The 64,688-nt window shown below is 51.9% G+C and overlaps 3 protein-coding genes across 3 annotated transcripts; all 3 read right to left on the bottom strand.

Annotated features, from left to right (window-relative positions):
- Nucleotides 1-11,674: 11,674 nt before the first annotated feature.
- On the bottom strand, nucleotides 11,675-23,896 carry LOC129201302 (electroneutral sodium bicarbonate exchanger 1-like). Its single transcript, XM_054812423.1, has 23 exons — nucleotides 23,812-23,896; nucleotides 23,361-23,495; nucleotides 22,761-22,896; nucleotides 22,391-22,551; nucleotides 21,711-21,899; nucleotides 21,485-21,573; nucleotides 21,207-21,364; nucleotides 20,761-20,848; nucleotides 20,133-20,279; nucleotides 19,858-19,949; nucleotides 19,181-19,355; nucleotides 18,914-19,047; nucleotides 17,994-18,239; nucleotides 17,782-17,887; nucleotides 16,708-16,869; nucleotides 15,879-15,992; nucleotides 15,394-15,555; nucleotides 14,555-14,806; nucleotides 13,700-13,768; nucleotides 13,042-13,215; nucleotides 12,805-12,942; nucleotides 12,258-12,355; nucleotides 11,675-11,762 (listed from the first exon to the last, which is right to left on the bottom strand). The coding sequence occupies exons 2-23, from the start codon at nucleotides 23,464-23,466 to the stop codon at nucleotides 11,675-11,677; spliced, it is 3,084 nt and encodes a 1,027-aa protein (XP_054668398.1). The 5' UTR covers nucleotides 23,467-23,495; nucleotides 23,812-23,896.
- Nucleotides 23,897-32,127: 8,231 nt separating this feature from the next.
- On the bottom strand, nucleotides 32,128-45,196 carry LOC129201289 (electroneutral sodium bicarbonate exchanger 1-like). Its single transcript, XM_054812411.1, has 23 exons — nucleotides 45,022-45,196; nucleotides 44,208-44,342; nucleotides 43,606-43,741; nucleotides 43,236-43,396; nucleotides 42,557-42,745; nucleotides 42,360-42,448; nucleotides 42,082-42,239; nucleotides 41,636-41,723; nucleotides 41,008-41,154; nucleotides 40,733-40,824; nucleotides 40,062-40,230; nucleotides 39,795-39,928; nucleotides 38,875-39,120; nucleotides 38,663-38,768; nucleotides 37,589-37,750; nucleotides 36,761-36,874; nucleotides 36,275-36,436; nucleotides 35,428-35,679; nucleotides 34,573-34,641; nucleotides 33,915-34,088; nucleotides 33,678-33,815; nucleotides 33,212-33,309; nucleotides 32,128-32,236 (listed from the first exon to the last, which is right to left on the bottom strand). The coding sequence occupies exons 1-23, from the start codon at nucleotides 45,194-45,196 to the stop codon at nucleotides 32,128-32,130; spliced, it is 3,303 nt and encodes a 1,100-aa protein (XP_054668386.1).
- Nucleotides 45,197-53,358: 8,162 nt separating this feature from the next.
- LOC129201306 (electroneutral sodium bicarbonate exchanger 1-like) lies at nucleotides 53,359-64,416 on the bottom strand. The gene is made up of 21 exons (XM_054812427.1): nucleotides 64,286-64,416; nucleotides 63,917-64,077; nucleotides 63,237-63,425; nucleotides 63,012-63,100; nucleotides 62,734-62,891; nucleotides 62,288-62,375; nucleotides 61,659-61,805; nucleotides 61,384-61,475; nucleotides 60,707-60,881; nucleotides 60,443-60,573; nucleotides 59,627-59,872; nucleotides 59,415-59,520; nucleotides 58,341-58,502; nucleotides 57,507-57,620; nucleotides 57,022-57,183; nucleotides 56,175-56,426; nucleotides 55,378-55,446; nucleotides 54,720-54,893; nucleotides 54,483-54,620; nucleotides 53,943-54,040; nucleotides 53,359-53,455 (listed from the first exon to the last, which is right to left on the bottom strand). Exons 3-21 carry the CDS (start codon nucleotides 63,421-63,423, stop codon nucleotides 53,359-53,361), a joined length of 2,685 nt encoding a protein of 894 aa, XP_054668402.1. The 5' UTR covers nucleotides 63,424-63,425; nucleotides 63,917-64,077; nucleotides 64,286-64,416.
- Between the last annotated feature and the right edge of the window lie 272 nt (nucleotides 64,417-64,688).

The raw sequence follows: 64,688 nt of genomic DNA, 5'->3' as shown, positions 1-64,688 counted from the left end.
TTCTGCCTCATAGCACCCTAAAACGAGCAAGTCTGCTATCCATAAATGTGCCTAACAAGGACAATATTTCTGATATCTCTGGAGAGAAAGAAATTAGCTGTGCAACCTCAGACAGTAACTTCTTTCACAAAAATAGCTGCTTAGCCACATCAGACAAAGAATCTGCCACCTCAAATGCAAATCCCTCAGATTAGAGAAACAAACAAACCACAAAACCAAAACAACAATAAAACAGAAGATCCTCAGACTACAAAGCATCCCCATCCAAAAATTTAACATCTTTTACAATATTTTACATTTTTAGCAACAGGGCAAAGGGCCTGGTCACGTCTGGAATTTTTCTTAGCAAAGTGCAAGTAAGCAGTGTACTTGTCAGGATAGTGAGTACAGGCAGTCAACCTCCTCTGAGGCCTCTGTAGTAGACCCTTAACGTAGTCGTATATCCTAGAAGAGATTCCACAATTTTCTGCTTTTCCTCACTGATGCTTCAGGGAAGGTTTCATGAAACACGTGAGCTAATTAAGAACAGCTCAATGATTCCAAAAAGCAAGCGCCATTTCTTATACGAACCTGTACCTAATATAACCCCTCACCGAAAAGATTCCATTTATTAGTCTAATTACAGATTATTTACTAATCTGTGGTCAACTTTAGACAGACTCTGCAGGGTCATGAAAGTTGTCCTCAGGAAGTGTGCAACAAGGTCTCTAATTTGCAGTCACCAAAGATCAGCTTCCTCCCATCAGGAGACCTTGCTGTGCCTGGAGCTCTGCATCACCTGGGAATGATGCAAGCCTGATGACAACTTGTCATTTGGTGCTCCAGACATTCCAGCTGCATTATTCTCTTTACAATGACTCCTCTAAGCCAGAAGAGAGTAATCACTGCAAGGGGTTGCCAGAGATGGAAAAAGAAACTGGATACAGTGTTGACATGAGAGTATCTACAAACAGAAATAACCAGGGGTACCTAAGAAGTGAGCTCCTTGGAACAGAACTAGAGACTCTTAAAATCAAGTATTACTTCAAAGAATGAACGAGGCAAGTAAGATTGCACTGCTCTTTCAAAAAGAAGAGGAAAAAACCCCACCAGACGGCTAGTATGAAGAAAGAGCACTTGTGGGCTAATAACAGCTCCTATTACACCCAAAGCTCAGCACTGCATTACTTCCCTAAGCAGAGGCGCACAGAGAAGCCATTCTAAAGCTACAATTAGACAATCACATTGGGTTGAAGCGGGTACCGCAATGTAAATGTTACAATTACACTAACATGAAAATTAATCACCAGCACATTACTGGCAAATTATTAGCATGCACAAATCCTTCTGAATTTCCCAGCTTTGATTTTTAGACTGGGCACACAGCTTAGTTAAAAGAATCTGCTTGACTGAACAGATTTTAAAGTCTCCGAAGGATATGTCTTACACCAAATTACAATATCAATGCTGCTGCTTCTCATTATGTTTTCAAATGAAATATGGCTTCTCAATTTAATGTAAACACCAGAAATGTTTTCACTGTGAAAAAACCCCTCAGTATTTCACCAAGATACGCAAGTGCTACGCTACATGAATGTGTAAGCATTAAAAAATAATACAGCAGACGTTATTTTAGTTGAAAGACTTTTTTAAAGTTACTTTTTTTAAACAACACAAATTTCTAACAGTCTCCTGTTTAACTGCTCTACTCATTTTTCTACCCTTCACTGCTCAGTAACAGCTTCTTCCATAGGCTTTAAAAACAATAATTCAACGAGCTTCAAGGTCTTCATCTTTCCCCCATTGTCAACTTGCTGCACCGCTATTATTCACATAGCTGAAGATACTAACCAAGATTGCAATCTGAATCACAGTCTGTTAACAGCGCAACTTATCTCAACGTTGACTCACGTTTACATTAGTGACAAGAAGCATAATATGCAATTGTTTTTACATCATTGCTATTCTTCTACTATTCAAAGAACATCCAACAAACCTCCGGAGCCTTGAGAGAAGATGGAAACAGAGGCTGTTCCCTGTGAATCCTACTAAAAATCCACAAGGATATCTAAGCAGATTAAAACCCTCAAAACTAAGCAGTAAAACTCATTTCTAACCAGATGATGGGTAAGACAATCATGCGAGAGCACCACTCTGCCTCTTGGAAAAGCAGAAAGGTGGATCTTCTGAAAACAAGGCCTGGTTTCTCAGCTTGATTGTAAACACCATGAAGTTTCCTGTTTATACCACCTCCCATAAGGTGGGAGATCTAAACATAGCATCTAAAAGGAACACCGCTGGCTTCCTCTTAGTTTCTCTTTCACCCTCTTCTTCACCCACCCTACCCCTAACAAAGCATGAGGAAGAAGCCACATCAGCGATCAAGGCAGCAACCTTCAACTGAAACCATGCCAGTAACAGCCATAGCATCATAAATACATAGTACCTTCACATGCCAAACAGCACAACTTAGAATACCATTTGAAGAGGGTTTTTTTCTCCTATGGCTTTTGTTTGTATGGGGGGTTTTTTTTAATGGCACCTAAGCGACAAATAGCTTCAAAAAAAGGCAAGAAAAAGAGACTTTTCCTGCCTTTACAGACCTGCACAGAGCTTGAGTCATACTTGCATCTTTCACATTTGGATCTGTAGTAAGGCTCCTGATGAGAACTGTAATCATCTGTAATGGTCTGTGCTGCACAAGACTTGCCAGTGCAACAGAAGGTTCGAATGAAGGATCTGTAATGGTTAAACATGACAAAGCGTAAGAAACTAAAAAGAAAACCCCATAGAAAAAATAGGCTTTATCTTCTCTCCTACGACTTCACTATAATTGTAAAGTTTTGAGACAAGTCTGTCCTCCATCTAACGTTCTATCATTACAAAGCAAAACGAAATTGAAAAGCGTCAACGGATGAAGGCGCTGAATTACAAACTCCTTTCATTCACCTAATATCCGTGCAAGAAAGTGACAATCTGCCAACTTCCTCCTCCATCATCAACAGAACTGAGAAGTGGGGGTTTTTTATCTAAAAAGCACCACCATACAATTGTTTATCATACTTGATGTTAAGGATCCAACGCAGCTGATAATTCCCACATCCTATCTCAACAACTGCCTGCTAACCATGCCAGTTATAGCAATATATAATGTTATAACGTTAAGTTGCCCAGCTGCCTCAACAGCAAAGGCGCTTTCCAATCTGAGCTAATACAGTCCTTCACAGATTTTTTTGAGGTCAGAAAGGACTTGTTTACAATCGCATCGACATTACTCAGACAGCAAATCCTTCTTATGATACCCACGTTTTGTATCTTCTTTACATATATATCCCAGTTTCGTAGGCTAAACAGTTCCAAGACCTAAGCTACCCCTCTGGAGGGAGCAAGAGGAAGAGCAGCTTTTGGTATTGAATTGTGCTTTTTCCTAACAGGACACTCCAGCTCTGCTCAAGTATATCATTTAAAGCGTTGCAACAGGAGTTTTTCCAAAAACCATGCTGCTCTGCAGGTAAATAAATCACTATTTCCCCTGTAGCTCTTCTCGGGGGGGGGTTGGGGAGAAGAGAAGAAAAGGCTTTGCTTTCTCCATGGCCAAAAAGTTGCTTTTCAGTATCTGGGCAGGAAGCAACAGTTCCAAGGCAATGTCTGCAAAGCGACCGATGCTAGCAGTATAACTTTTCCTTTCTGTTGGCAAACCTGCCGCACTCCTCAAGTCCCCACATTACTCTACACCCCTCCCACCACCACCACCACCACCACCACCCCTCGGCCGCGTTTCCTGGCGGGCGGTACTCACCAGCGGTGGAGATGACAGCAAAGAGTTCCTGCAGGGAGGGCAGCAGCGTGTCGGGCTCGGCCTTCCAGACGCTCCGCAGCAGCCCGCTGACCTGTGTCACCTGCGAGACGGAGAGGTGCAGCTCGGCCTCCCGGCTGCCCTGGCTCGGGAATGGTTTTACTCCTCCTTGGCAACAACTACAGTATGGCCTGAATTAGTGGCCTCAGCCTCCTCCACGAGCTTCTTCAGCAAGATGTGAGGGGACCAAGTTGGGCAGTGGGTGCTCACGTAACAGGAGCCCTCTTCATCTGCAGCCACTTGAGCCTGAAGCTCCTCAGCAGCCTTCTGTCAGAAGTCATCCTGCTCGGCCCGTGCCAGCAAAGCTCCAGCAGGCTCTCCCATTTCTCCAGCTCTCTGCTGAGGGAACGACGTCCTACACAGTTCCTCAGGGGAGCTTTAGATGTGCAGTGGCACTCGAGCATTGATCAGCTGATGGATGCTCTGCAGTTTCCTGGCTCGCTCCTGCAGCTGCTTGCTAAGGAGACGCAGCTTAGCACTCTTCTGCTTGAGCTTCTCCACCTCCTCCCGCACTTCAGGAGAGCTTCCCTTCCTCAGAAGACAGTTCTCCTCTTGAAGGGCACGGCACCGCCTCTCCAGGTCTTTCAGGGCGCTCTGGAGGCGGGCGTTCTGCTCCAGCAGCCTGCTGTGACTGCTCCCAAGCAGCCAGTCCTCCTGATTCTCTGATTCGGTCTGAACGCCCACCTCTGCCACAGACCGCCCGCTGCCGGCACTTCCTTGTGGCGGGGAGTGCAAGCTGTGCGGCGCCAAGTCTTGCCCCACAGCCTCGAGCAAAACCTCCACGCCGCTTCCTTCCTCCTGGAGGCCAGCATGGCAGGAGGGAGATGCCGTGAGGCTCTCCAAAGAGCAGGGCCCGATGGTCCCAGTGCCCAGGAGGGTCTGCAGGCGCTGCCAGGCCGTAGCCTTGGCCCTGGCCTCCTTGCAGGAAGCAGGCTGCTGGCCCTCGAACCGCTCCAAGATGTAATTATGGAAGAGTCTCCTCTGTTGCAGCAGTGCGTCTTGCAGGTGGAGGATGCGGGCAGCCTGCTCGCCATTGGTGTCCCAGCGCAGCTTGCCGAGGACGTCCTGGAGCTTCCCGTGGGCCCGGCTGCTGCTCCAGGCTCCTCTCACCACCTCCTTGGCCAGCTGCTGCTGCAGGTCCCGTGCCTGACGGATGGCGTCGCCACGCTGCTGCTGCAGCATCCCCTGCACCTCGCGCAGCTCAGCCTCCTTTGAGCGCAGCAGCTGGCAGATCTGCGCCGCCCGCTGCCGCTGGTTCAGCTCCCGCAGCCGCTGGAGCTCCCGTGCCTGCTGCTGCTCCCATTTGGAGTGCAGCTGTTCGGCCAGGAGCCGCTGCTCCCGCTCCCTCTCAGCAGCTGCTGCCTCCCTTGACCACGCAGGTGCGCAGACCGCGTCTGCAATGAGCCAAGGGTGGGCGAGTATGGCCTTAGATACGTGTCCTGGCGCTGAGCTCACCAAGGAGGGCTGGGGACACGGTGGCCTTGTAAGGTGTGTCCTGGTGCTGAGCTCACCAAGGAGTGCTGTGCTGATCACCAAGCATCAGCGTGTTCCTTGAGACAGTGTTTGATATGCACGCAGTACTAAAAGGTTGTGAAGGTGAATGGGCATGAAAGAAACAGGAAAACTGCCCGTCCAGTGGAGCTCTGCAGGAGGATGGAGCTGTACATGGCAGGAGGTGATACAAGTGGGATTAGCACGGAGAAAAGGTTTTGTAAGGAAGGCTGTTGTGCCAGGGAGTTCCCTGACTTCACCCAGCTACAGAAACCGGGACGAGGCAGTGTGCTGAAGTGATGGGGAGAAGGGTCCTGGGGTAAAAGAGTGTAGATGACAGAAGGTTGGAGAGATTTGGGTGGCAGAGATTTGAGGTAGTCCTTTCAAGGGCTGAGCAGGCTGAGATTTGGTGCCGAGGAAGAATAAAGCTGCTCTCAAGGATGTTTTGGAATTAGTGTTACTATCACTGGTAACAGCAACAGGACAGTGCTGTAAGGGTGAGGCGTGGTGGACGCCTTGCTTATGAGGATGTGATGAGAGATGTGTCAGAAGCCTTGCTGAAGTCAAGGTAGACAACATCCATTGCTCTCCCTTCATCCACCTACCCAATCGTGCCATCTGGGAGGCATCAGGAATTCCAGTTTGTACTGTTACAGATCCCAGTCCATAGCACGAGAGGTTAAAGGGATCCACTTTGAACTGGGGAAGGGCACAGTCTGTACTGAAATGGATCAGTGGTTCCAGTTTGTACAGGTACAGGGCCCATTCTGGATGGGGAGGTGAATGAGGGACGGAGCGTCTACTAGGACAAGGGACCAATTTATCCTGGGAGGAGTTAAAGAGATGCAGTTTGTAGTGGGTCAGAGCCCAGCCCATACGGAGGGGGTTAAAGGGATTCAGCTTTTACTGGGACTGGGGACCATTTTGTACTGGGAGGGCTTAAAAGGATCCAGTTTGTACTGGGAAAGGGGTCCAGTCTGTACTTGGAGGGGTTAAAGGGGATCCAGTTTGTACTGGGAAATGTCACAGTGTGTACTGGGAGTGGTTAAAGGATTTCATTTTTTACTGGGATAGTGCCAGGTCATACTGGGAGGGGCTAAGAGAACCAGTTTTATTTGAGATTGCAGAGAGTCTGTACTGGGAGTGGTTAAAGGGAATCAGTTTGTACTGGAGGGGCCCCAGTCTGTACTGGGAGGGGTCTGGGGAACAGAGCTTTTCCTGGGCAAGGTCCCACTCTGGGGGGTACAGACCTGGAGAGATGAAAGGTATCCAGTTTGTACTGGGACAAATGGCGTGCTCACGCCGGACAGCCATCCTTCCCAGCACCTCCCTCCCTCTCTGCCCAGTCCATCCCGATTCAGGGCAGCATCCCAAGCCAGCTCAAGGACAACCCTTCGCACCTCAAGTCTCACCAGCCTGTCCCCATTCTGGTGGATGAAAGCCTTGTTGACAGCCCCAGCTGGGAAACCAGGCTGATGCTGGGACAAACGGGTCCCTTGCTGAAGTGCAGGAATCTCACAGATCCAGCGCTGCTCCCAGCTCTGTGCACTGTAGCCCGATGGAAACGGACAAAACAGCCCAGGACTCGCTGCTTTTGCCAAAATAGAGTTGCTCTTCTTTATTCTAAAAAGCATCGTCTTCGGATGTACAGTATCCCTGTTGGTACTGGTAGCAGGGACACCAGAAGGGCTTGGGCAGAGGCGAGTCCAGAGAAATGCAGGTGTCCAGTGAAGAGGCATCGTCGCTGAGAGAGCAGCTGGGACAAGTGGGCAGAGGGGAGGGCTCTGTGCTCATGTTCCTGTACAGATGGGTGAGCTCTGCCGCAAAGGGCCACGGTGATGGGCAGGAGCTGTTGCAGATCTCCTTTTCTTGGGCACTCTCACCCTTTTCTGTTCCTTCTCCTGACTCTGCTTTGCCTTTATCTCGAGTTTGACCTTCACTTTTCCAGGCAGAGTCAGTATCGGCTTGTCCCGGTGCTTCTTCGTCTCTCTGGGTCCTTCTGTACAAATGGGTTTCAGAGAAGACTGCTCACTGATGTGAATTCAGAGGCCAGCCAAAGACCTTACTGCAGAAATCTCAGCAGAGTACTGCCAGCAGGTGCCTTGGCACTCCCGCGTACTCTAACTGCAAACACCTCATTGCCAACTGCAGCAAGAACTAGCTCTGGGGAAAAGCCAACTCACGGGTCTCTCTTCCTCAGCCGGGAAATGGCTACACAAGATACCACTGTCCCAGCCAGCAGCAGACCCAAGGCTGCTGCAGTCACTGCGATATAGAACTTGTGCAGCTCCTCAGGACCGGCAGCCTCAGCCTTTTTCCCAGCGTCCGCCCCTGGAGGAGAAGAGACAATGCCAGACGTTACTGTGCTCTGCGCTACGGATCATCTCACAGTGTGTGTGCTTCGCATGGCCAAGAGATTTTCTGTTTCAGTGTGCGTGCCTCTGGCTCTGGTGTCTTCCGATCTATGTCGTCATAACTGCATAGCAGAACAGACAAGGGGGTCCCGTAATGACCCCGTGCACACACATGCAGGTCTGTCTTCTCACACCTGCAGAGGCGCCTGGCTGACTTGGTGCTTTGAGCTGGCAGCTCTCAAGGGAAGGAAAAAGCCATGACGTACCCACACGACCTGCCTGCGGGTCATCCCTGGAACCCAGCCAGGCAGCTGGATAACCATCGCCTGCCGCCACGTCTGTAAATGAACACAGGACAGAGAAGCTCCCATGAAATATTGCAATGTACTTCTTCAGATGTGAATGAGAGTGAATGCAGTAAAAACACGGGATTACTCCAGAGCACTCCTCTCTCCCTTCCACTCAGGAGCATCTTGCAAACACCGACCTGGTGCCCACAGCGGCCACTAACCAGGCACAGAGCTGTCGGCAGAAAGGACTCCTTGGAGCTCACGCCAGCTCTAAGCTCAACCCCAACGTGCCCGCTGGCTTTGCGGCCAGCACTGGAAGCAGCGCAGGGGAGGAGAAGCTGGCAAAGACAGCTTTGCAAGGCAGAGCCCTCTGGGGCACATCACTGAGCCCAACCCATTCCCACTCTGCTCTTCTGCGTGCCCAAGCATCAGCCAAGAAAGCAGTAAGCTGAATTTCACATGAACAGGAAATTAAAATGTCCGTGCTCGGTCGTTCAAGGGAACGAACCTGCCTGTGGGATCACCCTGAGGCTCACGGACAGGCCCAAGTCAAGAAGTCCAGTAGCCATTGCCTACAGGGAGAGCTGTAATCAAGCAGAGATGGAAAAGATTTCCATTGTTTGTGGTGATCCACCTCTTCCTTAGCAACCTGCGGCGACTGGAAGCAGGTCAGGCAACAACATGGGACCCGGGCGCAGGCAGAGATCTCCAAAGCTGCAGAGGGGCCTGGTGACCTCTTGGCTGGGAGCTGGCACCTTTCAAACTACTGTCTCCAGGCCATGTGCAACACCCCTCAATGACTAGATGGACGAACACACGGCCTCTCGGGGCCTTCTTACCAGGAGACCTCTCCCACACAAAAGGAAGCCCAGACTAAAGCGGGAGCATGTAGCACCCGAGGAAGAAATGATCATGCACGATTCCTATAGAGAAGAGCCTGCTGGCCACTGGAAGGCTGAACGATCACGAGAAGATATTAACAAATAACAAACCAAATACTACCAAGTACAAAAGGCCGGTAACAAATGAAGACTGAACACTTACCTCTGGGATGCCCCCCCGGCTCAGGAACAGGATTCCACCAAGTAGCTTGATCGACACGGGCTGCAGGAACCAAACAGGTAATCAGACAGAGGTGGGGAGAGTTTCCATTGCATGGCGTGATCTACTTCTTCCTTAGTCACCTCCAGTGACTGGAAGGGGGTGAGGTAATGACATGGGACACACAGAAAGGGGTAGGTTCCCACACCTAAAAAGGAACATGGGGGACCTTTTTGCCAAGATCTAGCAGTTCTTCAGGAAAAGAAATATTCAAGACTCATTTGTGCAATGCCTCCAAGGCACAAAAAGCTCTTGGAAGATCCTTAAGAGGGGCTTAGGTAAAACTGCACATGAATAACCTATTAAAACATCAACGTTTATTCCTTCTAGCAAACAGACATCGACAAGTTACCTCTGGGATACCCCCGAGGCTCATAACCAGGATCCAGCCGAGAAGCTCGATAAGCACTGCCAATGCCCTCATCTGGAATCAAGCACAGATCAGAGATGTTTCCATGCACACAGAAGAAGCCCACACTAAGGAACTGGAGGAAAAAGTGATTGTCTATGCATGTTGTGGTCGAGAGCCCATGAAAGGCTGCACCAGCACGACCCCTGCGTGTTCCTGTGGGCCAGGGACCTGTGGTTGATCCAAGGGGAGCAGGGCTGCAGGACTAGAGCAGATGCGCTCCTGTTTTACTGAGCGGACATCTCCTGAGCACGCCCCTCCGGGACGTCCCTGAGGCTGAAAGCCAGAGGGACTCGGCACCAGATTTCTTGCCCCACACCACCACTCCCAGCCCCTTTGCTCGCCCAAAAACTGTTCTGGAAGCTGCTGCAGCCCCTCTGCACCTCCCACGGTGTGTCTGCCCCACTGCCCAAACTCTGGTGCCTGCCCAGCTCACCCAGCCCAGCCCAGCTCCTCTCCCGGACACAGCCCTAGTCCTGGCCCCACTGCCACCACGCTGAGGTGCGGTGGGTGCCAGGCCGCACTGCTTGGGGCTGGGTGCTGGCCCCCTGCCCGCCTACCTGCTCCCTGCGCTCGTTTCGGAGCAGCCTGGGCATCCCAGGCTTGCAGGGCCACCAGGAGGAGGAGGCGGTGGGCGAGAACCATGGCCCCCCACACTCGCACCATGCTGCGACCACTGCTGCTGCAGCTGCCACTGCCGGAGCATTGCCTGCTGGCACAACACATCAAGGGAGAGCTCTGTGACCTCACAGCCCCACTGGGCCACGCCCTTCGCCAGGACAGGCTGAGAGAGTTGGGGTTGTTCTGTTACCGGAAAGCGGCAAAATAATTCACTCTCTAAGACTTATTTGGAAGTTTTAGAAAGCAGGCATTCTTTATTGCAGCGCTGGCTGCACGGGGGATAACTCCACCTAACGTGCACACCCAAAAGACAAAACTAGCAAGTATTTATACTATGTTAATATACATATTCAGTATATTTCCGAGTAGTGCTTATCACATTCATGGATTTTTCCGGGAACTCGTTAGCATATGCTAATGTCTTTCGCGCATGTTTGTTGGCACCTCCGGGTGGTCGTCCGGGGTCTTCAGGCTCAGTCCTGGTATGACGTATACCTTATCCCTCAAGGCTGCTTTTGGGATCACCTTGTAACTTTCTTATCTTTGCGCATCTGTTCTTCCAAGGCCAAGCTGTTTAAAATGAGATTGTTCCAGAGCTTCTTAACTTACAACTAAGTATTTTCTAAGTTACAATGGTTTCCCTTTTGTTTGGTTACATCTATTGAGCAATGGATCTAATTGCTTGAATTGATCTTAGTATTTCAATATTCACAGGTATCAGTTCAGCCTGGAAAAGACAAGGCTCCGGGGAGATCTAATTGCTACCTTTCAGTACCCAAAGGGGCCTACAGGAAAGCTGGAGAGGGACTGTTTATGAGGGAGTGTAGTGATAGGACAGGGGTAATGGGTTTAAACTAAAAGAGGGGAGATTTAGATTAGATATTAGGAAGAAACTCTTTACTGTGATGATAGTGAGGCACTGGAACAGGCTGCCAGAGAGGTTGTGGACATCCCAGTACAAACTGGAACCCCTGATCCTTCCCAGTACAGACTGGAGCACGTTCTGCTATGTGCTGGCTTTGGCTGCCCCACGTGCCCGTGGGGAGGGCTGCGCAGCTGGGCCTCACCTGCCCTTCTCCAGCCCAGAGCCCGCAGTACAGCCTGGAGCTGCGTCCTCCTTCCCTGCCTTCAAGCACAGACCCCCCAAGGCCTCTTCTCCAGGCCCCTCTCCCCTCCCTGCTTTCTAGGGTCCAAAGCGCTGGCTGTAGCATCTTCTCCAGTGCCCAATGCCTCCTTTCCAGGGCCAAAATGCTCATTTTTGGGGCCCAAACCTGTCTTTTATTACCCACAGCCTTTTGTGAGGGCCCACAGTTTCATTCTTAGGGCCTGAACCCTCAAGGCGGAGCGAGTCGCCTGGCAACGCCTGCCAAAAAAAAAAAGGGAGAGCATCATCAGTGGAAGATGGGGTTTGAGCCCTGTTCGTGGGACCACCGCGGCAGAGAGGAGCTGGCTGGCATGCCACCGTCCTCGCCGCTGCTCATTTGCTCAGCATTGCCGGCCGAAGCACGGGAAAACCGTACGCGCGCGTCTCGTCACGCTCGCATGCGGTCCTTTACCTTTTTCCTCCCCAAATTCAGACTGTTTCTGTGTTCATAGGGAGAGTCTTCCACACGGTCGTTTTCGACATTTCATCCCAGATATTAATCTCGGAAGGATCGGTCCTGCAATAAATATTTTACATCGCAATCCGTGATTACGGGAACTGCTGCCGCCAAGTGCGTTAGCACCAGCAAGAGGACCAGGGGGGCCCAGGAACCAAAGCTCAGCGTAAGCACCAGAGGTTTTGCTGGATGAGGAGTTTCGGGAGGCAAGCCTGTAGAACAACAGCTCCAGGCAAAGGCTCTTGCTGGCGTTTAGCCCTGGAGCGGGCTCCTAAGCCACTGCTGCTACAGGTCGTGCCTACACCACCTCTTTCTTAAATATGAGGATCTCCTGCTACCCTAAAGTCACTGATGATGCAAGTTTTGGGGGTTAAATGGGAGTTGTGCAGCCGCTCTGCGCAGGGGCAGAGCCCCGCCATCGCCTCCGGCAGCCCTGCCCAGAAATTTGATTTTCCCGCCGAGCGGACCGCTTTACCGAGGGACGCTCGATAAAGACGGTGCCAAACACCTTCAAACGAATCTTGCCGGGGGTCCTGGCGCTTGGTGGCACTTTACCTGTCGCTGCTTTGCTGTGGGATATCCAAGTCGCTGGTCTTCCCCACTTTCAGTTGAACCCAATTTGCAGCAGCAGCTTCCATCACCTTCTGGGACTCCTGACGGAAAAGGGACAAACCAAGTTCTCAGTCTTTAATCAAAGCGGAGATAAACTCAGCACCCAGTAAAGACGTTGCACGCTGTCCTCTCCTCCTGACCTGCGGCAGCTTTAGCTATTAGTGCAGCAGGGTGAAGACCTTTCACTCCAAATACTTTGGGGGGATTAAAAAACGCTATTATGAGTAAACCTTTCCGTAGTATTAATAATAATTAATAATAATAATAATAATCTTTATTATAGGACTCATTTTTAAAATTATACCTCTAGTCAAGTGTTAAGCTCACTGCTAATTTAGGACAAAAGGTTACGATGTGTGATCCAGGCTATTAGGATCCGTTTCTGTTTAGTTCTGATCTTGCCCCGACATTTAAAGACGAGCTGTGGCAGAAAGAGGCAATCTCACAGCCCGAGGGAGACGCCCGGCCCCGAGCACCCAGCAAGCTTCACCTCTTCTTCTTTGGCTTCATTTTTGGCATCGTCCAACTTCTTCTGCTTGCTTTCTGGCATAAGGTCATCCAGAAAGCTGAGCTCTCGCTTCGAGAAGCAGAAATCCATCACTTTCCGGACAGAAACGAGAGCCAAAACCTTCACGAATAAGAGGGAAGGTGCAGCGAGGTCAGAGATGATGCCACAGCTCGCTCCGACGCTACAAACACCCCGACACCGAGCAGCACCGGCTCTTACCATCATGGGGAAGATGATGGCGGCACGCGACACCTTGATGGCCCAGAGCAGGACGAGGCAGATCAGCTGGATCATGGTGAAGCAATGCACCTTTCGCAAGGGGACGTGCCGCAGGTAGATGAAATCCGGCTGGTGTTTCGCCGGCATCCCAAACAGCTTCAAGCGATCGAAGAACTGTAAAATAACAGTGAGAAGTTTCTGGCCCCGGGGAGACGCGGAGGGAGTGTTCAGGATCTCACTTGCAATGAGAAATCCTGGATCCCACCGCGTTCCTCTGCGAGCAGCACCCAATTTTCCCTCCGCTCCACCTATAAACCGGCTTGCCCGCGAGAGCTGCCCACCGAACTGCAATTATTCCCCGTTATTCTGTTCTCAGCGTTTCTCAGCACGCTGAATCCCCCAGCAAGGATTTCCACCAGCCACAGAAATCGCCTTCCCTTCGCGCTGAATTCCCCCATTTTCCTGTAACCTGCCCTGAACTTGCCCGGTCCTCCCGGCCCTATACACCTCCTGTGCCTCCTCCAATCTTTTTCTTACACAAAATATTTTGATCGCTTGCTTTCGGAGAGGGGTTTTTCCCCCCATGCCACTGCTTTTTTTACCTGCTTCTATAGAGATGAAATACCAGGGACCCAACACGCTGTAAAAGAGGCCGTACCTGAATTCCTCTGAGCGACGACACACCCATGTAGAGAAAGACGCCATAAAGCACAGGCATTGGTATAAACTCCAAAAATAAATACAGAAGTTAGTGCATTCTTGTTTTCAAATTGCATTTTCAGTATTACCGCTCTCTTCTACAGTCCCTGCCTAAAATTGCCTAAAGCCTTCCAGCTTCCAGAGGGTTAGAGAAGTGTCGGATTTTAACCATCAGAGATTTTGTGCGTGCGAACGATTTAATGCTCTGCTTTAGGCTGAGCTTTTGAGTTACACTTCATCAGAATAATCCTGTTTTCCAGAAAGGTTGGAGGAAAATAGGTGATTTCGCCCATGCTACCATATGCCGCGTTCTGCGACGGTAGAAAAACATTTGTACGTGTTCTTGTGGCAACACGCAAGAGCAGCGTGCCTCCTGTGAGCCTAGAGATGAGATTACTTTGTGGGAGGAACACGCAAGGAAGCCCACGGGGACGATTTCAGCGCGTTTAGCTACTGGGAACGGCTGTTCCGAGGCATCTGGGGGAACAAATTGCAAGCGATAACGTGCTGCCTGGTTGAAAGAGCAGAGGTACTGCTCTAAATACGCTTCATCGTAACCCATAAACACGGGTGGGCCTGAAAGACATCTGAAAATCCAAGCAGTTGGCTTGCTCGCTTGGCTCGAGCGTGCCAAACTGGGGTCTGAAGGGCTGGAAAGTGCAACCGAGGGTGGTTCCCACCACGGATCGAGCCCCAAGGTTTGGGATCACCTCCTCCTCTGCTCCACAGCTACTCAGGCCTGGAGAAAGGGGACTAGTTTTGCATAACCTCCAAAAAGCTCACGGTTGTTGGGTGGTTTCCATTTTCCTCTTACCTTTAACACCGAAGTGAAGAAGACTGAGCAGCCCATGAGCACAAAGATCATCAAGCCAGTGACTCTCTGCTCTCGTATCCCCAGAAACTTGGGCTGTTCTCCTGGAGCTGAGCAGCCAGACTCTACTTTGAGGCTATTCACGTGGGTGATGGACAGGACGGTCGCAGCCACAAACCACGGCAGCCCCATCACGGAGCACACCCCCAGCATCACGGCCACCATGAAGAGGTCCAGGTGGTACCCGCATCCTTTCTGCGCGGAGCGAAACAAGAAACAGAGCATCTCACGGGACAAGAGCAAGGACAACGTCGCAAGTCAGACCCAAACAACCCTGTTTGAGCTCAAGTCGACGTCTTGAAAATTTAAAACACGAACTGGAAACAAATAAGGATGTATCCAGTCTTTGCGCAAGCACCTTGCATGACAATCCAGCAGCAGAGTGGATTTGGGGAGTTTGTATCTACTTCTCAACAAAAAAACCCACCTTACTATTTTTCATTCATAAAGACATTTCTACCACTTGCGAGTAAGATATGACTCTCAGTTATCCCTGGCAGCACATCAAAATGATTCGTTCCCCAGCTGCTGCTGACATTTTAAAACAAAAGCGTGCTTCTACAACGCTCTAAGCTTAATATGCTCCTCCGAAAGATTGCTCATCTGAACTCCCCTGTTGTCGTTTGCTCCCTGTGTCATCATTAAGCCAGGAGACCATCTTGCCACGCTGCCTGACGTTGTTCCAAACCAATGCCTTCACAAGGCATTTGGAATTGGAGCTTCTCCCCGTACCTGCAGCCCAGAGCGCGTTGGGGATGGGGTTGTCTCCTGCAGCCCCTTACCTTCAGCCTGTGCTCCTTCCTGTTCACGATAAGAGCCGTGATCTGCTGGTCCATGAATATCAAGATGGTGCAAAGCAGAGCTGGGATGAGCGCAGCCACCACCGTCCACCAAGGGTTGGGTCCTATGGGGTTGATGAACCACCCGCGGTCGTCTCTGGTAGGCTGCAACAAAGCACGCACATCAGCCTCGTCTCCCAGCCCAGCTACTTCACCGGCTTGGATTTTCCCCTCCATCCCCGTGTCACAGCATCTCCCAGCCCTGGTTTCACGTCACCCCGGGGCTCAGCAGTGCCAGCATCCTCTTTGCAAGCACCTGTAGCTATTTCTCCTGCAGGTACCTAGTTTTGGGGCTGTCTTCTCATTTCCAGGAGGAAACGATGCACTTGGAGGTGGAGGAGGAGATGGTCACACCACCAGCATCTCCTCCAGACTCAGCCCTGTCCTGCCTCGGTGAAACCCGCTCCGTGCCACAACACCCCCCCTACCTTGAACATATGGGGGATGTGGAGCTTCGGTGACGGGATCCCAGTCATGAAGTCAATGAGCACCATGATGACGATGGTGAGGAAAACAGCAAAGTCACTTATTGTGGACCGCACCTGGGGCAAGAAACCAGAGCTGAAAGGGGCATCGCAAAGGGGGCCGCAACATGAGATGGAAAAATGAGAGACATCAACAACATTAAGGCTGGTTAACAAAATCCCACCACTCTGAGGACATGCAGCCAAATCCCTTGGTTAGCTACTGTTGCTGTGCTTGTCTCTGTGAGAGCTGGTGTCAGACAATAAAAAAAAAAAAGAGTTTAATTAGGTGGAACAGGGTTGTTTGAATTCAAACCTTAAGTAAAAAAAATATTAAAAAATAAGGAAGCAGATGGCTGCCACTGCAGCCACGCTCACAGCTAAAATGGGAATAAGGCGTACTGAGGCATCGTATGTTCCTCAAAAGGAAGAAAAAGTGTCTTTTCCTATGGCAGCTCCTCATTTGAACCAACTTTCCCCTTGAGCATAATGCACAGAAGGTAAAAAAAAAAAAAAAAAAGGCAAATAAACCCCCACAACTTTGGAAGACCTCTTTTCCCACTGCCTGAGCAAAATATCGCTCGGGGGCAGGTCGCGAGGCAGGTGGGAAACGCCACGGTCGTTTAGCACTCATGGAAACGAGGGAGGGACATCCAAGCTGCTGGAGAGTTTGGCCTTCAAGGTCAATGTTTCCCAGCTTGACCAAGCGGTGGCAAATACTGCTTAGCGCTCCGGGAAAGCCATTTTGGGAAATGAGTGTGGAGACTGCTGCCGGCCACCATCTTCTACCTACTCTGGTTGGGAAGTAACGGCTGCTTTTAAACTTCTTCAAGAAGCTCGACAGGACAAAGGTGGAGAAGAAGAGGATGCAGCACCAGAAGAGGACATTAGGCGCGTAGGGGCCATTGCGTCCACAGGCAGGTCCGTGAAACTCTCCATGCAAATACCGACATTCCTGGAGAAACAGAGCGTCAGGACACAAAGGTAGTGCACGTGCGGCAAGGAAACCTGGGATAACTCGGGGCTTTTGAGGATCTTGGTCCAAGATCCATGACCTTGTAACTGCTGCTGCTGCTGCTGCTGCTGACGGAGATTTATATTGAATGAGCAGCAGCTGAACAAGTGACACATCGAACCGCACAGAGGAGAGCGGAGAGGCGAGATGTGATGGGACACCATATCACAGACCCATGGCACATCCTCCGCTCGAATGGCAGGCAACCGTGGCTGAAGAAGACGCCAAGAGGGGAAGGAAACACTGGAAGTTCTTGGGGATAGAGAAAGAGGGAGCAGGGAAGGAGGGCTAAGACAGCCGCGGAAGGAAAGGAGAAGAGACGAATCGTCCCTTCCCAGCGAAGGGCTCCCAGGACACGGCCAAGAGGGGATGAAGATGTCCTGAAGAGCCTCCCATCCTATGCCTGGGCTTTGCTTCCAGCAACAGCAGCCCGAGAGGCTGCTCAGACGTGCAAATTTATGCATGGACCTACAGACAGTGCTGAGTAAGCAAGCAAGGACTGGAGTTCTTAGGAACCAAGTAAGGAAGCTAAGGACTACCTTCAAGCAGGAACTTAAGTCCTCCAACTTCTACAAGAATCAAACCACCCACTTAACCTTGCTCCTGGTCAGAAAAATTGTCCTGCGACAGGGTCAAGGAGGACAGTTATTACCCACGATGTTGGGGGGACAAGGTGGACTCTCCTTCCCAGGACCAAGCGGGTTAAAACCACACGTTAGATTTAAAGAATGACTTTGCAGAGCAGCACTAGCACAGTCTGAAGCCCCTCATCACCCGAAGGGCTCTGACTTTTGCAAAATGTGAACGCCCCTGGACCCCGCGGCCGCGGAAGTAGTGGCTTGGGGCACTTACAGTCACCGTGAGGTTTTCCCAGGCGATGCCAGACACGTTGATCTCGTTGCTCTCCCAGAAACGCAGGGTTGCCTTGCTGGGATGGCTTGGTGCCTCACACTTACAGCTGGGAGGAGAAAAGCCAAGACGAGGGTGAGGGAAAGGCAATGGAGGTGCAGCCCTGAGCTCCTGCCAAGGGGCAGCAGCCTTTTAGGAGGAAAAGAAAAACTCACTAGTAGACGGTGAGGAAGTCGAGCTTGCTGTGCATGTGCACAGGGTAGGTCTCTCGCAGGTGACTCAGCTTCTCCAGAGCCTCGTAGATGAAGATGATGCAGATGAGGGAGGCGAAGGCTTCTTCGGTGAAGCGGGTGATGTAGCACACCAAACAGCTGGCGTCGGTGGCCACCAGCACTATGCAGAAGGCGGCAGTCCACAGCCCGATGCAGGCCCGCAGAGAGAGATAGGAGAGCGCGTACTCCCTGGGAAACCAAAATCAAACAAAGGCTGGAAAGGCCAGGAAGAGGCGCCGAGCCGTGCCTTCCTTCGGGGAAAATCACGAGCAATTTAGGAGCACGTCAAGGCTGCAGATGGTAAATGCACTTTCCATGTCCTACTACAGACAGCCTTGGGGCTGCGGTGCAGGGTGCGGACCTGCAGGAGGAGAGGCCAATTATTTCATGATTGTTATTTAACAATTAGCTTGTGTTAAGGCCTTGGAGGCTAATTGAGGTCAGGGCCCTTTGTGGAAGGTGGTGTCCTCCCACATCACCCCCATGCCCTAACACCAAAACCCCGGCTGATTTTGCACCCAGTCACCTGCTACCAGCAAGCTGGGGCTGAAGAATAAATTGAATTGCAATCAGGGTGTCTCATCTCACATCAAACTCATCACAACACAAGGATCCCCATCCTTATGGCTTCTCCTCTTCCTGCTTCATTTTAACCCTAAAAACCCCAAACAACCTCATCCATCCTTCAGAGACCAAGGGCTCTTGCACCATCACATACTAAAGCAGCAGCGTGCAACGTCTGCGACACAGAAAACAACTGAAATCTAACAACTCTCACTGAGAAAAAGACGAGAAAAACCTCTTTTCTCCACCAGTGCCTCCTGAAGGCTCTCGCGGCACTCGGCCGCGGCAGCCGGCCTTACTTGCAGAATTTGTAGAGGATCTTTTCGAACACGAGGACGGGTCCAGTGCTGCCGAGGATGGTGAGAGGTTGGCCAGCAAAGAGGGAATACACCACGCCGGTCATGGATGCGCCCAGCAGTGACTCCATGGCACTCTGTCCAGGGAAGAGGCAGCGGCAAGGAAATAAATCAATGGGAAAAAGAAGAAAAAACCCAAAGCAAATTCACTGCAGCGAAGATTTTGCATGAGTTTTGCGCTCCCCCACGCCACCCAAGAGAGCTGCTCACGATGTGGCCGTCGGTCGCCTCCCCCAGCAGTCCCCCGAAGGTGATGACAGGGGACATGCAGGCACAGAAGAGGAAGAGGAAGGACGCCAGACACTGCAGGCTCAGACCATCCCGAAAGTCGCTCCAGAACCACGGGGCTTTGCGCTTCACGTCCAGGATCAAACCTCCAAAGAGCCTGGAGGAAGGAAAAACAAATAGACTGTTTCCCTGCAAGACCACACAGAGGGGTTTTTGCTGCAGAAGGACAAGCCCAAGCAGACAGTAACCTTCATTGCTAACCAGCAGCAGTCTCCTTCGGCCGTTTTATACCCGGCAGAAACCAAGCAAGCACAAAAAACCCCTCCAACAAAAAGAAAAAGGACCAAACCTGAAAGCCCATCCCCTCTTACTGCAACTGTCCCTTGCTTGGAGAAGCAGCAGAGCTCTCCCTGGAGGTATTTACACAGCTGCTTCCACCCCAAATCAAGAAAATCTGTCTGCAGTGGTGCTGTGGCTGAGCCCAGCTGCCCAGATCTCACCTGCCCAGCCCAGGGGACCGAGCTGGTAATGTGAAGCCCCTTCACTGAACCAACTAACCCCAGAAAACTGCTACAAGGGAAGGTGCACGCTCCGATTCTAGAGGCAAAGAGAAAAAAAAAAAACAAACAACAAACCCCACAAACTATTAAAGCTCACACCTTCCCGTGCGCTCCAGTTCAGGACCATTGTGTTTCTCTGGCTTGCTGTGAGAAGCACTGTCATCGAGAGCTCCTGGCATCTTCCTTTTTCCCTGTTAAAAAGGAAATAAGCCAAAGCTATGGATTCGTAACCACTGGCTTGTTGGGCTTCTGGTCTGGGTATGTGACTGCGTCAAACTGGGACCTGGTGAATCTGGGTCCCAGAACAGCATCCCCGGCCGGCCGGCCGCCGGCCTGCCCGTCCCCCTCGCGCCTCCCTCCGCCGCAGCACCCACCTGCGAAGGGACGTTTTTCGGGGGCTCGATTCGGATCGATGGATCCCATTCTCCTGGCGGCAAGACCGTGACCTGATCCAGAAACTCGTCGATGCCGGCCACGAGGTCAGCCCGGTTCTCGGCTTTATAGGCAACGTCACGGAAAACCTGCCGACAGGAGACAACCTGCTCAGAGGACAACCCATCTCCGATGTCCTAAGCACTACAGTAAGCTCCTGGCTAAATGCAAGATCATTTTCCCCAAATTTCCTGCTTGTAATGGCAGGAAATATTCCCCCAAATGGAAAAATCTGTCCATCACGGTACTTGTAATCATCTCCTCCACGAGGTCCCCATCCCTCATGGCACACCATACCCTTTTGCTTAAAGCGGGGAAGTTTCACTGGCCCTGGCAACGCCACCACTGGGGACAGGGTGCTGGGGACCCCGGGGAGGTGCAGGATGCACACCGGGTGGGATTTCAACCTCCAAGAGGTGGGGTGATACAAATCCGTGCGTTTGCTTCGGCGTGTGAACGAGGGGTGGGCTATCTGGAGAGGTGTGGGCAGTTGGGAAGCAAATCCTCTTCCTCACTACTGCAGAGAGGTGAAGAAAACCAAAAATGACCCGGAATTCTCTCTTCTCGCACCTCATCCGTCATGATAGTAGCCATGGACCTGCCGATCTCATGGTACTGATGGGCTTTGCCTTCTGGTCCAAGCAAAACAAACAGGAACCTGGGCAAGAAAAACACAATGAGCGAGAAGAACGTGTCCTTGCTCAAAGGACACCCAAGGAAATCCCTGGGAGCCCCCAGCCCCGAGCACAGCTCCAGAGGGGACACGTAGGCTCACCGACTCCGCCAGGAATTTGAAATTCACCAAAACCGATGGCAAATTTAATTTTTGGGCCAATTTTCATTAAAATTGGCCAAGGGGTTTGAAAGACACAGCAGGGAAGGGATGCAAGTGGGAGAAATGTCCTCGCTCCCCCTGCCCTTGTTCCCTTGGGACGCCAAACTGATGCATGCACCTTGATGTTCTTTCGTTGGGTGGGGGTTTTTTGAAATAAAATCTTTGTGCTTCTCCTTCAGACCTTGTTGGGATGGGAACTTCCGTCATGCCCGAGAGGAGGACAGCCGGGGTCAGGCGGACAAATGCCACGATGGGCTGGCGAAGGAAATCCAGCTCTCCTACGAGCACGTTGGATGCTTCAGCCCCGGTGGGAATTTTCTTCATGAAATGCAGCTGCGCCTAGGCACAACAAGCGATTTTCAGGCAAATACCCCAAAAGCAAAGCCCTCAGCACTCTGCAGCCAAATTTGCAAGACCAAATCTGGCCCTAAAGGCATAAGATAGCTACGAGCGTCTCACCTTGCTTAAGTCCATCGCGTTGCTCTCGTGGTTCACCCCATTTTTAGCTTCTGCAGTGGTAGGAGAAGGATGCGGGGTGAGTGTTTGGGCTGGTAGGAAAAAGAAAGACACTCAGAAAGACGGACAAGGAGCAATTGGGATGCTTCTCCTCTGCCAGGACAAGTCGAATGGGACCAGAGCCCTGCAGGAACCCTCACCTGGTGCCAAACCCTGCAGGAACCCTCACCTGGCTTGTCAAGGAGGTGCAGGTCTGACTGCTTCTTGCTCACATCAGCAAACGAGCGGACGATGGGAAGAAGGTTGTTTCTTTTCTTCTCATTCTGATGGTGATGCTTCTTCAGTAGGACTTCTCGAACTTTTGCCCGCACGTGGTCGTCAAACTCCGTGGACTGGTCTTGCGGGCCCAGGATCATATCTGGGGATGGCAAAGGGAAACGAAGCCATCAGAGCAGAAACCCCCCCAGGTCCCAAGCCCCGAAGCCCCCGGGGGAAGGCTGTGCCACGCAGGATCCCCTGACACAGGCCCAGCCTTGCTTAGCAAGACATTTTAATACAGTTCAGCCTTTGCAGCGAAAGCAAGAAGTTTCTTTTGCTAAAAAACACGAGCAAAGTGCTTATTCATCACTCTGCTAAGATAATTATTTCCCATTCGAAATAATGCAATTTTCTTGCCCCGTCTGGCCTTTCTGTCTGACTCTACACATTCAAAAAAAAAAAATGGAAAAAACACACCAGAAAAAGCTGGTGTGACTGTTGCACGCCCAGCCTGCATCCAAAACCAACTTAAAAACACAGCGGGGTTTCTGGAAAAGGACGCGCCGTTGGGGCAGGGTTTGATTCGGGAGCGGAGGGCACCGCGGCAAACCGAGCTCGGCCGTTCCCGCAGAGACGCGGCGCCCGCGGTACCTGCAATCTCTTCGATGCTGTTGGCACAAATGTCCAGCAGCACCGTCCCGTTGATGATGCAACTCCTCAGCTCAGAGAGGCTGTGCAAGGACAGCGTGGCCACGTAGGGCTTGCTCCAGCGCTCGCCGCCGTCTTCCACGTCCTCCTCAAACTTCAGCCACCTGCGGACATCAGGCGCGATCAGCCCCATTGCGAGGAAACGGCCTCAGCTCCGCAACCCCTTTAACAGAGCTACAGGGCGGCGAGAGAAGGCTCCTCGCATCGGCACCTGCAAAAGCTTTGCCAAAGTTCCGGAGAGCGGAAAGCAGAGCCCGCGGGCGCTGCCGGCGAGGGGACTCCTCTCCCACCGCGGCCGGCAGCGGGGATTTACCTTGCCGTTTCCTTCCACTCGGCATCTTCACCCTCTTTCACGCAGATCTCATCCAGCTCGGTGAACAAGTCATGGGGAACGTGCTGCTCGTCCTCCTCGGTCCCGAGGATGAACTGCACTCGCTGGGACGGAGTGTCTGGGGGCAGAAGGCAAAGCCCCGTCCCGTTACCGTGCCCGAATACGGCCCGTCACGCTCATAGGCAAAGCGGGCATCGATCGGCACCATAAACATCGGGCTGGCCCCTCTGCCCTGGCTCTGTCCAGGCTTGCACAGAGCCCCAGAGAAGGAGAAGCATCTAATCCACCTCTGCATAAGGATGGGCACCTTCCCTTCCCCACAGTTCCATTTTTAAAGCCAGGATCCCTCTGAGGAAGGCGAGCCTAAATCCTTTATGCATTTAACTGTCTTAAAAAAATAAAAAAATAAAAAAAAGAGAAGAAAGAGGAAAGTTTGGGAAAAGAGAGAGGGTCCTGCTAAATGATGCCGCTTTCCCTCGGAGGAACAGCAAGCCACTCAAACCGGCACGGGGACCTGCTTGCAGAAGACCCCAGCACCCACGTAGCCCCGAGGAGTTCAGTGAACGCTGCGGCGGGACTTACAGTGGTAGCCCTGCTCCGTCGGGGCAGAGTCCTTCTCCCGTTCCTCTTCCCGATGCTTCTGGCTGTGGGGACGGTGATGCCGGTGGCTTTGCCTCACCAGCGGCATCCGCACGCCCACGTACAGGGTCCGGTGGCCTGCGAAAAAGCGGCGTTTGCATCGTTCTCGATACCGCGGAGACGCTTGACGCAGATGCCGCAATTAAATCAGTGCAGCCATCCCAGGAGGAAACACCAACTTCTCTTAATTTTCTTTTAACTGGATCCCTGAACGTCACAGACCTGCCCTTTTTTCCCAAGCCTATTTTACTCAAACTTTGCAACGAGAGAGCAACAACAAGTGATGGCTCCCGATCATCTAAAATGCCAAGCAAGGGACGTCGCAGGGACTTTGTGCGACAGGAAAAGGCGCTGGGCTGGCGGCTCCTCTACCGGGATCTCAGCAGAGACTCACCTTCCAACTCCTCCTTCTCATAGTGAATATTGACGACGTTGCTCGTTCTTCCTTGGTCAATCACTGCCTCTTCGTCATCTCCCTGTTTAGAAATGAGAAGGGAAAAGTTGTGCAGAGCTCCCTTACATCCTCCCGGCCATCGTCCACCCCCGCGTCCACCCAAATCCACGAGCATCACGCCTCCGCGTGCCTCCTCCTCCAGGCACAGCCCTAAAAGCACGGACTTGGAGGAGGTTTCTCTTCCCATAACCCAGTAAAACAGCCCGTAGCATCGTTCAAACACAAAAAAACCCCCAAAAAACCTCTGAGATTCGCACCCAGTTTTCGATTTCTGAAACCGAAGTTTGAAGAAGAGCAAAACACCAAGAAAACTTGGGGAACTGTCAGGGCTGTTGGACGAAATTCAAGAAGCAAGAGCTACACCGTGCACTGGGAAACAGCCCAAAAGAACCAAACCCATAATTTAAAATAAAACTTCAAACGCCGTGCTGGCAGATGCTGCCCGTTGTACTAATAATGATGCATTAATCAAAAAGACTTAATTAAAAAAACCCAAAAAACAAAAATCCCAAAGCAAGAGAATAAATAACTTGTTACGATTTAAGATGCAAACACTAACGTGAAATCTGCTTTTTATCCCCCAAATTCCTGCTTCGACTGAACAGCATCACCTGCCACCGCGCAGCAGCGATGCTCGGGAAAGGCACCGGTTAATTTAACGACCAAGAGGAAGAAACGCTCCTGTCTGGAAACGAGTTTGCTGGTCCCCGAGTATTAATTTCAGAGCCGACCTGTTGCTAACTCCCCGCCAGCTCCCGGGACTCGCCCACGTAACCCGGCAGCCGGATTATCACGCGCCCATGGCTTTCCTGTCCTCTCTCCGATGACGGCCTCCGCCACCCTCCGTCCCCTCTTAGCAAAAATGCATCCTGCTCCCCTTTGGTTTTGCCAAAAAAAAAAAAAAATCCCCAAAAAAACCAACCCCAAGAAACTCCAAACCCCAAGCCGGGAAAAGGTATGGGATGAAAGGGCTAATAAAATCGCTTTAAATTGCAATTTAAAAAAAAAAAATTACTGTTTAAAGAAAAAATCGTGGTTTCAAAAAAAAAATCGCAGTTTTAAAAAAAAAAATCGCGATTTAAACGAAATCACAAGCTCGAGCGCATTAGGTGGGTGTTGGAGTGGGAATACACGGGGCGGTTTGGGAGTCAAACACCCCGCGGGTGACACAGGAAAGTCTCCGTCTCTCTTAGAAACCGTTTTGCCCCCGTACTCCGACCAACGACGCTGAACCTGCCGCCGGGAGCCCTCCCCGGCACAAAGCATCTCCCCCCTCCGCATCCCTCTGCGCTCCGGGGAAATGCCGACGGGATTTCGGGGAGAGGTTTCCAACCGTTTGGGGCGGGGTGGGGGGGCATCGGGGACGTTGGGCCCCTCGGCAGAGCCCCTACCTGTAACTCTTCCAGCAGCGTCATTTTGTAACCCTCGTCCTGGCTCATCCTGACGTCGGTCAGCGGTTTTGGGGTTTTGGGGATCAATCAAGGGGGGTTAGACCCCCCCCAGGACACCGCAGTAACCCTCACCGAGAGGAGCTCAGTGTCGCCCGCTGTGTACCAACTCCAGGTACACAAAAAGTGACCGTTTCTTGGAATCGGAATCTTGGGCATGGGCGGTTATTTAAAGCCACGCAACCCCAAAACTCATCCTGCTTGGAAAACTTAGTGGATGGGGAGAAACCAGCTCTGTTTTGAACCAAACCTACCCGGAGGAGAGAAATGGGGTGTAAACGCCGGGGCGAAAGGCATAAGCGGCGTTTTGGTGTGTTTCACAGCACAAGCTGCCAACATACGACTGAGGCGCAAACCCTTGGGAAAATACCCATTACGGGGCGGCTCAGATCCCCCGCTGCTTTTATATTATTAAGTTTTAAAGCTTCAGGAGCAAACGTGGGAGGAAACGGGACAAGTGGGGACCTCCGGGTCCATGGCGAGATGCTCCGAGCATCTCATCGCCCTTCCCCGGCCACCGCAGCATCCCCGAAATCGCAGCGAGCCTCGCACGGAGATGCCACCAAAGAAATTAAACCAGAGCACTGAAAGTGCGTGGTGATAGGCAAACAAATGCCAAAGTTTCAGCAAATGAGGGGGGGGTGGGGGGTGGCATTTTACTCCCCCTGAAGTGCTAAGGCATCCAGCAAAGATAAAAAATGTACAACTCTAATTAATCTTTGAGTCTGCCGCTTCTTCCTCCTCACGGGGAGGACTCCTCTCATCGTTCCCCTGCTCCTGCATGGAGCCTCTCCCACGGGCTACAGTCCTTCACGAACTGCTCCAGCGTGGTCTCTCCCACGGGGTGCAGACCTTCAGGAGCAAACTGCTCCAGCGTGGGTCCCCCACGGGGTCACAAGTCCTGCCAGCAAACCTGCTCCGGCGTGGGCTCCTCTCTCCACGGGTCCACAGGTCCTGCCAGCAACTTGATCCAGCGTGGGCTTCCCACAGGCCACGGCCTCCTTCAGGTCTTTCCACCTGCTCCGGCGTGGGGTCCTCCACGGGCTGCAGGGGGAATCTCTACACCCCCTCATCCTTCCTCCACGGGCTGCAGGTGGAATCTCTGCACCCCCTCATCCTTCCTCCATGGGCTGCAGGGGGAATCTCTGCACCCCCTCATCCTTCCTCCATGGGCTGCAGGGGGAATCTCTGCACCCCCTCATCCTTCCTCCATGGGCTGCAGGGGGAATCTCTGCACCCCCTCATCCTTCCTCCATGGGCTGCAGGGGGAATCTCTGCTCCGGTGCCTGGAGCACCTCCTGCCCCTCCTTCTGCACTGACCTGGGTGTCTGCAGAGTTTCTTACAGCTTCTCACTCCTCTCTCCCGCTGCAAAAGCTCTCTTTAACTGGTTTTTTTTCCTTCTTAAATATGTTCTCACAGAGGCGCTGATTGGCTCGGCCTTGGCCAGGGGCGGGTCCATCTTGGAGCCGGCTGCCATTGGCTCTGTCAGACACAGGGGAAGCTTCTGGCAGCTTCTCACAGAAGCCACCCCTGTAGCCCCCCCCGCTACCAAAACCTTGCCACACAAACCCAACACATTTGGGCTGGGTGCTGAGCCCCGCTCCATGCCGGCAGCTGTGTGGGAGGAAAATCCTTTGGGGATCTTCTGCCGGGGGGAATTTGTGGAAGGGGGGGACCCCAATGTCAGCTCTCTGTCCTGGAGCTGGAGGAGGTTGATCTAAACCTCGGGGCGGCACCACGCTCCCTCCCTCCCTCCCTCCCTCCCAGGCATGAACCCACCACAGCCGAGCAAGGAGTAGGGCAAATAATATGGGATAGGATAGTGCGTATATATGATGGCGGGGACAACCCTGGCCTGGCTTGGCAGACCCTCCCGAGGCTGCAAATTATTTTTCTTTATTATTAGAGCTTTTCTGGAGGATGCTGCACACAGTAAAGTACTTTACAGGACACAACCCCCCGCTCTGGGCACCTCCCGCAGGGACAATGCAGGATGCCACCATGTGCATTAAACCACATTTTCTTCCCCCATCCTCCTCTCCCGAGCAGATGGCAGTCGTACGAATCCCAAAGCGCCCAAAGCTTCGCCTCCAACATCAAGCGACACTCGGAAGGCACCTTCACCAGCGACTTCACCCGCTACCTGGACAAGATGAAGGCCAAGGACTTTGTGCACTGGCTCATCAACACCAAGCGGTACAGGTAAAAAGAGGAGAGGGGAAGGGGACCACGCTGGGAAATAACCTCCCACCACGCCACGATCCCAGTCGATAACGCAGTTTTAGAAGTTTTCTCTCCACCTGTTTTCTTATATTCGGCAGCTCCGCAAAGAGGTCCCCGAAGGAGGAGCCCCGTGGCGTCCCCTTCCCGGCCGCGTTCCCACCGCTCACGTAAGTCAGCCCAAACAGCAGACATGGCCCATTAAGAACAAATAAAGGAATCATTTCAAAACGTAGCCACAAATCAGCGGGTGTGGTGCAAAGTCAGAGTCTGGCTTCCTACGCCTGACGCTGCTTCTCATTTTTGCTGGCTCACGGGGCTTCTCTGGTGTTTACTCGTAATAAAATAAAACAAGGAAAATTAAGCTGCTTTGGGGGAGAGTTGATAATTTACGATGGGAAGAGGCTGTTTTGTTCTTGCCGTGCTCCGTGCTGACGTTTTGCATTTCATTTCAGTCTCAACGCGGCGGGATCGTTTGCATTTACAGGGGATATTACCACGTTGCGGTCTCGTCGAAGCAAAGCATTTGCTCCTTTGCGAACGAGAAAATCCGCTGTTCCCAAGCTCCTAAACTGATGTTAGGGGGAGTTTCTAGTCCGTGAAACTGTTTGGTGGTTGTTTGCTTTTTATTTTGAAGGTACAATTAAACGGCAACATCAGCTTTCCAGCAGCATCAGCCTGGGGATAGTTGCACCCGTCCATCACTGCCAGCGATGGGATGCTCCACGGGAAGGATTTATCCATCACACGCAGCCGCATCAATCAATCCCTTCGGTGTTTCCCAGTCACCTCCTCCGAAAATTTGCACCCGCGGATCAGCCTTCCCTTCAAACCTGGATTTCTCCGGCTTCATTTTCTCTCTAACAGCTCCGAGGGCGCTGCAGATCCTGCGGCTTTCCCTAAACCGTAATAAAACCTTTGTTAAATCCGGCAGCCGGTTGGTGACGTCTCCAATGCTTCCGAGCATCCCATCGGGATCCCGCGCGCCGCTGGTCCCGGGGGATTTTGAGGCACCGGGCTCCGATCCCCGGCTTGGCTCAAGTGCCCCATTTTTCTCTCAATTCCTCGAGTTTTAGGTAAAAGGGTGATCGGGATGAACCTGCCTGACCCCACAGACCTGTGCCAGAGGGGATTTGGAAAGAAATTTAAAAAAAAAAAAAAAAAAAAAAGGAAGATAACTAGAACCTTTGGATTGAATGGTAATTAATTGTGTTGCAAATGGTCCAAAAAAAGCCACAAAAGGCAGGGGGGAGGATCTGCTCACTCTGGATGGGGCGACTTCTCTCCTGTACCAACACCTTCACCCCCCCAAGTCCCATTTCTGAACTCCCCGCACACCCCCGGTCTGGCAGAGGTGACGTGGGTGATGCTGCTGTCCCCTCCCTCCTGCAACACAGAGCTCATTGCCATCACTTGCATAGAGAAATTAAAAGAATTTTTTTTTTAAATTACATAAATCAATAAAACCCCAAACCCACTGATTTCAACTCTTTCCCCAATCGGTTGGTTCCTGACCCAACATCCCAGGGAGATGGATTTCCCCCAAATCAGCGCTGCCCACACCAAACCCCCCCTTAAAAAGCTCCAAAGATGCCTCCAACTCCTCTCCTCCCTTTAAAAGACTCGGGAGCGGCACAGCAAGACACACGAGACTTTTATTATATTCTTTTCCCATTACGTTCAATGGGTGACAAGAGAAAAATCAGACAGACACGGCTCAGGCGGGTGGACCCGTCAGCCAACATCAACCCTTCACGCACGGGACCCACGAGACGGCGACACAGATTTATATTATTTGAGTTTCACAGAAGGAACCCAAAATCAATCAAATAATAATTAAAAGAAAACAAAACAAAACAAAACACACAAAGATTCAAAGTGATAAATAACACAGATATGCTCAAAGGATTCCAACCTCCCCCAGTTTTATTTACAACACGGAGCATTTCCAAACTAGAGCATCTCTTACCATAAAATAAATATATTTCAGCATCTCCAAAATGAAAAAATAGTGTCTGTATTTCTAAATGGGGGAAAAAAATGAAATAAAATTTAAAAAAAGAAAAAGTGCCAGCACCTTATTTATTACCTTTTTACATCTTTTTTCCCCCCTTAGGGATTTCCATGCACCTACATTTTAGGAAACTTCTTTCGAAGGGGCTCCCGGGAGATCTGGGGAGCTGTTTTAAGGCACCAAAGATGAGGAAAACACCCAGCACCCATCCTGCATCGATGGCAAAGGGGCTTTGCTACCAACCAAAGCGTCACGGGTCACTTCAAGGATGGGGTTTTTTTTCAGTCAGAAAGCGATTCCAGGAACACCTTTGAGAGGGTTTTTTCCCCCCCTCGTATAATTTTCCTCTGCACAGGGCAATATTAAATCCTCCCAAAATAAGGAGCCATCCCTGGGTTTCTGGTGTCTAATGGGGGCAGGCAGCCGGAGCGCTGGGTCTCCAGCCAGGCTGGGGGGTTCCAAACACCATTGAGATGACCCAGAGTCACGTTAGAAAGTAAGACATCAGCTTTCATTTAAATAAAAAAAAAGTTTAAAATGACAATAAATACAGAAAAAAGAAAAAAGAAAAATCTAGCCCTGTAAGTAGCCAAAGCTCCAAATGGAGAAGCTGGGGCGCGCCGAGGAAGCCTGGTTTGCTTTTTAAATAAGGAACTGCCCAGGCAGCTGCCAAATTTTCGCAGCCCCCCGAGGCCAGGGGAGATGCAGATCCCGGCGGAGCTGGCCCCAGCCCGCTCTTCGTTCAGCCCGGCCCCGTTTTCCTTCCCGGGTGGGTTTCTGTCTTTTCTTTCTTTCCGAGCCGAAGAGACGCCAGGCACGCGCAGGGAACAATCCCAGCCTCCGGCCCCTGCCAGGAGGGAGCCGAGTCCAGCCCTGCGCTCTCCTCTTACGGAAAAGAACAAGGACAAAAGAAAAACTGGCTGCTACGAGAAGCCAAATAATTTCATTTAGGGACAGGGCAGCAAGGGGACTGGTACCACAACCGCCCAGCTCCACGCCCATGCCCGTCACCGGCTTAACGCTTCTACCTCCACGGGAATTCAAGTTTATTTTCCAACTGGTGGAGAGCTCAGGGCTCTCCCCCACTGCGACCTTTTCTCCCTGGGGAGGGAGGGACGGCACGGGGGAGCAGCACAGGAAGGCAGCGTGGACGGGAGGTGCACGGAGGAAGAGCAGCGAGAAAACCCAGGCTTTGCACCTTTCCCTTCCTCCAAGCACCCCACCCCCTTTGCTTTTTTTTTTTTTTTTTTTTTGGCCTCCCCTCCTTTTTGAAGAGCTAAACCAGTTTCCTCCCCCTCCACCGGTCACCCCGCCATGCCGGCAACCGTCAAACTACGGTTTGCAAAGCCCCATCCCGTAAAAGCGTCCGATTTTGGCCCTGCTCGGTGATGTGCCGCTCTCACCCTTACAGAGCCATTTCACATTTTCTTTTCCCCACCCGCACGTCACTTTGGGTCGGTTTGATGCACAAAACGGTTCCCGCGGCGGATGGGAGAAGCCGATGGCAGGAGGGTTCGTGCGCCCGTCCCAGCTGGGCGCGGGGCAGCGGCCGCAGCCGCCAAGAGCCTGGAGCAGGTGCTGAGCCCCCAGCAAGGTGCAGGGCTGCAAGGGGACCTTTTCTTCTGGGTTGTCCTCTCCTCCCAGGCTCCAGGGCCACCCGACTCGACCGCATGTGCCTGGGGTGACGCCGCAGCCCAAGGACCCCCCCAAAACGTGAAGGGGGCACGAGAACCGTCTCTGCTGAACAGCTTGTTCCTGCAAAGCGGCAGGGAGAGGGAGGAGGAGAAGGCAGCTTCCCGCTTTCCTCCCAGCTCGTCCCACCCTGCGAGAGAAAAGACTTTGCAAGGACAGGGCTGAAAAAAGAAAAACCAAAACAACCAACCCCTAGAGTCCCAGGGAGGTAAAAGGAAGGAAAGCGGAGGAACAACGGGGGGGGCAGCCCAGGGACGCAGAGCCCCAGGTCTCACCTGGCCTTTCCCAAAACCATACGCTGTATTCAAAGTATTCGATTTTAAGTGGTCCCTTATATTCGGTTTACGGCCAGGGGACAAGAAAGGGGCATTTCTGCATTTTGCAGCTTCCAGGCTGATGGCAGAGCCAAAGGAAAAGAAAATAAATACAATTAAAATAAAATTAAGATAAAATAAAAATAAAATAAAATAAAAATAAAATAAAATAAGAATTAAAATAAAATAAAAATAAAAGTCAAAAAGAAAATAAAAAGAAAATAAAAATGAAAATTAAAATAAAATGCTGTAAAACTGGAGGGCAGGGAGCAAACGCTTTTCCTTCGCCTTAGCCCAACTGCTCGGACGCTCCTTAGGCTGCCCCGCCAGGGAGGACATCCCTCTCCTACCTGTAAGGGACGTAGGAGTGAACGAAAGCCTGGACCCCAAACCAGACCAAAAACCCGGCCGTGATAAAGAAGAAAACGGAGAAGGCGTCAAGTATAACAGTAAACTATTTGGAACATAAACATGAGTTTATATTTGAAAAAAAAAGAGAAAGGAGAGGAGGAATTGGGTATTAAAAAAATAGCACTGAATGATAAAGCGCTAGCAGTCCCTCTACCACTACGCAACTGCAACAAACACACGCACGTACGCCCGGAGGCTCAACAACACCGAACTCCCATTGACCGTGATGTGCACCTCAGTTTGCTGGTCTAGAGATACTGAATGCCTGAAGCACACCAAGGATAACTGAAGACGTCTGCATGGCTTTCATGGGAATCCTCCAACTGGAAAAAAAAAAAAGCAGTTTCTCCCCGTGTCCGCGTTGGCACATCCCTGAGTCACGTTCTCGCTCCTCTCCTTCAAAGTCAAGATTCCTAAACATAAAAACTGGGGAGGGGGAAGAATGGGAAAAAAAAAAAAAAAAGGGAGAGCATCATCAGTGGAAGATGGGGTTTGAGCCCCGTTCGTGGGACCACCGCGGCAGAGAGGAGCTGGCTGGCGTGCCACCGTCCTCGCCGCTGCTCGTTTGCTCAGCATTGCTGGACGAAGCATGGGAAAACCGTACGCGCGCGTCTCGTCACGCTCGCATGCGGTCCTTTACCTTTTTCCTCCCCAAATTCAGACTGTTTCTGTGTTCATAGGGAGAGTCTTCCACACGGTCGTTTTCGACATTTCATCCCAGATATTAATCTCGGAAGGATCGGTCCTGCAATAAATATTTTACATAGCAATCCGTGATTACGGGAACTGCTGCCGCCAAGTGCGTTAGCACCAGCAAGAGGACCAGGGGGGCCCAGGAACCAAAGCTCAGCGTAAGCACCGGAGGTTTTGCTGGATGAGGAGTTGCGGGAGGCAAGCCTGTAGAACAACAGCTCCAGGCAAAGGCTCTTGCTGGCGTTTAGCCCTGGAGCGGGCTCCTAAGCCACTGCTGCTACAGGTCGTGCCTACACCACCTCTTTCTTAAATATGAGGATCTCCTGCTACCCTAAAGTCACTGATGATGCAAGTTTTGGGGGTTAAATGGGAGTTGTGCAGCCGCTCTGCGCAGGGGCAGAGCCCCGCCATCGCCTCCGGCAGCCCTGCCCAGAAATTTGATTTTCCCGCCGAGCGGACCGCTTTACTGAGGGACGCTCGATAAAGACGGTGCCAAACACCTTCAAACGAATCTTGCCGGGGGTCCTGGCGCTTGGTGGCACTTTACCTGTCGCTGCTTTGCTGTGGGATATCCAAGTCGCTGGTCTTCCCCACTTTCAGTTGAACCCAATTTGCAGCAGCAGCTTCCATCACCTTCTGGGACTCCTGACGGAAAAGGGACAAACCAAGTTCTCGGTCTTTAATCAAAGCGGAGATAAACTCAGCACCCAGTAAAGACGTTGCACGCTGTCCTCTCCTCCTGACCTGCGGCAGCTTTAGCTATCAGTGCAGCAGGGTATAATAATAATAATAAATCTTTATTATAGGACTCATTTTTAAAATTATACCTCTAGTCAAGTGTTAAGCTCACTGCTAATTTAGGATAAAAGGTTACGATGTGTGATCCAGGCTATTAGGATCCGTTTCTGTTTAGTTCTGATCTTGCCCCGACATTTAAAGACGAGCTGTGGCAGAAAGAGGCAATCTCACAGCCCGAGGGAGACGCCCGGCCCCGAGCACCCAGCAAGCTTCACCTCTTCTTCTTCGGCTTCATTTTTGGCATCGTCCAACTTCTTCTGCTTGCTTTCTGGCATAAGGTCATCCAGAAAGCTGAGCTCTCGCTTCGAGAAGCAGAAATCCATCACTTTCCGGACAAAAACGAGAGCCAAAACCTTCACGAATAAGAGGGAAGATGCAGCGAGGTCAGAGATGATGCCACAGCTCGCTCCGACGCTACAAACACCCCGACGCCGAGCAGCACCGGCTCTTACCATCATGGGGAAGATGATGGCGGCACGCGACACCTTGATGGCCCAGAGCAGGACGAGGCAGATCAGCTGGATCATGGTGAAGCAATGCACCTTTCGCAAGGGGACGTGCCGCAGGTAGATGATATCCGGCTGGTGTTTCGCCGGCATCCCAAACAGCTTCAAGCGATCGAAGAACTGTAAAATAACAGTGAGAAGTTTCTGGCCCCGGGGAGATGCGGAGGGAGTGTTCAGGATCTCACTTGCAATGAGAAATCCTGGATCCCACCGCGTTCCTCTGCGAGCAGCACCCAATTTTCCCTCCGCTCCATCTATAAACCGGCTTGCCCGCGAGAGCTGCCCACCGAACTGCAATTATTCCCCGTTATTCTGTTCTCAGCGTTTCTCAGCACGCTGAATCCCCCAGCAAGGATTTCCACCAGCCACAGAAATCGCCTTCCCTTCGCGCTGAATTCCCCCATTTTCCTGTAACCTGCCCTGAACTTGCCCGGTCCTCCCGGCCCTATACACCTCCTGTGCCTCCTCCAATCTTTTTCTTACACAAAATATTTTGATCGCTTGCTTTCGGAGAGGGGTTTTTCCCCCCATGCCACTGCTTTTTTTACCTGCTTCTATAGAGATGAAATACCAGGGACCCAACACGCTGTAAAAGAGGCCGTACCTGAATTCCTCTGAGCGACGACACACCCATGTAGAGAAAGACGCCATAAAGCACAGGCATTGGTATAAACTCCAAAAATAAATACAGAAATTAGTGCATTCTTGTTTTCAAATTGCATTTTCAGTATTACCGCTCTCTTCTACAGTCCCTGCCTAAAATTGCCTAAAGCCTTCCAGCTTCCAGAGGGTTAGAGAAGTGTCGCATTTTAACCATCAGAGATTTTGTGCGTGCGAATGATTTAATGCTCTGCTTTAGGCTGAGCTTTTGAGTTACACTTCATCAGAATAATCCTGTTTTCCAGAAAGATTGGAGGAAAATAGGTGATTTCGCCCATGCTACCATATGCCGCGTTCTGCGACGGTAGAAAAACATTTGTACGTGTTCTTGTGGCAACACGCAAGAGCAGCGTGCCTCCTGTGAGCCTAGAGATGAGATTACTTTGTGGGAGGAACACGCAAGGAAGCCCACGGGGACGATTTCAGCGCGTTTAGCTACTGGGAACGGCTGTTCCGAGGCATCTGGGGGAACAAACTGCAAGCAATAACGTGCTGCCTGGTTGAAAGAGCAGAGGTACTGCTCTAAATACGCTTCACCGTAACCCATAAACACGGGTGGGCCTGAAAGACATCTGAAAATCCAAGCAGTTGGCTTGCTCGCTTGGCTCGAGCGTGCCAAACTGGGGTCTGAAGGGCTGGAAAGTGCAACCGAGGGTGGTTCCCACCACGGATCGAGCCCCAAGGTTTGGGATCACCTCCTCCTCTGCTCCACAGCTACTCAGGCCTGGAGAAAGGGGACTAGTTTTGCATAACCTCCAAAAAGCTCGCGGTTGTTGGGTGGTTTCCATTTTCCTCTTACCTTTAACACCGAAGTGAAGAAGACTGAGCAGCCCATGAGCACAAAGATCATCAAGCCAGTGACTCTCTGCTCTCGTATCCCCAGAAACTTGGGCTGTTCTCCTGGAGCTGAGCAGCCAGACTCTACTTTGAGGCTATTCACGTGGGTGATGGACAGGACGGTCGCAGCCACAAACCACGGCAGCCCCATCACGGAGCACACCCCCAGCATCACGGCCACCATGAAGAGGTCCAGGTGGTACCCGCATCCTTTCTGCGCGGAGCGAAACAAGAAACAGAGCATCTCACGGGACAAGAGCAAGGACAACGTCGCAAGTCAGACCCAAACAACCCTGTAGGAGCTCAAGTCGACGTCTTGAAAATTTAAAACACGAACTGGAAACAAATAAGGATGTATCCAGTCTTTGCGCAAGCACCTTGCATGACAATCCGGCAGCACTTCAGACAAAGTGGATTTGGGGAGTTTGTATCTACTTCTCAACAAAAAAACCACCTTACTATTTTTCATTCATAAAGACATTTCTACCACTTGCGAGTAAGATATGACTCTCAGTTATCCCTGGCAGCACATCAAAATGATTCGTTCCCCAGCTGCTGCTGACATTTTAAAACAAAAGCGTGCTTCTACAACGCTCTAAGCTTAATATGCTCCTCCGAAAGATTGCTCATCTGAACTCCCCTGTTGTCGTTTGCTCCCTGTGTCATCGTTAAGCCAGGAGACCATCTTGCCACGCTGCCTGACGTTGTTCCAAACCAATGCCTTCACAAGGCATTTGGAATTGGAGCTTCTCCCCGTACCTGCAGCCCAGAGCGGGTTGCGGATGGGGTTGTCTCCTGCAGCCCCTTACCTTCAGCCTGTGCTCCTTCCTGTTCACGATAAGAGCCGTGATCTGCTGGTCCATGAATATCAAGATGGTGCAAAGCAGAGCTGGGATGAGCGCAGCCACCACCGTCCACCAAGGGTTGGGTCCTATGGGGTTGATGAACCACCCGCGGTCGTCTCTGGTAGGCTGCAACAAAGCACACACATCAGCCTCGTCTCCCAGCCCAGCTACTTCACCGGCTTGGATTTTCCCCCTCCATCCCCGTGTCACAGCATCTCCCAGCCCTGGTTTCACGTCACCCCGGGGCTCAGCAGTGCCAGCATCCTCTTTGCAAGCACCTGTAGCTATTTCTCCTGCAGGTACCTAGTTTTGGGGCTGTCTTCTCATTTCCAGGAGGAAACGATGCACTTGGAGGTGGAGGAGGAGATGGTCACACCACCAGCATCTCCTCCAGACTCAGCCCTGTCCTGCCCTGGTGAAACCCGCTCCGTGCCACAACACCCCCCCTACCTTGAACGTATGGGGGATGTGGAGCTTCGGTGACGGGATCCCAGTCATGAAGTCAATGAGCACCATGATGACGATGGTGAGGAAAACAGCAAAGTCACTTATTGTGGACCGCACCTGGGGCAAGAAACCAGAGCTGAAAGGGGCATCGCAAAGGGGGCCACAACATGAGATGGAAAAATGAGAGACATCAACAACATTAAGGCTGGTTAACAAAATCCCACCACTCTGAGGACATGCAGCCAAATCCCTTGGTTAGCTACTGTTGCTGTGCTTGTCTCTGTGAGAGATGGTGTCAGACAATAAAAAAAGAGTTTAATTAGGTGGAAGAGGGTTGTTTGAATTCAAACCTTAAGTAAAAAAAATATTAAAAAATAAGGAAGCAGATGGCTGCCACTGCAGCCACGCTCACAGCTAAAATGGGAATAAGGCGCACTGAGGCATCGTATGTTCCTCAAAAGGAAGAAAAAGTGTCTTTTCCTATGGCAGCTCCTCATTTGAACCAACTTTCCCCTTGAGCATAATGCACAGAAGGTTAAAAAAAAAAAAAAAAAAAAAGGCAAATAAACCCCCACAACTTTGGAAGACCTCTTTTCCCACTGCCTGAGCAAAATATCGCTCAGGGGCAGGTCGCGAGGCAGGTGGGAAACGCCACGGTCGTTTAGCACTCATGGAAACGAGGGAGGGACATCCAAGCTGCTGGAGAGTTTGGCCTTCAAGGTCAATGTTTCCCAGCTTGACCAAGCGGTGGCAAATACTGCTTAGCGCTCCGGGAAAGCCATTTTGGGAAATGAGTGTGGAGACTGCTGCCGGCCACCATCTTCTACCTACTCTGGTTGGGAAGTAACGGCTGCTTTTAAACTTCTTCAAGAAGCTCGACAGGACAAAGGTGGAGAAGAAGAGGATGCAGCACCAGAAGAGGACATTAGGCGCGTAGGGGCCATTGCGTCCACAGGCAGGTCCGTGAAACTCTCCATGCAAATACCGACATTCCTGGAGAAACAGAGCGTCAGGACACAAAGGTAGTGCACGTGCGGCAAGGAAACCTGGGATAACTCGGGGCTTTTGAGGATCTTGGTCCAAGATCCATGACCTTGTAACTGCTGCTGCTGCTGCTGCTGCTGACGGAGATTTATATTGAATGAGCAGCAGCTGAACAAGTGACACATCGAACCGCACAGAGGAGAGCGGAGAGGCGAGATGTGATGGGACACCATATCACAGACCCATGGCACATCCTCCGCTCGAATGGCAGGCAACCGTGGCTGAAGAAGACGCCAAGAGGGGAAGGAAACACTGGAAGTTCTTGGGGATAGAGAAAGAGGGAGCAGGGAAGGAGGGCTAAGACAGCCGCGGAAGGAAAGGAGAAGAGACGAATCGTCCCTTCCCAGCGAAGGGCTCCCAGGACACGGCCAAGAGGGGATGAAGATGTCCTGAAGAGCCTCCCATCCTATGCCTGGGCTTTGCTTCCAGCAACAGCAGCCCGAGAGGCTGCTCAGACGTGCAAATTTATGCATGGACCTACAGACAGTGCTGAGTAAGCAAGCAAGGACTGGAGTTCTTAGGAACCAAGTAAGGAAGCTAAGGACTACCTTCAAGCAGGAACTTAAGTCCTCCAACTTCTACAAGAATCAAACCACCCACTTAACCTTGCTCCTGGTCAGAAAAATTGTCCTGCGACAGGGTCAAGGAGGACAGTTATTACCCACGATGTTGGGGGGACAAGGTAGACTCTCCTTCCCAGGACCAAGCGGGTTAAAACCACACGTTAGATTTAAAGAATGCCTTTGCAGAGCAGCACTAGCACAGTCTGAAGCCCCTCATCACCCGAAGGGCTCTGACTTTTGCAAAATGTGAACGCCCCTGGACCCCGCGGCCGCGGAAGTAGTGGCTTGGGGCACTTACAGTCACCGTGAGGTTTTCCCAGGCGATGCCAGACACGTTGATCTCGTTGCTCTCCCAGAAACGCAGGGTTGCGTTGCTGGGATGGCTTGGTGCCTCACACTTACAGCTGGGAGGAGAAAAGCCAAGACGAGGGTGAGGGAAAGGCAATGGAGGTGCAGCCCTGAGCTCCTGCCAAGGGGCAGCAGCCTTTTAGGAGGAAAAGAAAAACTCACTAGTAGACGGTGAGGAAGTCGAGCTTGCTGTGCATGTGCACAGGGTAGGTCTCTCGCAGGTGACTCAGCTTCTCCAGAGCCTCGTAGATGAAGATGATGCAGATGAGGGAGGCGAAGGCTTCTTCGGTGAAGCGGGTGATGTAGCACACCAAACAGCTGGCGTCGGTGGCCACCAGCACTATGCAGAAGGCGGCAGTCCACAGCCCGATGCAGGCCCGCAGAGAGAGATAGGAGAGCGCGTACTCCCTGGGAAACCAAAATCAAACAAAGGCTGGAAAGGCCAGGAAGAGGCGCCGAGCCGTGCCTTCCTTCGGGGAAAATCACGAGCAATTTAGGAGCACGTCAAGGCTGCAGGTGGTAAATGCACTTTCCATGTCCTACTACAGACAGCCTTGGGGCTGCGGTGCAGGGTGCGGACCTGCAGGAGGAGAGGCCAATTATTTCATGATTGTTATTTAACAATTAGCTTGTGTTAAGGCCTTGGAGGCTAATTGAGGTCAGGGCCCTTTGTGGAAGGTGGTGTCCTCCCACATCACCCCCATGCCCTAACACCAAAACCCCGGCTGATTTTGCACCCAGTCACCTGCTACCAGCAAGCTGGGGCTGAAGAATAAATTGAATTGCAATCAGGGTGTCTCATCTCACATCAAACTCATCACAACACAAGGATCCCCATCCTTATGGCTTCTCCTCTTCCTGCTTCATTTTAACCCTAAAAACCCCAAACAACCTCATCCATCCTTCAGAGACCAAGGGCTCTTGCACCATCACATACTAAAGCAGCAGCGTGCAACGTCTGCGACACAGAAAACAACTGAAATCTAACAACTCTCACTGAGAAAAAGACGAGAAAAACCTCTTTTCTCCACCAGTGCCTCCTGAAGGCTCTCGCGGCACTCGGCCGCGGCAGCCGGCCTTACTTGCAGAATTTGTAGAGGATCTTTTCGAACACGAGGACGGGTCCAGTGCTGCCAAGGATGGTGAGAGGTTGGCCAGCAAAGAGGGAATACACCACGCCGGTCATGGATGCGCCCAGCAGTGACTCCATGGCACTCTGTCCAGGGAAGAGGCAGCGGCGAGGAAATAAATCAATGGGAAAAAGAAGAAAAAACCCAAAGCAAATTCACTGCAGCGAAGATTTTGCATGAGTTTTGCGCTCCCCCACGCCACCCAAGAGAGGTGCTCACGATGTGGCCGTCGGTCGCCTCCCCCAGCAGTCCCCCGAAGGTGATGACAGGGGACATGCAGGCACAGAAGAGGAAGGACGCCAGACACTGCAGGCTCAGACCATCCCGAAAGTCGCTCCAGAACCACGGGGCTTTGCGCTTCACGTCCAGGATCAAACCTCCAAAGAGCCTGGAGGAAGGAAAAACAAATAGACTGTTTCCCTGCAAGACCACACAGAGGGGGTTTTGCTGCAGAAGGACAAGCCCAAGCAGACAGTAACCTTCATTGCTAACCAGCAGCAGTCTCCTTCGGCCGTTTTATACCCGGCAGAAACCAAGCAAGCACAAAAAACCCCTCCAACAAAAAGAAAAAGGACCAAACCTGAAAGCCCATCCCCTCTTACTGCAACTGTCCCTTGCTTGGAGAAGCAGCAGAGCTCTCCCTGGAGGTATTTACACAGCTGCTTCCACCCCAAATCAAGAAAATCTGTCTGCAGTGGTGCTGTGGCTGAGCCCAGCTGCCCAGATCTCACCTGCCCAGCCCAGGGGACCGAGCTGGTAATGTGAAGCCCCTTCACTGAACCAACTAACCCCAGAAAACTGCTACAAGGGAAGGTGCACGCTCCGATTCTAGAGGCAAAGAGAAAAAAAAAAAACAAACAACAAACCCCACAAACTATTAAAGCTCACACCTTCCCGTGCGCTCCAGTTCAGGACCACTGTGTTTCTCTGGCTTGCTGTGAGAAGCACTGTCATCGAGAGCTCCTGGCATCTTCCTTTTTCCCTGTTAAAAAGGAAATAAGCCAAAGCTATGGATTCGTAACCACTGGCTTGTTGGGCTTCTGGTCTGGGTATGTGACTGCGTCAAACTGGGACCTGGTGAATCTGGGTCCCAGAACAGCATCCCCGGCCGGCCGGCCGCCGGCCTGCCCGTCCCCCTCGCGCCTCCCTCCGCCGCAGCACCCACCTGCGAAGGGACGTTTTTCGGGGGCTCGATTCGGATCGATGGATCCCATTCTCCTGGCGGCAAGACCGTGACCTGATCCAGAAACTCGTCGATGCCGGCCACGAGGTCAGCCCGGTTCTCGGCTTTATAGGCAACGTCACGGAAAACCTGCCGACAGGAGACAACCTGCTCAGAGGACAACCCATCTCCGATGTCCTAAGCACTACGGTAAGCTCCTGGCTAAATGCAAGATCATTTTCCCCAAATTTCCTGCTTGTAATGGCAGGAAATATTCCCCCAAATGGAAAAATCTGTCCATCACAGTACTTGTAATCATCTCCTCCACGAGGTCCCCATCCCTCATGGCACACCATACCCTTTTGCTTAAAGCGGGGAAGTTTCACTGGCCCTGGCAATGCCACCACTGGGGACAGGGTGCTGGGGACCCCGGGGAGGTGCAGGATGCACACCGGGTGGGATTTCAACCTCCAAGAGGTGGGGTGATACAAATCCGTGCGTTTGCTTCGGCGTGTGAACGAGGGGTGGGCTATCTGGAGAGGTGTGGGCAGTTGGGAAGCAAATCCTCTTCCTCACTACTGCAGAGAGGTGAAGAAAACCAAAAATGACCCGGAATTCTCTCTTCTCGCACCTCATCCGTCATGATAGTAGCCATGGACCTGCCGATCTCATGGTACTGATGGGCTTTGCCTTCTGGTCCAAGCAAAACAAACAGGAACCTGGGCAAGAAAAACACAATGAGCGAGAAGAACGTGTCCTTGCTCAAAGGACACCCAAGGAAATCCCTGGGAGCCCCCAGCCCCGAGCGCAGCTCCAGAGGGGACACGTAGGCTCACCGACTCCGCCAGGAATTTGAAATTCACCAAAACCGATGGCAAATTTAATTTTTGGGCCAATTTTCATTAAAATTGGCCAAGGGGTTTGAAAGACACAGCAGGGAAGGGATGCGAGTGGGAGAAATGTCCTCGCTCCCCCTGCCCTTGTTCCCTTGGGACGCCAAACTGATGCATGCACCTTGATGTTCTTTCGTTGGGTGGGGGTTTTTTGAAATAAAATCTTTGTGCTTCTCCTTCAGACCTTGTTGGGATGGGAACTTCCGTCATGCCCGAGAGGAGGACAGCCGGGGTCAGGCGGACAAATGCCACGATGGGCTGGCAAAGGAAATCCAGCTCTCCTACGAGCACGTTGGATGCTTCAGCCCCGGTGGGAATTTTCTTCATGAAATGCAGCTGCGCCTAGGCACAACAAGCGATTTTCAGGCAAATACCCCAAAAGCAAAGCCCTCAGCACTCTGCAGCCAAATTTGCAAGACCAAATCTGGCCCTAAAGGCATAAGATAGCTACGAGCGTCTCACCTTGCTTAAGTCCATCGCATTGCTCTCATGGTTCACCCCATTTTTAGCTTCTGCAGTGGTAGGAGAAGGATGCGGAGTGAGTGTTTGGGCTGGTAGGAAAAAGAAAGACACTCAGAAAGACGGACAAGGAGCAATTGGGATGCTTCTCCTCTGCCAGGACAAGTCGAATGGGACCAGAGCCCTGCAGGAACCCTCACCTGGCTTGTCAAGGAGGTGCAGGTCTGACTGCTTCTTGCTCACATCAGCAAACGAGCGGACGATGGGAAGAAGGTTGTTTCTTTTCTTCTCATTCTGATGGTGATGCTTCTTCAGTAGGACTTCTCGAACTTTTGCCCGCACGTGCTCGTCAAACTCCGTGGACTGGTCTTGCGGGCCCAGGATCATATCTGGGGATGGCAAAGGGAAACGAAGCCGTCAGAGCAGAAACCCCCCCAGGTCCCAAGCCCTGAAGCCCCCGGGGGAAGGCTGTGCCACGCAGGATCCCCTGACACAGGCCCAGCCTTGCTTAGCAAGACATTTTAATACAGTTCAGCCTTTGCAGCGAAAGCAAGAAGTTTCTTTTGCTAAAAAACACGAGCAAAGTGCTTATTCATCACTCTGCTAAGATAATTATTTCCCATTCGAAATAATGCAATTTTCTTGCCCCGTCTGGCCTTTCTGTCTGACTCTACACATTTAAAAAAAAAAATGGAAAAAACACACCAGAAAAAGCTGGTGTGACTGTTGCACGCCCAGCCTGCATCCAAAACCAACTTAAAAACACAGCGGGGTTTCTGGAAAAGGACGCGCCGTTGGGGCAGGGTTTGATTCGGGAGCGGAGGGCACCACGGCAAACCGAGCTCGGCCGTTCCCGCAGAGACGCGGCGCCCGCGGTACCTGCAATCTCTTCGATGCTGTTGGCACAAATGTCCAGCAGCACCGTCCCGTTGATGATGCAACTCCTCAGCTCAGAGAGGCTGTGCAAGGACAGCGTGGCCACGTAGGGCTTGCTCCAGCGCTCGCCGCCGTCTTCCACGTCCTCCTCAAACTTCAGCCACCTGCGGACATCAGGCGCGATCAGCCCCATTGCGAGGAAACGGCCTCAGCTCCGCAACCCCTTTAACAGAGCTACAGGGCGGCGAGAGAAGGCTCCTCGCATCGGCACCTGCAAAAGCTTTGCCAAAGTCCCGGAGAGCGGAAAGCAGAGCCCGCGGGCGCTGCCGGCGAGGGGACTCCTCTCCCACCACGGCCGGCAGCGGGGATTTACCTTGCCGTTTCCTTCCACTCGGCATCTTCACCCTCTTTCACGCAGATCTCATCCAGCTCGGTGAACAAGTCATGGGGAACGTGCTGCTCGTCCTCCTCGGTCCCGAGGATGAACTGCACTCGCTGGGACGGAGTGTCTGGGGGCAGAAGGCAAAGCCCCGTCCCGTTACCACGCCCGAATACGGCCCGTCACGCTCATAGGCAAAGCGGGCATCGATCGGCACCATAAACATCGGGCTGGCCCCTCTGCCCTGGCTCTGTCCAGGCTTGCACAGAGCCCCAGAGAAGGAGAAGCATCTAATCCACCTCTGCATAAGCATGGGCACCTTCCCTTCCCCACAGTTCCATTTTTAAAGCCAGGATCCCTCTGAGGAAGGCGAGCCTAAATCCTTTATGCATTTAACTGTCTTAAAAAAAAATAAAAAAATAAAAAAAAGAGAAGAAAGAGGAAAGTTTGGGAAAAGAGAGAGGGTCCTGCTAAATGATGCCGCTTTCCCTCGGAGGAACAGCAAGCCACTCAAACCGGCACGGGGACCTGCTTGCAGAAGACCCCAGCACCCACGTAGCCCCGAGGAGTTCAGTGAACGCTGCGGCGGGACTTACAGTGGTAGCCCTGCTCCGTCGGGGCAGAGTCCTTCTCCCGTTCCTCTTCCCGATGCTTCTGGCTGTGGGGACGGTGATGCCGCTGGCTTTGCCTCACCAGCAGCATCCGCACGCCCACGTACAGGGTCCGGTGGCCTGCGAAAAAGCGGCGTTTGCATCGTTCTCGATACTGCGGAGACACTTGACGCAGATGCTGCAATTAAATCAGTGCAGCCATCCCAGGAGGAAACATCAACTTCTCTTAATTTTCTTTTAACTGGATCCCTGAACGTCACAGACCTGCCCTTTTTTCCCAAGCCTATTTTACTCAAACTTTGCAACGAGAGAGCAACAACAAGTGATGGTTCCCGATCATCTAAAATGCCCTGAAAGTATCCAACCTCTTCTCAAAGTCCAGCTTCAGCTGGACAACGCTCAGAATTGCTCGTTGAGCAGCAACAAAAGGTAATTATTTTGAAAATCTTTGTATGGCGCAAGGCGACAAGAGAAGATCAAATCAGTCCCATGATAATGAACTCCAGAACAAAAAAAAAGAAAACCACAGCCCTGAGTCTGCAGCCGTCAAATTATGCTCCCGGCTTGGAGAGCCCCGTGGCTAAAACTCACACCATGGCCTCCACGGGGGCTTTCTCCCTCTGTTTAAAAGCCGTCACGTTAAAAAAGGTGAAAAGAACTGTGCTTATTTATTTAGAAGCACGCCACGTTTTGCTGCACGTGACGCGTACGCCAAGCAAGGGACGTCGCAGGGACTTTGTGCGACAGGAAAAGGCGCTGGGCTGGCGGCTCCTCTACCGGGATCTCAGCAGAGACTCACCTTCCAACTCCTCCTTCTCATAGTGAATATTGACGACGTTGCTCGTTCTTCCTTGGTCAATCACTGCCTCTTCGTCATCTCCCTGTTTAGAAATGAGAAGGGAAAAGTTGTGCAGAGCTCCCTTACGTCCTCCCAGCCATCGTCCACCCCCGCGTCCACCCAAATCCACGAGCATCACGCCTCCGCGTGCCTCCTCCTCCAGGCACAGCCCTAAAAGCACGGACTTGGAGGAGGTTTCTCTTCCCATAACCCAATAAAACAGCCCGTAGCATCGTTCAAACACAAAAAAAACCCCCAAAAAACCCCTCCGAGATTTGCACCCAGTTGCTCGATTTCTGAAACCGAAGTTTGAAGAAGAGCAAAACACCAAGAAAACTTGGGGAACTGTCAGGGCTGTTGGACGAAATTCAAGAAGCAAGAGCTACACCGGGCACTGGGAAACAGCCCAAAAGAACCAAACCCATAATTTAAAATAAAACTTCAAACGCTGCGCTGGCAGATGCTGCCCGTTGTACTAATAATGATGCATTAATCAAAAAGACTTAATTAAAAAAAAAAACAACAAACCCAAAGCCAGAAAATAAATAACTTGTTACGATTTAAGCTGCAAACACTAACGTGAAATCTGCTTTTTATCCCCCAAATTCCTGCTTCGACTGAACAGCATCACCTGCCACCGCGCAGCAGCGATGCTCAGGAAAGGCACCAGTTAATTTAACGAACAAGAGGAAGAAACGCTCCTGTCTGGAAACGAGTTTGCTGGTCCCCGAGTATTAATTTCAGAGCCGACCTGTTGCTAACTCCCCGCCAGCTCCCGGGACTCGCCCACGTAACCCGGCAGCCGGATTATCACGCGCCCGTGGCTTTCCTGTCCTCTCTCCGATGACGGCCTCCGCCACCCTCCGTCCCCTCTTAGCAAAAATGCATCCTGCTCCCCTTTGGTTTTGCCAAAAAAAAAAAAAAATCCCCAAAAAAACCAACCCCAAGAAACTCCAAACCCCAAGCCGGGAAAAGGTATGGGATGAAAGGGCTTAATAAAATCGCTTTAAATTGCAATTTAAAAAAAAAAATCGCTGTTTAAAGAAAAAAATCGCGGTTTCAAAAAAAAATCGCAGTTTTAAAAAAAAAAAAATCGCGATTTAAACGAAATCACAAGCTCGAGCGCATTAGGTGGGTGTTGGAGTGGGAATACACGGGGCGGTTTGGGAGTCAAACACCCCGCGGGTGACACGGGGAAAGTCTCCGTCTCTCTTAGAAACCGTTTTGCCCCCGTACTCCGACCAACGACGCTGAACCTGCCGCCGGGAGCCCTCCCCGGCACAAAGCATCTCCCCCCTCCGCATCCCTCTGCGCTCCGGGGAAATGCCGACGGGATTTCGGGGAGAGGTTTCCAACCGTTTGGGGGGGGGTGGGGGGGCATCGGGGACGTTGGGCCCCTCGGCAGAGCCCCTACCTGTAACTCTTCCAGCAGCGTCATTTTGTAACCCTCGTCCTGGCTCATCCTGACGTCGGTCAGCGGTTTTGGGGTTTTGGGGATCAATCAAGGGGGGTTAGACCCCCCCCAGGACACCGCAGTAACCCTCACCGAGAGGAGCTCAGTGTCGCCCGCTGTGTACCAACTCCAGGTACACAAAAAGTGACCGTTTCTTGGAATCGGAATCTTGGGCATGGGCGGTTATTTAAAGCCACGCAACCCCAAAACTCATCCTGCTTGGAAAACTTAGTGGATGGGGAGAAACCAGCTCTGTTTTGAACCAAACCTACCCGGAGGAGAGAAATGGGGTGTAAACGCCGGGGCGAAAGGCATAAGCGGCGTTTTGGTGTGTTTCACAGCACAAGCTGCCAACATACGACTGAGGCGCAAACCCTTGGGAAAATACCCGTTACGGGGCGGCTCAGATCCCCCGCTGCTTTTATATTATTAAGTTTTAAAGCTTCAGGAGCAAACGTGGGAGGAAACGGGACAAGTGGGGACCTCCGGGTCCGTGGCGAGATGCTCCGAGCATCTCATCGCCCTTCCCCGGCCACCACAGCATCCCCGAAATCGCAGCGAGCCTCGCACGGAGATGCCACCAAAGAATTTAAACCAGAGCAATGAAAGTGCGTGGTGACAGGCAAACAAAAGCCAAAGTTTCAGCAAATGAGGGGGGGTGGGGGGTGGCATTTTACTCCCCCTGAACTGCGAAGGCATCCAGCAAAGATAAAAAATGTACAACTCTAATTAATCTTTGAGTCTGCCGCTTCTTCCTCCTCACGGGGAGGACTCCTCTCATCGTTCCCCTGCTCCTACATGGAGCCTCTCCCACGGGCTACAGTCCTTCACGAACTGCTCCAGCGTGGTCTCTCCCACGGGGTGCAGACCTTCAGGAGCAAACTGCTCCAGCGTGGGTCCCCCACGGGGTCACAGGTCCTGCCAGCAAACCTGCTCCGGCGTGGGCTCCTCTCTCCACGGGTCCACAGGTCCTGCCAGCAACGTGATCCAGCGTGGGCTTCCCACGGGCCACGGCCTCCTTCAGGTGCCTCCACCTGCTCCGGCGTGGGGTCCTCCACGGGCTGCAGGTGGAATCTCTGCACCCCCTCATCCTTCCTCCACGGGCTGCAGGGGGAATCTCTACACCCCCTCATCCTTCCTCCATGGGCTGCAGGGGGAATCTCTGCACCCCCTCATCCTTCCTCCATGGGCTGCAGGGGGAATCTCTACACCCCCTCATCCTTCCTCCACGGGCTGCAGGTGGAATCTCTACACCCCCTCATCCTTCCTCCATGGGCTGCAGGGGGAATCTCTGCACCCCCTCATCCTTCCTCCATGGGCTGCAGGGGGAATCTCTACACCCCCTCATCCTTCCTCCATGGGCTGCAGGGGGATCTCTGCTCCGGTGCCTGGAGCACCTCCTGCCCCTCCTTCTGCACTGACCTGGGTGTCTGCAGAGTTTCTTACAGCTTCTCACTCCTCTCTCCCGCTGCAAAAGCTCTCTCTAACTGGTTTTTTTTTCCTTCTTAAATATGTTCTCACAGAGGCGCTGATTGGCTCGGCCTTGGCCAGGGGCGGGTCCATCTTGGAGCCGGCTGCCATTGGCTCTGTCAGACACAGGGGAAGCTTCTGGCAGCTTCTCACAGAAGCCACCCCTGTAGCCCCCCCCGCTACCAAAACCTTGCCACACAAACCCAACACATTTGGGCTGGGTGCTGAGCCCCGCTCCATGCCGGCAGCTGTGTGGGAGGAAAATCCTTTGGGGATCTTCTGCCGGGGGGAATTTGTGGAAGGGGGGGACCCCAATGTCAGCTCTCTGTCCTGGAGCTGGAGGAGGTTGATCTAAACCTCGGGGCGGCACCACGCTCCCTCCCTCCCTCCCTCCCTCCCAGGCATGAACCCACCACAGCCGAGCAAGGAGTAGGGCAAATAATATGGGATAGGATAGTGCGTATATATGATGGCGGGGACAACCCTGGCCTGGCTTGGCAGACCCTCCCGAGGCTGCAAATTATTCTTCTTTATTATTAGAGCTTTTCTGGAGGATGCTGCACACAGTAAAGTACTTTACAGGACACACCCCCCACTCTGGGCACCTCCCGCAGGGACAATGCAGGATGCCACCATGTGCATTAAACCACATTTTCTTCCCCCATCCTTCTCTCCCGAGCAGATGGCAGTCGTACGAATCCCAAAGCGCCCAAAGCTTCGCCTCCAACATCAAGCGACACTCGGAAGGCACCTTCACCAGCAACTTCACCCGCTACCTGGACAAGATGAAGGCCAAGGACTTTGTGCACTGGCTCATCAACACCAAGCGGTACAGGTAAAAAGAGGAGAGGGGAAGGGGACCACGCTGGGAAATAACCTCCCACCACGCCACGATCCCAGTCGGTAACGCAGTTTTAGAAGTTTTCTCTCCACCTGTTTTCTTATATTCGGCAGCTCCGCAAAGAGGTCCCCGAAGGAGGAGCCCCGTGGCGTCCCCTTCCCGGCCGCGTTCCCACCGCTCACGTAAGTCAGCCCAAACAGCAGACATGGCCCATTAAAAACAAATAAAGGAATCATTTCAAAACGTAGCCACAAATCAGCGGGTGTGGTGCAAAGTCAGAGTCTGGCTTCCTACGCCTGACGCTGCTTCTCATTTTTGCTGGCTCACGGGGCTTCTCTGGTGTTTACTCGTAATAAAATAAAACAAGGAAAATTAAGCTGCTTTGGGGGAGAGTTGATAATTTACGATGGGAAGAGGCTGTTTTGTTCTTGCCGTGCTCCGTGCTGACGTTTTGCATTTCATTTCAGTCTCAACGCGGCGGGATCGTTTGCATTTACAGGGGATATTACCACGTTGCGGTCTTGTCGAAGCAAAGCATTTGCTCCTTTGCGAACGAGAAAATCCGCTGTTCCCAAGCTCCTAAACTGATGTTAGGGGGAGTTTCTAGTCCGTGAAACTGTTTGGTGGTTGTTTGCTTTTTATTTTGAAGGTACAATTAAACGGCAACATCAGCTTTCCAGCAGCATCAGCCTGGGGATAGTTGCACCCGTCCATCACTGCCAGCGATGGGATGCTCCACGGGAAGGATTTATCCATCACACGCAGCCGCATCAATCAATCCCTTCGGTGTTTCCCAGTCACCTCCTCCGAAAATTTGCACCCGCGGATCAGCCTTCCCTTCAAACCTGGATTTCTCCGGCTTCATTTTCTCTCTAACAGCTCCGAGGGCGCTGTAGATCCTGCGGCTTTCCCTAAACCGTAATAAAACCTTTGTTAAATCCGGCAGCCGGTTGGTGACGTCTCCAATGCTTCCGAGCATCCCATCGGGATCCCGCGCGCCGCTGGTCCCGGGGGATTTTGAGGCACCGGGCTCCGATCCCCGGCTTGGCTCAAGTGCCCCATTTTTCTCTCAATTCCTCAAGTTTTAGGTAAAAGGGTGATCGGGATGAACCTGCCTGACCCCACAGACCTGTGCCAGAAGGGATTTGGAAAGAAATTTAAAAAAAAAAAAAAAAAAAAAAAGGAAGATAACTAGAACCTTTGGATTGAATGGTAATTAATTGTGTTGCAAATGGTCCAAAAAAAAGCCAAAATAGGCAGGGGGGAGGATCTGCTCACTCTGGATGGGGTGACTTCTCTCCTGTACCAACACCTTCACCCCCCCAAGTCCCATTTCTGAACTCCCCGCACACCCCCGGTCTGGCAGAGGTGACGTGGGTGATGCTGCTGTCCCCTCCCTCCTGCAACACAGAGCTCATTGCCATCACTTGCATAGAGAAATTAAAAGAATTTTTTTTTTTAAATTACATAAATCAATAAAACCCCAAACCCACTGATTTCAACTCTTTCCCCAATCGGTTGGTTCCTGACCCAACATCCCAGGGAGATGGATTTCCCCCAAATCAGCGCTGCCCACTCCAAACCCCCCCTTAAAAAGCTCCAAAGATGCCTCCAACTCCTCTCCTCCCTTTAAAAGACTCGGGAGCGGCACAGCAAGACACACGAGACTTTTATTATATTCTTTTCCCATTACGTTCAATGGGTGACAAGAGAAAAATCAGACAGACACGGCTCAGGCGGGTGGACCCGTCAGCCAACATCAACCCTTCACGGACGGGACCCACGAGACGGCGACACAGATTTATATTATTTGAGTTTTACAGAAGGAACCCAAAATCAATCAAAGAATAATTAAAACAAAACAAAAAAAAACAAAACACACAAAGAATCAAAGTGATAAATAACACAGATTTGCTTGATGGATTCCAACCCCCTCCCCCGCTCAGTTTTATTTACAACACGGAGCATTTCCAAACTAGAGCATCTCTTACCATAAAATAAATATATTTCAGCATCTCCAAAATGAAAAAATAGTGTCTGTATTTCTAAATGTAGCACATGGGGGGAAAAAATGAAATAAAATTTAAAAAAAGAAAAAGTGCCAGCACCTTATTTATTACCTTTTTACATCTTTTTTCCCCCCTTAGGGATTTCCATGCACCTACATTTTAGGAAACTTCTTTCGAAGGGGCTCCCGGGAGATCTGGGGAGCTCTTCGTTCAACCCGGCCCCGTTTTCCTTCCCGGGTGGGTTTCTGTCTTTTCTTTCTTTCCGAGCCGAAGAGACGCCAGGCACGCGCAGGGAACAATCCCAGCCTCCGGCCCCTGCCAGGAGGGAGCCGAGTCCAGCCCTGCGCTCTCCTCTTACGGAAAAGAACAAGGACAAAAGAAAAACTGGCCGCTACGAGAAGCCAAATAATTTCATTTAGGGACAGGGCAGCAAGGGGACTGGTACCACAACCGCCCAGCTCCACGCCCATGCCCGTCACCGGCTTAACGCTTCTACCTCCACGGGAATTCAAGTTTATTTTCCAACTGGTGGAGAGCTCAGGGCTCTCCCCCACTGCGACCTTTTCTCCCTGGGGAGGGAGGGACGGCACGGGGGAGCAGCACAGGAAGGCAGCGTGGACGGGAGGTGCACGGAGGAAGAGCAGCGAGAAAACCCAGGCTTTGCACCTTTCCCTTCCTCCAAGCACCCCACCCCCTTTGCTTTTTTTTTTTTTTTTTTTTTTTTGGCCTCCCCTCCTTTTTGAAGAGCTAAACCAGTTTCCTCCCCCTCCACCGGTCACCCCGCCGTGCCGGCAACCGTCAAACTACGGTTTGCAAAGCCCCATCCCGTAAAAGCGTCCGATTTTGGCCCTGCTCGGTGATGTGCCGCTCTCACCCTTACAGAGCCATTTCACATTTTCTTTTCCCCACCCGCACGTCACTTTGGGTCGGTTTGATGCACAAAACGGTTCCCGCGGCGGATGGGAGAAGCCGATGGCAGGAGGGTTCGTGCGCCCGTCCCAGCTGGGCGCGGGGCAGCGGCCGCAGCCGCCAAGAGCCTGGAGCAGGTGCTGAGCCCCCAGCAAGGTGCAGGGCTGCAAGGGGACCTTTTCTTCTGGGTTGTCCTCTCCTCCCAGGCTCCAGGGCCACCCGACTCGACCGCATGTGCCTGGGGTGACGCCGCAGCCCAAGGACCCCCCCAAAACGTGAAGGGGGCACGAGAACCGTCTCTGCTGAACAGCTTGTTCCTGCAAAGCGGCAGGGAGAGGGAGGAGGAGAAGGCAGCTTCCCGCTTTCCTCCCAGCTCGTCCCACCCTGCGAGAGAAAAGACTTTGCAAGGACAGGGCTGAAAAAAGAAAAAACAAAACAACCAACCCCTAGAGTCCCAGGGAGGTAAAAGGAAGGAAAGCGGAGGAACAACGGGGGGGCAGCCCAGGGACGCAGAGCCCCAGGTCTCACCTGGCCTTTCCCAAAACCATACGCTGTATTCAAAGTATTCGATTTTAAGTGGTCCCTTATATTCGGTTTACGGCCAGGGGACAAGAAAGGGGCATTTCTGCATTTTGCAGCTTCCAGGCTGATGGCAGAGCCAAAGGAAAAGAAAATAAATACAATAAAAATAAAATTAAAATAAAATAAAAATAAAAAAAAATTAAAATAAAAGAAAAATAAAAGTCAAAAAGAAAATAAAAAGAAAATAAAAATGAAAATTAAAATAAAGTAAAATGCTGTAAAACTGGAGGGCAGGGAGCAAACGCTTTTCCTTCGCCTTAGCCCAACTGCTCGGACGCTCCTTAGGCTGCCCCGCCAGGCAGGACATCCCTCTCCTACCTGTAAGGGACGTAGGAGTGAACGAAAGCCTGGACCCCAAACCAGACCAAAAACCCGGCCGTGATAAAGAAGAAAACGGAGAAGGCGTCAAGTATAACAGTAAACTATTTGGAACATAAACATGAGTTTATATTTGGAAAAAAAAAAGAGAAAGGAGAGGAGGAATTGGGTATTAAAAAAATAGCACTGAATGATAAAGCGGTAGCAGTCCCTCTACCACTACGCAACCGCAACAAACACACGCACGTACGCCCGGAGGCTCAACAACACCGAACTCCCATTGACCGTGATGTGCACCTCAGTTTGCTGGTCTAGAGATACTGAATGCCTGAAGCACACCAAGGATAACTGAAGACGTCTGCATGGCTTTAATGGGAATCCTCCAACTGGAAAAAAAAAAAGCAGTTTCTCCCCGTGTCCGCGTTGGCACATCCCTGAGTCACGTTCTCGCTCCTCTCCTTCAAAGTCAAGATTCCTAAACATGAAAACTGGGGAGGGGGAAGAATGAAAAAAAAAAAAAAAGGGAGAGCATCATCAGTGGAAGATGGGGTTTGAGCCCCGTTCGTGGGACCACCGCGGCAGAGAGGAGCTGGCTGGCGTGCCACCGTCCTCGCCGCTGCTCGTTTGCTCAGCATTGCCGGCCGAAGCACGGGAAAACCGTACGCGCGCGTCTCGTCACGCTCGCATGCGGTCCTTTACCTTTTTCCTCCCCAAATTCAGACTGTTTCTGTGTTCATAGGGAGAGTCTTCCACACGGTCGTTTTCGACATTTCATCCCAGATATTAATCTCGGAAGGATCGGTCCTGCAATAAATATTTTACATCGCAATCCGTGATTACGGGAACTGCTGCCGCCAAGTGCGTTAGCACCAGCAAGAGGACCAGGGGGGCCCGGGGAACCAAAGCTCAGCGTAAGCACCGGAGGTTTTGCTGGATGAGGAGTTGCGGGAGGCAAGCCTGTAGAACAACAGCTCCAGGCAAAGGCTCTTGCTGGCGTTTAGCCCTGGAGCGGGCTCCTAAGCCACTGCTGCTACAGGTCGTGCCTACACCACCTCTTTCTTAAATATGAGGATCTCCTGCTACCCTAAAGTCACTGATGATGCAAGTTTTGGGGGTTAAATGGGAGTTGTGCAGCCGCTCTGCGCAGGGGCAGAGCCCCGCCATCGTCTCCAGCAGCCCTGCCCAGAAATTTGATTTTCCCGCCGAGCGGACCGCTTTACCGAGGGACGCTCGATAAAGACGGTGCCAAACACCTTCAAACGAATCTTGCCGGGGGTCCTGGCGCTTGGTGGCACTTTACCTGTCGCTGCTTTGCTGTGGGATATCCAAGTCGCTGGTCTTCCCCACTTTCAGTTGAACCCAATTTGCAGCAGCAGCTTCCATCACCTTCTGGGACTCCTGACGGAAAAGGGACAAATCAAGTTCTCGGTCTTTAATCAAAGCGGAGATAAACTCAGCACCCAGTAAAGACGTTGCACGCTGTCCTCTCCTCCTGACCTGCGGCAGCTTTAGCTATTAGTGCAGCAGGGTGAAGACCTTTCACTCCAAATACTTTGGGGGGATTAAAAAACGCTATTATGAGTAAACCTTTCCGTAGTATTAATAATAATAATAATAATAATCTTTATTATAGGACTCATTTTTAAAATTATACCTCTAGTCAAGTGTTAAGCTCACTGCTAATTTAGGATAAAAGGTTACGATGTGTGATCCAGGCTATTAGGATCCGTTTCTGTTTAGTTCTGATCTTGCCCCGACATTTAAAGACGAGCTGTGGCAGAAAGAGGCAATCTCACAGCCCGAGGGAGACGCCCGGCCCCGAGCACCCAGCAAGCTTCACCTCTTCTTCTTTGGCTTCATTTTTGGCATCGTCCAACTTCTTCTGCTTGCTTTCTGGCATAAGGTCATCCAGAAAGCTGAGCTCTCGCTTCGAGAAGCAGAAATCCATCACTTTCCGGACAAAAACGAGAGCCAAAACCTTCACGAATAAGAGGGAAGGTGCAGCGAGGTCAGAGATGATGCCACAGCTCGCTCCGACGCTACAAACACCCCGACGCCGAGCAGCACCGGCTCTTACCATCATGGGGAAGATGATGGCGGCACGCGACACCTTGATGGCCCAGAGCAGGACGAGGCAGATCAGCTGGATCATGGTGAAGCAATGCACCTTTCGCAAGGGGACGTGCCGCAGGTAGATGAAATCCGGCTGGTGTTTCGCCGGCATCCCAAACAGCTTCAAGCGATCGAAGAACTGTAAAATAACAGTGAGAAGTTTCTGGCCCCGGGGAGACGCGGAGGGAGTGTTCAGGATCTCACTTGCAATGAGAAATCCTGGATCCCACCGCGTTCCTCTGCGAGCAGCACCCAATTTTCCCTCCGCTCCATCTATAAACCGGCTTGCCCGCGAGAGCTGCCCACCGAACTGCAATTATTCCCCGTTATTCTGTTCTCAGCGTTTCTCAGCACGCTGAATCCCCCAGCAAGGATTTCCACCAGCCACAGAAATCGCCTTCCCTTCGCGCTGAATTCCCCCATTTTCCCGTAACCTGCCCTGAACTTGCCCGGTCCTCCCGGCCCTATACACCTCCTGTGCCTCCTCCAATCTTTTTCTTACACAAAATATTTTGATCGCTTGCTTTCGGAGAGGGGTTTTTCCCCCCATGCCACTGCTTTTTTTACCTGCTTCTATAGAGATGAAATACCAGGGACCCAACACGCTGTAAAAGAGGCCGTACCTGAATTCCTCTGAGCGACGACACACCCATGTAGAGAAAGACGCCATAAAGCACAGGCATTGGTATAAACTCCAAAAATAAATACAGAAGTTAGTGCATTCTTGTTTTCAAATTGCATTTTCAGTATTACCGCTCTCTTCTACAGTCCCTGCCTAAAATTGCCTAAAGCCTTCCAGCTTCCAGAGGGTTAGAGAAGTGTCGGATTTTAACCATCAGAGATTTTGTGCGTGCGAATGATTTAATGCTCTGCTTTAGGCTGAGCTTTTGAGTTACACTTCATCAGAATAATCCTGTTTTCCAGAAAGGTTGGAGGAAAATAGGTGATTTCGCCCATGCTACCATATGCCGCGTTCTGCGACGGTAGAAAAACATTTGTACGTGTTCTTGTGGCAACACGCAAGGAAGCCCACGGGGACGATTTCAGCGCGTTTAGCTACTGGGAACGGCTGTTCCGAGGCATCTGGGGGAACAAATTGCAAGCGGTAACGTGCTGCCTGGTTGAAAGAGCAGAGGTACTGCTCTAAATACGCTTCACCGTAACCCATAAACACGGGTGGGCCTGAAAGACATCTGAAAATCCAAGCAGTTGGCTTGCTCGCTTGGCTCAAGCGTGCCAAACTGGGGTCTGAAGGGCTGGAAAGTGCAACCGAGGGTGGTTCCCACCACGGATCGAGCCCCAAGGTTTGGGATCACCTCCTCCTCTGCTCCACAGCTACTCAGGCCTGGAGAAAGGGGACTAGTTTTGCATAACCTCCAAAAAGCTCGCGGTTGTTGGGTGGTTTCCATTTTCCTCTTACCTTTAACACCGAAGTGAAGAAGAATGAGCAGCCCATGAGCACAAAGATCATCAAGCCAGTGACTCTCTGCTCTCGTATCCCCAGAAACTTGGGCTGTTCTCCTGGAGCTGAGCAGCCAGACTCTACTTTGAGGCTATTCACGTGGGTGATGGACAGGACGGTCGCAGCCACAAACCACGGCAGCCCCATCACGGAGCACACCCCCAGCATCACGGCCACCATGAAGAGGTCCAGGTGGTACCCGCATCCTTTCTGCGCGGAGCGAAACAAGAAACAGAGCATCTCACGGGACAAGAGCAAGGACAACGTCGCAAGTCAGACCCAAACAACCCTGTAGGAGCTCAAGTCGACGTCTTGAAAATTTAAAACACGAACTGGAAACAAATAAGGATGTATCCAGTCTTTGCGCAAGCACCTTGCATGACAATCCGGCAGCACTTCAGACAAAGTGGATTTGGGGAGTTTGTATCTACTTCTCAACAAAAAAACCACCTTACTATTTTTCATTCATAAAGACATTTCTACCACTTGCGAGTAAGATATGACTCTCAGTTATCCCTGGCAGCACATCAAAATGATTCGTTCCCCAGCTGCTGCTGACATTTTAAAACAAAAGCGTGCTTCTACAACGCTCTAAGCTTAATATGCTCCTCCGAAAGATTGCTCATCTGAACTCCCCTGTTGTCGTTTGCTCCCTGTGTCATCGTTAAGCCAGGAGACCATCTTGCCACGCTGCCTGACGTTGTTCCAAACCAATGCCTTCACAAGGCATTTGGAATTGGAGCTTCTCCCCGTACCTGCAGCCCAGAGCGCGTTGGGGATGGGGTTGTCTCCTGCAGCCCCTTACCTTCAGCCTGTGCTCCTTCCTGTTCACGATAAGAGCCGTGATCTGCTGGTCCATGAATATCAAGATGGTGCAAAGCAGAGCTGGGATGAGCGCAGCCACCACCGTCCACCAAGGGTTGGGTCCTATGGGGTTGATGAACCACCCGCGGTCGTCTCTGGTAGGCTGCAACAAAGCACGCACATCAGCCTCGTCTCCCAGCCCAGCTACTTCACCGGCTTGGATTTTCCCCTCCATCCCCGTGTCACAGCATCTCCCAGCCCTGGTTTCACGTCACCCCGGGGCTCAGCAGTGCCAGCATCCTCTTTGCAAGCACCTGTAGCTATTTCTCCTGCAGGTACCTAGTTTTGGGGCTGTCTTCTCATTTCCAGGAGGAAACGATGCACTTGGAGGTGGAGGAGGAGATGGTCACACCACCAGCATCTCCTCCAGACTCAGCCCTGTCCTGCCCCGGTGAAACCCGCTCCGTGCCACAACACCCCCCCTACCTTGAACGTATGGGGGATGTGGAGCTTCGGTGACGGGATCCCAGTCATGAAGTCAATGAGCACCATGATGACGATGGTGAGGAAAACAGCAAAGTCACTTATTGTGGACCGCACCTGGGGCAAGAAACCAGAGCTGAAAGGGGCATCGCAAAGGGGGCCACAACATGAGATGGAAAAATGAGAGACATCAACAACATTAAGGCTGGTTAACAAAATCCCACCACTCTGAGGACATGCAGCCAAATCCCTTGGTTAGCTACTGTTGCTGTGCTTGTCTCTGTGAGAGCTGGTGTCAGACAATAAAAAAAAAAAAGAGTTTAATTAGGTGGAAGAGGGTTGTTTGAATTCAAACCTTAAGTAAAAAAAATATTAAAAAATAAGGAAGCAGATGGCTGCCACTGCAGCCATGCTCACAGCTAAAATGGGAATAAGGCGCACTGAGGCATCGTATGTTCCTCAAAAGGAAGAAAAAGTGTCTTTTCCTATGGCAGCTCCTCATTTGAACCAACTTTCCCCTTGAGCATAATGCACAGAAGGTTAAAAAAAAAAAAAAAAAAAAAAGGCAAATAAACCCCCACAACTTTGGAAGACCTCTTTTCCCACTGCCTGAGCAAAATATCGCTCGGGGGCAGGTCGCGAGGCAGGTGGGAAACGCCACGGTCGTTTAGCACTCATGGAAACGAGGGAGGGACATCCAAGCTGCTGGAGAGTTTGGCCTTCAAGGTCAATGTTTCCCAGCTTGACCAAGCGGTGGCAAATACTGCTTAGCGCTCCGGGAAAGCCATTTTGGGAAATGAGTGTGGAGACTGCTGCCGGCCACCATCTTCTACCTACTCTGGTTGGGAAGTAACGGCTGCTTTTAAACTTCTTCAAGAAGCTCGACAGGACAAAGGTGGAGAAGAAGAGGATGCAGCACCAGAAGAGGACATTAGGCGCGTAGGGGCCATTGCGTCCACAGGCAGGTCCGTGAAACTCTCCATGCAAATACCGACATTCCTGGAGAAACAGAGCGTCAGGACACAAAGGTAGTGCACGTGCGGCAAGGAAACCTGGGATAACTCGGGGCTTTTGAGGATCTTGGTCCAAGATCCATGACCTTGTAACTGCTGCTGCTGCTGCTGCTGCTGACGGAGATTTATATTGAATGAGCAGCAGCTGAACAAGTGACACATCGAACCGCACAGAGGAGAGCGGAGAGGCGAGATGTGATGGGACACCATATCACAGACCCATGGCACATCCTCCGCTCGAATGGCAGGCAACCGTGGCTGAAGAAGACGCCAAGAGGGGAAGGAAACACTGGAAGTTCTTGGGGATAGAGAAAGAGGGAGCAGGGAAGGAGGGCTAAGACAGCCGCGGAAGGCAAGGAGAAGAGACGAATCGTCCCTTCCCAGCGAAGGGCTCCCAGGACACGGCCAAGAGGGGATGAAGATGTCCTGAAGAGCCTCCCATCCTATGCCTGGGCTTTGCTTCCAGCAACAGCAGCCCGAGAGGCTGCTCAGACGTGCAAATTTATGCATGGACCTACAGACAGTGCTGAGTAAGCAAGCAAGGACTGGAGTTCTTAGGAACCAAGTAAGGAAGCTAAGGACTACCTTCAAGCAGGAACTTAAGTCCTCCAACTTCTACAAGAATCAAACCACCCACTTAACCTTGCTCCTGGTCAGAAAAATTGTCCTGCGACAGGGTCAAGGAGGACAGTTATTACCCACGATGTTGGGGGGACAAGGTGGACTCTCCTTCCCAGGACCAAGCGGGTTAAAACCACACGTTAGATTTAAAGAATGCCTTTGCAGAGCAGCACTAGCACAGTCTGAAGCCCCTCATCACCCGAAGGGCTCTGACTTTTGCAAAATGTGAACGCCCCTGGACCCCGCGGCCGCGGAAGTAGTGGCTTGGGGCACTTACAGTCACCGTGAGGTTTTCCCAGGCGATGCCAGACACGTCGATCTCGTTGCTCTCCCAGAAACGCAGGGTTGCGTTGCTGGGATGGCTTGGTGCCTCACACTTACAGCTGGGAGGAGAAAAGCCAAGACGAGGGTGAGGGAAAGGCAATGGAGGTGCAGCCCTGAGCTCCTGCCAAGGGGCAGCAGCCTTTTAGGAGGAAAAGAAAAACTCACTAGTAGACGGTGAGGAAGTCGAGCTTGCTGTGCATGTGCACAGGGTAGGTCTCTCGCAGGTGACTCAGCTTCTCCAGAGCCTCGTAGATGAAGATGATGCAGATGAGGGAGGCGAAGGCTTCTTCGGTGAAGCGGGTGATGTAGCACACCAAACAGCTGGCGTCGGTGGCCACCAGCACTATGCAGAAGAAGGCAGTCCACAGCCCGATGCAGGCCCGCAGAGAGAGATAGGAGAGCGCGTACTCCCTGGGAAACCAAAATCAAACAAAGGCTGGAAAGGCCAGGAAGAGGCGCCGAGCCGTGCCTTCCTTCGGGGAAAATCACGAGCAATTTAGGAGCACGTCAAGGCTGCAGGTGGTAAATGCACTTTCCATGTCCTACTACAGACAGCCTTGGGGCTGCGGTGCAGGGTGCGGACCTGCAGGAGGAGAGGCCAATTATTTCATGATTGTTATTTAACAATTAGCTTGTGTTAAGGCCTTGGAGGCTAATTGAGGTCAGGGCCCTTTGTGGAAGGTGGTGTCCTCCCACATCACCCCCATGCCCTAACACCAAAACCCCGGCTGATTTTGCACCCAGTCACCTGCTACCAGCAAGCTGGGGCTGAAGAATAAATTGAATTGCAATCAGGGTGTCTCATCTCACATCAAACTCATCACAACACAAGGATCCCCATCCTTATGGCTTCTCCTCTTCCTGCTTCATTTTAACCCTAAAAACCCCAAACAACCTCATCCATCCTTCAGAGACCAAGGGCTCTTGCACCATCACATACTAAAGCAGCAGCGTGCAACGTCTGCGACACAGAAAACAAACTGAAATTTGTAGAGGATCTTTTCGAACACGAGGACGGGTCCAGTGCTGCCGAGGATGGTGAGAGGTTGGCCAGCAAAGAGGGAATACACCACGCCGGTCATGGATGCGCCCAGCAGTGACTCCATGGCACTCTGTCCAGGGAAGAGGCAGCGGCGAGGAAATAAATCAATGGGAAAAAGAAGAAAAAACCCAAAGCAAATTCACTGCAGCGAAGATTTTGCATGAGTTTTGCGCTCCCCCACGCCACCCAAGAGAGCTGCTCACGATGTGGCCGTCGGTCGCCTCCCCCAGCAGTCCCCCGAAGGTGATGACAGGGGACATGCAGGCACAGAAGAGGAAGAGGAAGGACGCCAGACACTGCAGGCTCAGACCATCCCGAAAGTCGCTCCAGAACCACGGGGCTTTGCGCTTCACGTCCAGGATCAAACCTCCAAAGAGCCTGGAGGAAGGAAAAACAAATAGACTGTTTCCCTGCAAGACCACACAGAGGGGGTTTTGCTGCAGAAGGACAAGCCCAAGCAGACAGTAACCTTCATTGCTAACCAGCAGCAGTCTCCTTCGGCCGTTTTATACCCGGCAGAAACCAAGCAAGCACAAAAAACCCCTCCAACAAAAAGAAAAAGGACCAAACCTGAAAGCCCATCCCCTCTTACTGCAACTGTCCCTTGCTTGGAGAAGCAGCAGAGCTCTCCCTGGAGGTATTTACACAGCTGCTTCCACCCCAAATCAAGAAAATCTGTCTGCAGTGGTGCTGTGGCTGAGCCCAGCTGCCCAGATCTCACCTGCCCAGCCCAGGGGACCGAGCTGGTAATGTGAAGCCCCTTCACTGAACCAACTAACCCCAGAAAACTGCTACAAGGGAAGGTGCACGCTCCGATTCTAGAGGCAAAGAGAAAAAAAAAAAACAAACAACAAACCCCACAAACTATTAAAGCTCACACCTTCCCGTGCGCTCCAGTTCAGGACCACTGTGTTTCTCTGGCTTGCTGTGAGAAGCACTGTCATCGAGAGCTCCTGGCATCTTCCTTTTTCCCTGTTAAAAAGGAAATAAGCCAAAGCTATGGATTCGTAACCACTGGCTTGTTGGGCTTCTGGTCTGGGTATGTGACTGCGTCAAACTGGGACCTGGTGAATCTGGGTCCCAGAACAGCATCCCCGGCCGGCCGGCCGCCGGCCTGCCCGTCCCCCTCGCGCCTCCCTCCGCCGCAGCACCCACCTGCGAAGGGACGTTTTTCGGGGGCTCGATTCGGATCGATGGATCCCATTCTCCTGGCGGCAAGACCGTGACCTGATCCAGAAACTCGTCGATGCCGGCCACGAGGTCAGCCCGGTTCTCGGCTTTATAGGCAACGTCACGGAAAACCTGCCGACAGGAGACAACCTGCTCAGAGGACAACCCATCTCCGATGTCCTAAGCACTACGGTAAGCTCCTGGCTAAATGCAAGATCATTTTCCCCAAATTTCCTGCTTGTAATGGCAGGAAATATTCCCCCCAAATGGAAAAATCTGTCCATCACAGTACTTGTAATCATCTCCTCCACGAGGTCCCCATCCCTCATGGCACACCATACCCTTTTGCTTAAAGCGGGGAAGTTTCACTGGCCCTGGCAATGCCACCACTGGGGACAGGGTGCTGGGGACCCCGGGGAGGTGCAGGATGCACACCGGGTGGGATTTCAACCTCCAAGAGGTGGGGTGATACAAATCCGTGCGTTTGCTTCGGCGTGTGAACGAGGGGTGGGCTATCTGGAGAGGTGTGGGCAGTTGGGAAGCAAATCCTCTTCCTCACTACTGCAGAGAGGTGAAGAAAACCAAAAATGACCCGGAATTCTCTCTTCTCGCACCTCATCCGTCATGATAGTAGCCATGGACCTGCCGATCTCATGGTACTGATGGGCTTTGCCTTCTGGTCCAAGCAAAACAAACAGGAACCTGGGCAAGAAAAACACAATGAGCGAGAAGAACGTGTCCTTGCTCAAAGGACACCCAAGGAAATCCCTGGGAGCCCCCAGCCCCGAGCGCAGCTCCAGAGGGGACACGTAGGCTCACCGACTCCGCCAGGAATTTGAAATTCACCAAAACCGATGGCAAATTTAATTTTTGGGCCAATTTTCATTAAAATTGGCCAAGGGGTTTGAAAGACACAGCAGGGAAGGGATGCGAGTGGGAGAAATGTCCTCGCTCCCCCTGCCCTTGTTCCCTTGGGACGCCAAACTGATGCATGCACCTTGATGTTCTTTCGTTGGGTGGGGGTTTTTTGAAATAAAATCTTTGTGCTTCTCGTTCAGACCTTGTTGGGATGGGAACTTCCGTCATGCCCGAGAGGAGGACAGCCGGGGTCAGGCGGACAAATGCCACGATGGGCTGGCGAAGGAAATCCAGCTCTCCTACGAGCACGTTGGATGCTTCAGCCCCGGTGGGAATTTTCTTCATGAAATGCAGCTGCGCCTAGGCACAACAAGCGATTTTCAGGCAAATACCCCAAAAGCAAAGCCCTCAGCACTCTGCACCCAAATTTGCAAGACCAAATCTGGCCCTAAAGGCATAAGATAGCTACGAGCGTCTCACCTTGCTTAAGTCCATCGCGTTGCTCTCGTGGTTCACCCCATTTTTAGCTTCTGCAGTGGTAGGAGAAGGATGAGGGGTGAGTGTTTGGGCTGGTAGGAAAAAGAAAGACACTCAGAAAGACGGACAAGGAGCAATTGGGATGCTTCTCCTCTGCCAGGACAAGTCGAATGGGACCAGAGCCCTGCAGGAACCTCACCTGGTGCCAAACCCTGCAGGAACCCTCACCTGGCTTGTCAAGGAGGTGCAGGTCTGACTGCTTCTTGCTCACATCAGCAAACGAGCGGACGATGGGAAGAAGGTTGTTTCTTTTCTTCTCATTCTGATGGTGATGCTTCTTCAGTAGGACTTCTCGAACTTTTGCCCGCACGTGCTCGTCAAACTCCGTGGACTGGTCTTGCGGGCCCAGGATCATATCTGGGGATGGCAAAGGGAAACGAAGCCGTCAGAGCAGAAACCCCCCCAGGTCCCAAGCCCTGAAGCCCCCGGGGGAAGGCTGTGCCACGCAGGATCCCCTGACACAGGCCCAGCCTTGCTTAGCAAGACATTTTAATACAGTTCAGCCTTTGCAGCGAAAGCAAGAAGTTTCTTTTGCTAAAAAACACGAGCAAAGTGCTTATTCATCACTCTGCTAAGATAATTATTTCCCATTCGAAATAATGCAATTTTCTTGCCCCGTCTGGCCTTTCTGTCTGACTCTACACATTTAAAAAAAAAAGCTGGAAAAAACACACCAGAAAAAGCTGGTGTGACTGTTGCACGCCCAGCCTGCATCCAAAACCAACTTAAAAACACAGCGGGGTTTCTGGAAAAGGACGCGCCGTTGGGGCAGGGTTTGATTCGGGAGCGGAGGGCACCGCGGCAAACCGAGCTCGGCCGTTCCCGCAGAGACGCGGCGCCCGCGGTACCTGCAATCTCTTCGATGCTGTTGGCACAAATGTCCAGCAGCACCGTCCCGTTGATGATGCAACTCCTCAGCTCAGAGAGGCTGTGCAAGGACAGCGTGGCCACGTAGGGCTTGCTCCAGCGCTCGCCGCCGTCTTCCACGTCCTCCTCAAACTTCAGCCACCTGCGGACATCAGGCGCGATCAGCCCCATTGCGAGGAAACGGCCTCAGCTCCGCAACCCTTTAACAGAGCTACAGGGCGGCGAGAGAAGGCTCCTCGCATCGGCACCTGCAAAAGCTTTGCCAAAGTCCCGGAGAGCGGAAAGCAGAGCCCACGGGCGCTGCCGGCGAGGGGACTCCTCTCCCACCGCGGCCGGCAGCGGGGATTTACCTTGCCGTTTCCTTCCACTCGGCATCTTCACCCTCTTTCACGCAGATCTCATCCAGCTCGGTGAACAAGTCATGGGGAACGTGCTGCTCGTCCTCCTCGGTCCCGAGGATGAACTGCACTCGCTGGGACGGAGTGTCTGGGGGCAGAAGGCAAAGCCCCGTCCCGTTACCGTGCCCGAATACGGCCCGTCACGCTCATAGGCAAAGCGGGCATCGATCGGCACCATAAACATCGGGCTGGCCCTCTGCCCTGGCTCTGTCCAGGCTTGCACAGAGCCCCAGAGAAGGAGAGAAGCATCTAATCCACCTCTGCATAAGCATGGGCACCTTCCCTTCCCCACAGTTCCATTTTTAAAGCCAGGATCCCTCTGAGGAAGGCGAGCCTAAATCCTTTATGCATTTAA

The sequence above is a fragment of the Grus americana genome, unplaced genomic scaffold, assembly GCF_028858705.1.
Source record: "Grus americana isolate bGruAme1 unplaced genomic scaffold, bGruAme1.mat scaffold_91, whole genome shotgun sequence".
In the NCBI taxonomy this organism is placed as follows: Eukaryota; Metazoa; Chordata; class Aves; order Gruiformes; family Gruidae; genus Grus; species Grus americana.
This window is presented reverse-complemented; position numbering and strand designations above follow the sequence as displayed.

Bases quoted from the DNA above. Each gene is read 5' to 3' on its own strand.
- LOC129201302 (XM_054812423.1), bottom strand. From the start codon at position 23,466: ATGCCGCTGGTGAGGCAAAGCCACCGGCATCACCGTCCCCACAGCCAG. The intron at 16,870-17,781 runs GTAAGTGCCCCA...CTGTTTCTCCAG, and splicing joins GGGAAAACCTCACGGTGACT to GAATGTCGGTATTTGCATGG. The intron at 15,993-16,707 runs GTAGGTAGAAGA...TTCTTGCCCCAG, and splicing joins GCCGTTACTTCCCAACCAGA to GTGCGGTCCACAATAAGTGA.
- LOC129201289 (XM_054812411.1), bottom strand. From the start codon at position 45,196: ATGCTCGTGGATTTGGGTGGACGCGGGGGTGGACGATGGCTGGGAGGA. The intron at 43,742-44,207 runs GTAAGTCCCGCC...TTCTGCCCCCAG, and splicing joins GACGGAGCAGGGCTACCACT to ACACTCCGTCCCAGCGAGTG. The intron at 42,746-43,235 runs GTACCGCGGGCG...TGCCATCCCCAG, and splicing joins CAGCATCGAAGAGATTGCAG to ATATGATCCTGGGCCCGCAA.
- LOC129201306 (XM_054812427.1), bottom strand. From the start codon at position 63,423: ATGATCCTGGGCCCGCAAGACCAGTCCACGGAGTTTGACGAGCACGTG. The intron at 61,476-61,658 runs GTGGGTGCTGCG...CCTTTTTAACAG, and splicing joins CGAAAAACGTCCCTTCGCAG to GGAAAAAGGAAGATGCCAGG. The intron at 59,521-59,626 runs GTGAGTTTTTCT...TTCTCCTCCCAG, and splicing joins GACTTCCTCACCGTCTACTA to CTGTAAGTGTGAGGCACCAA.